General features: G+C 39.2%; 1 protein-coding gene across 6 annotated transcripts; it reads right to left on the reverse strand.

Annotated features, from left to right (window-relative positions):
* Positions 1 to 6,253: 6,253 nt before the first annotated feature.
* On the reverse strand, positions 6,254 to 36,677 carry LOC147474633 (uncharacterized). Of its 6 annotated transcripts, none has more exons than XM_086584369.1 (5): positions 36,375 to 36,668; positions 36,236 to 36,285; positions 31,767 to 31,848; positions 31,580 to 31,620; positions 6,254 to 6,757 (listed from the first exon to the last, which is right to left on the reverse strand). In XM_086584369.1, exons 1-5 carry the CDS (start codon positions 36,571 to 36,573, stop codon positions 6,620 to 6,622), a joined length of 510 nt encoding a protein of 169 aa, XP_086440495.1. In that variant the 5' UTR covers positions 36,574 to 36,668; the 3' UTR covers positions 6,254 to 6,619. The 6 variants fall into 6 exon arrangements, with proteins under 6 accessions (XP_086440495.1, XP_086440500.1, XP_086440496.1 ...); XM_086584370.1 differs by lacking the exon at positions 6,254 to 6,757 and adding an exon at positions 28,743 to 29,054 and having other exon boundaries at positions 36,375 to 36,665; XM_086584372.1 differs by lacking the exon at positions 6,254 to 6,757 and adding an exon at positions 28,743 to 29,054 and having other exon boundaries at positions 31,522 to 31,620; positions 36,375 to 36,656.
* Positions 36,678 to 72,089: the final 35,412 nt, after the last annotated feature.

A 72,089-nucleotide genomic window follows, 5' to 3' on the forward strand; every position in this document is an offset into this window, starting at 1 on the left:
AATTTCTAGAATACTGTAGTATCTGAAAGGGTCGCCAGGCAGAGGTATTTGGATACGGAAAAATGGGCATACATCTATTACTGCTTATACAGATGCTGATTGGGCAGGATGTCCAGTTGATCGACGGTCTACTTTCGGTTATTGTACCTTTGTGGGAGGAAATTTGGTCACTTGGAAGAGCAAGAAACAGAATGTAGTGGCTCGTTCTAGTGCAGAAGTTGAGTATAGGGCTATGGTTTCCACCACCAGTGAAATCATATGGCTTCGCGCTCTTCTGAAGGATTTGTGTTTTGGTTTGGATATGCCAACTACACTTTACTGTGATAATCAAGCTGCTATGCACATTGCTGCAAATCCGGTGTTTCATGAGAGAACTAAGCATATTGAAGTTGACTATCATTTTGTGTGTGAAAATGTGCAGTCCAACATTGTCACTACCTCCTTTGTTCGATGTGACCAACAGTTGGCAGACATTTTTACCAAGGGACTTCCACCTTCCAAGTTCCATGATATTCTCTCCAAGTTGGGTTCGCTGGATATCTTCACACCAACTTTAGGGGGAGTGTGAGAAAGTAAGAGAAGGCACAGGTCGAGCCCTTGGCCAGGCAAAGTCAAGGGCGGGGCGCGCTCAATTGCTTGGAGGTTCGTCAAGACAAGAGCGCGGGTTGCGCTTTGAGCAAGACTAATTTGAGCGCGGGGCGCGCCCTGGTCGGTTTTGATAGAGATTTGTTAGATTCGTATGTGTTCTATAAAGGAAAGTTTTCAATCCTTTTAGAAACTATAGACACGAATATGCACTCATGTTGTGCTATGTAAACAACTCTGTAACACAAAACCAAATCAATCAAGCAATATAAAACCTTTCTTCTCCCGTGGACGTAGGTCGCCGTATTGGCACCGAACCACTATAAATCATTGTGTTTTGTCTCTTTAATTAGGTGTTAAATTCTACAATATCCTTATGTGCCTATCTGATCTTTCATGTGGAAGACGTCGACATATTATGGAAGGAGCTATGAAAAGTATCCAATAGAGCTCGGAGGAGCTGAAAGATCACATTTTGAGGAAAAATCATAAGACAGACTGATTAGATTTCTTCATATTTTGTTGCCATGTGTACAAGTTAAATATGATTATACACCGTCAGTTACACCCCATATCCGTGCAAATGTCCGAGGGTCACCTGTAAGTGCCTTCCATTTCAGTTCATGTAATTATAAGAGCATTCACAATGGATTGGCATTTCAGTTGGTGAAAGTCACCTAAAACCCCAAAAATATCATCACCGTGGAGGGGCGCTTGAGTCGGGCAGTCGCATTACTCTGACTTTCAGGGGGACTTTGATGACATAGAAATCCACCTAGTTTGAAAATTTAGACGAAGTGGTAAATTGCGGAATATCACAAGTTGTGTCCCAGTCATATTTATGGATGCTCTTTGCATAATAATAGGAGTGTACAAATTATAACTTTGCTTCCAGTTAGAAAACTTGAGAAGGGGTTTAAGATCTGTTTGCACTGGGATGTTTTCTCATGTTTATTATTGATTTTTTTGTACTCAGCCAAAAATGAGATTCTTATAGAAAACTTGCAAGCACATCAGTCCCAAAAGGCCTCCCAGTTTCTGTGGCGAACTTCCTTTGTTGTGCCGGTCAGAAGTATGGTCGTCCAATGCCTAACCAAGGATGGAGAACTACATGACTTTGCCCCTCCAAAAGATTTAAAAAGATGCACTACTGCCCCCTCAAACTTCAAAACTATGGTGGTTACAAACACAACAACTTCTAGACATCCCCTTTTTCAAGAGCGACATACAAACTATCTGACACGAAATCCAAAGTCTGATTCTAGAGATTGTTGATGGATTTGTGAATAGAGCATATGAATGCCTCAGGTTTGGAGTATTAGTAATATAGGCATGCACTGACAAGAATTAGCATGAGGATGCTAACTAGTAGCCAACGATCAGGTCTAAGAGTGATGAGCGAACATCGCCCCTGAAGACACCATTTGATGGTGTTCAAGATGTTGCCATTACACCAATCAAAATCGCCCCTAAAGGAGGATTTACTATTTGAATGTGCTTTTGTCTTTCTCGTGGTTGTTGTTAGGTTTCTATTGTTTATTTCCTGCCACACTAGTGATCTTCATAATCTAAATCAATAAAAGCAAACATAAGCTACTTTCTTCCAAGTGCCATGTATAACACTTTCCACTATTTTGATGAAGTTGTGGTCGAGTTAGGAAAGATGTTAAACTTAGAGAATATTAGAGAAAACGGCTTGCTTTACTCTTTCTATTCACCTCAATATATATAGATACAATAACAATGACCTAGCTAATTTAGGAAACTCCCAAACTAACTCCTAAACTTATGCTAAGAATATTTCCACAATATACAAGAATATCCTATTACTTCCCCTCAAGTTCGAGCATGCAAATCACAAATGCCCAACTTGTATAACAAATAACCAAACTGCTGACGCCCAAGGGCCTTTGTCAAAATATCAACCACCTGATGACCAGTAGGAACATATGTTGTGGAAATATTCCCAGCTTGCAACTCATCACGAACAAAATGACAATCTGCCTCAATATGCTTCGTACGCTCATGAAAGACAGGGTTCTTCACAATGTGTAGGGCAGAGTGATTATCACAAAATAACCTCATAGGCTTAGAATGAAGAACACCAAGAGAACGCAACAATGACTTTAACCACTTAAGCTCACATGTTGTGACAGCCATAGCATGATACTCTGCTTCGGCAGACGAACGGGACACTGTATGTTGTTTCTTGGTTTTCCAAGAAACAGGAGACCTACCAAGAAGTACAAAATAACTAGACAATGACCGACGGGTCAAGGGACAAGCCGCCCAATCACTATCACAAAAAGTATTCAACTGCATATCACTAGGGCGCAATAAAATTCCCTGACTAGGGTGTCCTTTCAGATACCGTAAAACACAAATAGCAGCATCCCAATGAGCTATCTGCGGGTTGCTTTCGAAACCTGGCGAGAGTGAAGCAGAATAACTCAACTCGAGTGAAGAGTAACAGATAAATACACCAAACGCCCCACCAAATGCTGATACTGGTCCAGATGCTAGTAGGGCTCACCTGCCGCAGACGCAAGACGATGATTTTGCTCCATCGGAGTATCAATAGGTTTACTGTAGGAACGATTATTTCAAAATGAATATTTCTACAAACCGTGAAAATCACGCGCAGCGGAATTAGTGGTTCTCACGATTTTGGATAGGATAACATACCTGTAAATCCGGTTGAGATAACTCTGAGAATCCAATAGCTATGAATCCGAATCAACAAATCAACCCCTTGATCTTCTGTTGTATTCCTTTTAATAGATTGGACGTTGTGTGGGCAACGATCTACCAACCCCCTTTTCTCTCACAAAGCTAGATCTAATTTTAGATCTATCTTTCCTTGCCTCTCTTTTCAATCTAGAAAAATGAATAGTGAAATGGTTAATTTCGGCTAGGAGAGAAGGGATCTATTTATAGGCTACAACAGGGACCATGAGGAGAAATTAGGGTTGGGCCTCCCGACGGGCTTGGGCCTCCCATGTTCGCCCAGAACACACAGCCTAAGTCCGTTAACAAATGACTTATTCCACTAAAGGCCATTGTTGCACTACCGCCCTAATCCCAAATTACATGTCAGTGTTTATGGGCTCCATATTATATGCTCGTTGATCTCCCCGTGTTTAAGATATTGAATGCCCGTTGATTAAGTCAAGTTACTGACAACTACATTAATCAACTTCTTATGTCCTTGAGTAGTACCACTCAACCTCATTGTCATGTCGGAATAAATCCACCTGTAGGGTTTACATGACAATCTTTTTGAGCTCCTCAAGGGGACATCATCAACCCGACTTCTTGCGGGCCACGGATTCCTTCTATAATTAATAGCACACCTTACATACAATGTCATTACCCAATCCATCGAGTTTGTTGATTCACAAATGAATCTCACTCATTGATGATTTAAAGTAATGTACAATGCACGTAAGTGCCCGTTATTATATCCGGATTAAGAGGACAAGCATCCATAATAACAGAGGCGTTTGTTCTCTTATATAGTCAGTATAAAGAGAAACAACCTCACTTGGTCCTGTTCAATACACACAAAGTGTACTAGTGTAATCGATTAACAGTCAAGATAGACTAATACCAGATTATACTACAACCATACCAATGGTTTGTCCAAATCCATCTAGGTTGTGAACGATTACTTATACTTTATAAAGTACTGATGATATGATCTTCTGTTTGTTCACACCATATAATCTACAACATAAAGTATTAGACACATGCATATAACTAATAACATATATAATATGCATAACATTTGCCCATATGATTCTCATTCAAAATATAAAAAATTAGAGTTAATACAAAAGTAATGCTTTTAGTATATAACCCTATTATTTACAACCCAACATACCTGCTTCAGTCAAAATATCCAAAGCATACTTGCGTTGGGAAAGAAATAATCCCTCATTACCACGAGCCACTTCAATACCTTGAAAATATTTTAACACACCAAGATCCTTCATATGAAAACAAGAACTTAAATATTGCTTGAACCTCAAAACCACATCAGGAGTGGAACCGACAATTATCAAATCATCCACATAAACAAGAACGTGCAGGGAGACATTACCCCGCTGATAACTGAACAAGGAGTAATCTACATACGACTGTACGAACCCAAATTTTCTCAAAGCATCAGACAACTTAGCAAACCACTGTCGTGGGGCCTGTCTTAAGCCATACAAAGACTTATGTAACCGACACACCTTCCCTGGAATAGGACTACTGTACCCTGGAGGGAGCTGCATATATACTTCCTCCTCCAAATCCCCATGAAGAAAAGCATTGCAAACATCCATCTGATGCAACTCCCAATTTTGTGTGACAGCAACAGCAAGAAAAAGACGAACTGTTCCCATTTTAGCAGCAGGAGCAAAAGTTTCATTATAATCAATACCGGCCACCTGACGATTACCAAAGACAATGAGACGTCCCTTAAGGCGTTCAACATCACCATTTGTGTGATATTTAATTTTATACACCCAACCACTACCAATTGGCTTCTAACCAGGAGGTGAGGCGTCACGTACCACTATTTTCAAGAGCATCAATCTCCTCTTTCATAGCCTGACGCCAACCGGAATCTTGAACTGCTTCATTGAAGGAAGTAGGCTCTTTACGCTTAGTAATTGCTGCCAAAAAATGTTTATGTCTCACAGAAAATTTATTATAATCCACATAACAAGCTATATTGAACTATTTACCTGAAGGACGAGACGAAGCAGGAGAAGTAGTAGATGATGCATGGGGGCCTATCTTTCGAACAACAGTGTTGGTAACAAAACCACGAAGGTGCGTAGAAGGTTCACAAACCCGATGACCCCCTACCAAGGTCCTCATTATTTGGCAATGGAATAGTAGTATCTCCAGTTTCAAGAATTTATGGACTCCCCCTTAAATGCAAAAATGTCGTAGTGTCACAAGGTACCTCACCAACCATCACCGTGCTCAGACTCGGCGGAGCCATCAAACCATCACGATATATCACAACACTCCCATGACCTGCACTAGCAGACGCCATACTCCCTAACGGAGCACCACCCATGTCTACAACACCGTCACCACTTACTCCAGCACCACCCACGTCTTCAGCACCACCCAACTCACTCACGGCATCAATCCAAGTATTAGGTGACAAATATTTTGTAAGCTGTACATGAGTAGAACTATGTGGAGGTTCAGGTTTGGAAAAAGGAAAAACATGTTCCACGAACTTCACATCTCGACTAACAAAATACTCATGGGTATCTAAATCATACAATCTCCAACCTTTTTGACCAAATGGGTATCCCACAAACACACACCTCTTAGAAATTTATCTTTAACACAAGGCATATTGGCAGCATAACATAAACACCCAAATACCTTTAAAGTAGTAAAAGGGGCTGAACTCCCAAAAAGAATCTTATAAGTGGTTTTACCATCCAAAATAGGGGTTGGTGTCCGATTAATAAGATGACAAGCAGTCAAAACACATTCACCCCAAAAAACAATAGGCAATTGAGCTTGAAAACGCAAAGCATGAGCAACATTAAGAAGATGTTTATGTTTCCGCTCCACTCGACCATTTTGTTGTGGAGTATCCACACAAGAAGTGTGATGCAAAACTCCTATTTGAACAAAAAAATCTTGTAAACATAAAAATTCTTGCCCATTATCACTCCGTAACACCTTAACATGCTTATTAAATTGAGTTTTGCCCATTGCACAATTTTTTTAATCAATTGGCCAACTTCATACTTTCTAACCATCAAATACACCCATGTAGCTCAAGAACAATCATGAACAATGGTCAAAAAATAATGAGCACCACAGCTAGAAGCAACATGATACGACCCCCAAATATCGCAATGTATCAAATCAAACAAATCAGAAGCCTTATTCGTACTTAATGGAAAAGAGTTACGAGGCTGCTTAGCCAAAAAACACACTTGACAATCGTCATTAGAAAACTTAGTAAAACTACTACTACTGAGTACTCCAGGTCAAGACCGCACCACTTTCATAGATGGATGACCCAAACGCCTATGCCACACCAAAGCTGAGTCTGCAACTGTTGAACGATTTGCTTGAATATAACGAACTGGACGACCCCATTACACTGCTCCCCCACTCCAATCAAGTTCCTCAAACTCTGATCCTGAGTAGTACATAGCTTGTCAGTAAAAAGGAATATAAATTTCTGTTTTTCTAAAAATTGAGACACAGACAGCAAATTACAATTTAGAGTAGGAACATATAACACATTATCCAGAATGAGGTGTTCACTTAGTTTAATACAACCTTCTTTAGTTGCAGTAGTATGTTAACCATTAGGAATACCAACAGGTTCCGAAGAAATATCGTGTACATCAAAAAATAAATCGAGGTTACCGGACATATGGTTTGTTGCACTGGAATCAATAATCCATTGGTCTAGATATTTCTTACCATACAATTGTGGAGTCGAAGTCGAGACTTTAGAAGAAGTTAAAGCAGCTACCAATTGTTGTAGTTGGGCATCAGATAGGGTAGGCACACTTGCATGATCTACCCCACTAGCACCATTGTCCATAGTAGCAGCAAAACCACCTTGCCCATGGCCTCCTCCATGGCCATAATTTCGTCGGCCTCCTCGACCACTCAACCTACCACCACTACGACCACCATTACCAGCCCACTCGGGCCACCCAATCAACTGAAAACACTTGTCTTTCTCATGACCTTTGCGGCCACAATGAGAGCACAGACGAACATCAACACTACCCTGCGCCCTACTTTGGGCCACACCATCAATCACAAACCCTACCACATCATTGCGAGAATCTTGAGCAGCAGTGACAGATTGGTGTCTCTCTACAGAGAGCACCTTACCATGCGCATAGGAGAGTGAAGGCAAAGGATCAAGCATCAATAGACCAGAAGCAACGTCATGATATTTTTTAGAATCAAGACCCATTAGAAACTGATGCAATTTTTGTTTTCTAGAAGAATATGGTACTCACCAACAGCGGAACACGTACAAGAAGGTAACTTTATGGCACTCGCCAATTCTTCCCACAAAGTACGCAATTCACCATAATACTCAGCAATAGATCTACCCCGTTGTTTGCAATCAGCAATCGGACTTTTGGGTTCTTGAATATGAGGACCATTACGAAGAGAGTATCTATCACGTAGATCATCCCACGATACTTTAACTTGATCAGGAAAAAGAACAAATTTCCTAATTGAAGCATCAAGAGTGTTAAAAATCCAAGCCACAAGCATAGAATTAACGATTCCCCATTGACCATAATCCGGAGAATTACCATCCGGTGCAGGAATAGTTCCTTCGACAAACCCTAATTTATTTTTAGCACCCAAATTATTATGAAGGGAACGTACCCACTCATCATAATTATTCCCTTGCAATGAAATAGGACTAATCACAGACCCCGTACCTTCCGATGGATGAAGATAATAAGGGGTAAAAGGTTCATATCGAGAGATAGTCATTGGAGATTTATCAGTACCAGACATGATATGTTATCACAACAAAAAGGAAAAACAAATTGAAAAAAATACCCACCCTCACAGGATTGAAAATCGCTCTAATACCATGTTAAACTTAGAGAATATTAGAGAAAACGGCTTGCTTTACTCTTTCTATTCACCTCAATATATATAAATACAATAACAATGACCTAGCTAATTTAGGAAACTCCCTAACTAACTCCTAAACTTATGTTAAGAATATTTCCATAATATACAAGAATATTTTATTAAAAGATGCAAGAAAAATTCCTTTGATTTACCGCTCATTAGTGATAGAGTTTTTCTGCAGTTCAAAAGCAATTAATGTATTCTAGAAGTGTTTTGAAAGCAGAAAGACCCTCAAACGCTTCATTTGATGAGTTATTATTCTCTGCTAGACATTAACACTACTTCAGCTGTTCTCAATAATGATGACTAGTTAATCAAGCTAGGTGTACTATAAGTTCATAACACTACTTCAGAACTCTCACTATAAACTAAAAATGTAGACATCAGTAATTGTAAACAATAATATGGAAAAACAAGTACAATAGCTAACAGAAGATCCTGTAACAAATCAAAGAAGACAACTGAATGTATTCATGCTAAAATTACATTGAATTCGGTATCTACTGTATACATACATATATAGTACCACGAATATAAAATGGAATGTCAAATGCCTTTCATAATAAAGAAAATATCCACTTTCCCTGAAGTACGTAGAGTCTCACACATTCTATAAGTGTAAGACCGTATCTTATTTAGTAGTTTCTATTTCGGTGAAACCTATCACCCAGTATAAATATATGAATTGTAGGTTAGAGTAAATATACTTTAAACTCTACCTTCTTCTTGTGCCTCCATCCTTCCTTCTTCTTGTCCTCTTCATCTCTTTAACTTAACTAGCTAACCACTATATGAATCTCCTAGCATAATTTAACATGGTATCAGGAGCCGACTCTGTTTAGAGAATGCTAGGAGAGAGATCCATAGTTTCAAGGTTCCAGTTTTAGTATTACTTGCTGTCTAAGTATTGTTTCACTTCCGCAATCTCTCGGTATTGATAAAGAGGAGTACGTCAGGTTTTCAAAGGGGGAAGGCGTGGTATCGCCATCTCTTAGTTTCTACGTGTAGGCGCGCATGCGCTCAGTTTAAGGAGTCTTTGAGGCGCGCAAGCGCTCGGATTACTGTATCTCGCTGTTTCTTGTGATAGGCACGCACACGCTTAGTTTAAAGAGTCTTCGAGGCATGCACGCGCTTGGAGTATTGTATCTCGCAGTTTCTTCCTTTCCATAAAGTGAGTTTTTCTTCTCTTTACATGACTGATGTTGTTCCAAAATCCGACGAATTCGGTAATACATCTGTTTTCTCTGTTGGTATGACTTCTGTCAAATTGGAGGGTGTTGCCAATTACCTTCGATGGGCAGAAACAGTTACTATTTATCTTACTGGAAAAGGTAAGGAAAGTCATCTGATAGATCCCCCAGATGATAAAGGAAAGACAACCAAGATGAAAGATGACGCCTTGGTTAAGAATTTTCTTTTTTTCAAAACCTCTAAGGAGATTTAGGAGTATCTACAAGAATCATACTCTCAATCTCAGAATACTTCTCGTATCTTTTAGTTGTATGAGAACATCTTTGATCTAACTCAAGGTGATATGTCTACCTCTGAGTATTATAATGCTCTTCGTAACAAGTGGGAAGAACTGAATATTTATCACCCACTTACTACAGACATAAATCAGTTGAAGAAACAAAGAGGAGAATTTTGAGTCTCAAAATTCCTATATAGGCTACGTCTCGAGTTTGTTAATGTGAAAGCCCAAGTTCAAGTTGAATCTAAGCTCCCTACTCTATCTGAAGCCTATTCTCGTCTTTCTCGTATTACTACACCTCCTCCAAGTCACAATGAAAGTGCGGCTTTATTGATCCCTCCAAGCAGTAATAACAACCCCTCCTCTGGTTGTGGTAATGGAGGTAGAGGGGGTAGAGCTAGACATGGAGGTGGTCGTAACCAAGGGAGTGGTCGTGGTCATGGTATGGGTGGTTTTGATCCTTGTGAGTATTATAGGAGCACAAACCATAGTTCTAATTTTTGTTGGGACATAACAGGATGCCCACCTTTGCACTAAGCCAACAATGCCACAATAGTTGATCAGAAAGTGATCGATTTTCAACAAGTTCAAGAAGACCTTGCAATCCTGATGAAGTGGATACAAATTATTCCAGTCAGTTCATCGAGTCCATCCAACCAACCCACTGTAACCCTAGCCGATTCAAGTAAAACATGTCTTCATACAAGTGGTAACAACTCTTGGGTCATTGACTCAGGAGCTTTTGATCATATGACAGGTAATCCCCAATTGTTTTCTAATCTTGAGTATACTCACACACCATCATATGTCACATTAGCAAAATGGGGCTAAGGCTAGTATTCTTGGTCGGGGTACTATTCAGATAACTTGTTATATATCACTTGTCTATGTCTTGCTTATTCAAAATTTTCCCTTTAATCTATTGTCTGTTCATCGTCTCATCCAATCTCTTCATTGTAATGTCATGTTTTCTTCCACTCATATTGTGTTTCAGGATCTACAGACAAAGACACTAGTTGGGGGGAGGGGGTATGAGCACGGCGACATCTATTACTTTCAAGATGGTTATGGGCACTCTCACCAGAAGCAGGCTTTCACAGTCTCAGTCTCTCCTGTTCAGTGGCATAAACGTCTTGGTCATCTTCCTCTGGCTAGTTTGTGAAGTTTAGTTCCCAGTATTTCTTATAGTATTAAGTCTTTAAGTTGTGAGGTTTGTGAGTTAGCTAAACATCGTCGTGCTACTTACAAAAATAGGTTAAATAAGTGTTCTAGTGCTCCTTTTCAGTTAGTTCATTCAGATGTCTGGGGTCCTTGTAGAACCACTGGCCTTTTTGGAGCCAAATATTTTATTACATTTATCGATGATTTATCTCGTGTTTGTTGGGTATATATTATGGAAAATCGTTCTCAAGTATTCTCTGTATTTCAAAAGTTCTATGCTGAGATTACTAATCGGTATTCTGCACACATGCATATTTTTCGAACTGATAATGCCAAAGACTATACCTCTACAATATTTAAGTGTTTTTTAGATGACCATGTCATTACACATCAAACCTCATGTGTGGATACACCTCAACAAAATGGGGTTGCTGAGAGAAAGAACAGACCCATTCTTGAAGTCGCCCAATGCTTTATGTTTCAAACAAATCTCCCAAAGTTTTATTGGGCAGAGGCAGTCCTTACTGCCACATACTTGATTAATTGTATGCCCTCTTCAGTGTTAGGCGGAAAAACACCGCTATATTCTTTTTCCTGGTAAACCTTCTTTCCATCTTCCCCCTCGTATTTTTGGTTGTCTGCTTTGTTCATAATCTTCAACCGAGTCGTGATAAGTTGGACTCTCATGCTATTAAGTGTGTTTTCCTTGGGTATTCACGTACATAGAAAGGGTACAAGTTATATAGTCCTCATCTGTGCAAATCCTTTGTATGTGCTAATGTTATTTTTTTTTTAAGATGTCCCATTTTATTCTTTAGAAGGGAAGGTATCCTCTAAACCATTTGAGGATTGTGTTCTTCCATCTGGTGTTGTTGATCTTCCTGCGACTATTGGTGTTAATGAGGGAGCTAATGATCAGGTTACCGCTACTGATGTTGGAGCTCCAACAGACAGAGCGCATGTGCGCCCTACAGATGCCCTTCTAGGAGCGCGTGTGCGCCCCTTGCCTACAGTTGATGTTTGCGATCCAGTAGACAGAGCGCATGCGCGCCCTACAAATGTCCTCATAGGAGCGCATGCACCCCCTTTGCCTACAGCTGATGTTCGCGAGTTTGATGCCAAAAGTTCAACTGCTCCGCTGCCCTCACCTCTTCCCATTGTGTCTATGGATCCTATTGCCATTCTGTCTGACCTCAATGTTCCTATTGCCCTACGGAAACTTGAACATCCACCTGCCAGTATGCGTCTTCCTAGTAAGAATCCGGAGTATTCTATTTCTCAGTATGTTTCAACTGATCATTTACCACCATCTATCAAGTCTTTTGCTATGTCCTTGTTGTTTGTCTCTGTCCCTTCTGACTACAGGGAAGCTCTATCCCATCCTGGCTGGAAGCAAGCAATCGATGAGGAGTTGAGTGCTTTGTATTCTAATGACACTTGGGTCCTTACAGATCTTCCTTCTGGGAAGAAAGCGGTTGCTTGTAAGTGGGTTTTCACTATTAAGCATAATCCAGATGGTACTATTTCTCGTTTAAATGCTTGGCTGGTTGCAAAAGGCTTTACCCAGACTTATGGTATTGATTACTCCGAGACGTTTTCCCTTGTTGCAAAGTTAGCCTCTATGCGTATTGTTATTTCTATTGTTGTTCATCATCACTGGCCTCTGCTCCAGTTGGATGTGAAGAATGCCTTTTTACATGGAGATCTCCTGGAGGAAATCTATATGGTACAACCTCTTGGTTTTGTTGCTCAAGGGGGGAAAGTCTGTCGATTAAAGAAGTCTCTTTATAGGCTCAAGCAGTCTCCTAGAGCTTGGTTTGCGAAGTTTAGCCAGGTTTTGATGGCTAATGGAATGACTAGGTGTGAATATGATCATTCCGTGTTTTACTGAAAGACCCAACAAGGAATTATTATGTTAGTTGTGTATGTTGATGATATTATTGTCACAGGTTCTGACAAACAGGGTATTGCTCGACTTAAAGTCAATCTCTCAAGACAGTTTCGGACCAAAGATCTAGGAGAACTGAAGTATTTCTTAGGCATTGAAGTTACAAGGTTCCCTGGTGAAATTCATCTTTCACAGAGAAAGTATGTATTAGACACGCTTTCCGATTGAGACGGGGTAATTTTAGAGCTTCGCCCAAGAGAGAACTCCTATGGATTCGAACGACAAACTCCAGTCAGATGTTAGAGAGTTGTATGCCGATATTGAGGGATACCGTAGACTGGTGGGAAAGCTGATCTATGCTACTATCACTCACCCAGATATCTCGTTTGCAGTCAGTGTAGTATCTCAGTATATGCATGCACCATGGATTCCTCACTACTAGGCAATTATTCATATTGTGCGGTCTTTGAAAGGTTCTCCTGGTCATGGATGGGTATATCATTCTAATGGAAATTTTGATGTTGTTGGATATTCATATGCTGATTATGCAGGATCAGTTTCAGATAGGCGATCTACCACTGGGTATTGTACCTTCCTTTATGGAAATTTGGTGACATGGAAGAGTAAAAAGCAAACAGTTGTGTCAAAGTCTAGTGCAGAGGCTGAGTATAGAGCTATGGCTCAGGGTACTGGTGAGTTAATGTGGATTCACAATTTGCTACATGAGTTAGGTTTTGAGGTACAACTACTGATCCATCTTCATTATGACAATCAGGCAGCCATTCATATCTCTTCTAATCCAGTATTTCATAAGCGAACTAAGCACATAGAGGTAGATTGTCATTATGTAAGACATAAGGTTGAAACAAAGGAGATAAGTACTCCTTATGTGGCATCTCGAGATCAGTTAGCTGATATCTTCACCAAACCAGTGATTCGTCCAGTTTTGAATTATATTGGTAACAAGATGGGCATGAGCGATATCTATGCTCCAGCTTGAAGGGTAGTGTTGACGTATGTAGAGTCTCACACATTCTATAAGTGTGAGACCATATCTTATTTAGTAGTTTCTATTTCGGTGAAACCTATCACCAAGTATAAATATATGAATTGTAGGTTAGAGTAAATATACTCTAAACCATACCTTCTTCTTGTGCCTCCATCCTTCCTTCTTTTTCTCCTCTTCATCTCTTTAACTTAACCAGCTAACCATTATATGAATCTCCTAGCATAATTTAACATTTGGATATAATCAAATTATCCTGAAGAGATGCAATCCCCATGATAAGACAAAGTCGCTTGCACTGGGGAGAAGACATAAACTTAGAAGCAGGGGATGAAGTTAATTGGCTGAATTGCTGAAACACCTTTTGGAATCTCGGCATAGGTGTACCAAACCACTTTGTCTCCTTGAACTCTTCAGCAACTCTCCTCCTCTCACCACCTTTGAAAGATCCACCTAAACTAGCAGTTGTTTGTATACTAATAACAAAAGGCCACTTAGGAATGACTAGTGGAAAGGGGTCCTTAGAGACTCAACAAACCCTAATGCTGCATCCACTTTTCTTTCCTCTATACCCACCTCGTTCTTGTTGTCAGTGCCAACGAATGGATGACTACTGACTAGAACCTCTTCCTTAATTTCATATGTTATTCTCATCCTTTTTGCAGCTTGAAATTGTTTTTCAGGTAATGCCACTATGCTCCTTCTGTTCGTTATTCTTGTTACAGAACATCATCTCTGTTGGGGTGGCCCAGTTAGGTATGAAGGTATCTATGCTTGTGTTCTGTTGTAGGTGATTCGGGACAACATGAACTCTATCAAGTTTGAAAATGGAGGAAGAGTAAGGGTTAAAATCCTAAGAAGCACTATGGGAGAAATGTCTGCAGGTCTTTGAAGATGAAGCATAGACAAATCCAACAAATACGCATCTCCCTAATGCACATAATTTTATATTAGAACTACTTCTGGAATGAATATACTAATGTTGGGTTTGATGCTTCTTATTATTGTAGAGAAAGGAAGGTGGGAGCTTATGGTGTTGTATTATGGGATAAAGGAGGAAGAATTGAAGCTGCTGCATACAAAAGGTTTAGAGCTAATTCAACAGAGGAAGCTATTCGAGCTACTGGGTGCAGAAGTTACAGTGATGCTGGCTGTCAGACATGTTAAGGAATCTATCCTATTCTGGGGAGATTAGAAGACAGTTATGGACTTATGGTGATAATTAGCAACCATCTGTGAACTGGAGATGTGAGAATGTAGTACTCAATATCTAGCAAACTCTTAGCTTTTTTTTTTTTTTTTTTTTTTTTTTTTTTTTTTTTTTCGAATTGGTTACGGAGTTAGGTAGACCCCAACCTGCATTAACTTTGAAACCTTTGGTACATGGGGCCTCTTGCATCATCATCTATCATTTCTGATAGTTTGGCATCAAGAGGGTGATTGATATACATAAAAACTATGTAATTGATATTACATAATTTTGACAAGTAGTCTGCTGGCTTGTTACATTCCTTGTATGTGTGTTGTATACTGAATTTCTCCAGTCGGTTGATGAGGAGGGTAATGGATGCGTGAAGGTTCAGGCAATACCACAGGATAGTTTCCTTACTTTGAATGATCTGCATTGCTCTGTACAAGTCAGTAGCTACTCTCACTTTCTGAAAGTTCATAAGAAGTGCACACTCAAGTCCTTTCTCAACAGCCAATAGCTCCTGAAACGTGACGGATCTATTTAGTGAGCTCCCTGTGTAAGCACCAAGAACAGCTCCTTCTCTATTCCGTAGGACACCTCCATAACCACAACTGCTAGCAGTGACTGATCCATCTGGGTTCAACATAACTTCATCTTCTCATGGTTTGATCCATGAGCATTCAATGAATGTTGAGGGGACGTAGTTCACTTGCAAACCTATTCTGTGCATAAACTCTCTTGTAACAATACTATCAGTGGTGTCCTTGACTGTAGATTGCAAATACAGCTTCATAGTCTTGACCATTCTCCAGTAGAGTAATTGAGGTGTAATACTCTGATTTCTAAACCTCCTAGCATTTCTTTCTTGCCAAATCTAGTAGACCGTTGCACATATCAAGGCTTTTGCAATTTCACCTTCTTTAGAGACACCCCTACACCTTCTAAAGATATTATACCATTCTGACACAGAAGTTTTAACCGCAGATTCCCAGCCAAGTAGAGCTTTCACATATGACCACACTTGTTTTGTGAACGAACAATCGAAAAACAAGTGATGTGAATTTTCTTTGGCATTACTGTCACATAAACAACAACTTGAGTGATTCAAGATATTTTTCTGCATCAGTTTATCTTGATTAGGAAGCGCACCTGCAAAGAGTTGCCAAGTAGTAAAAGAGTGTTTGGGAATGACGAGCTTACCCCAAACAACTTTGAACCACTTTACCTTCCTTCGAATAGCCTTAAGAGCTACATAGGTAGATTTGACAGCGTATTTTTCATTGTTTGTAGTAGTCCACACTAACTGATCATTTGGTAGCAAAGAATTAATAGGAGTTCCTATTATCATAGATTTGAGCTCACATTGAGATAAATTGGTGATGATATTGAACCATCGACCATTGACAATGAAATCTGCAACCTTTGTTGTGTCATTTACTACAAAATGCAATCTTGCTTGAGCATTTGACAGAAGTGGAATTTCTGAGCACTATGGGTCATGCTGGAAGGATGTAGTTTTGCCATTTGCAATGAGGACCTGACAGAACTTTAAAGCATATATCCTATACTTTAATATATTTCGCCATGCCCAAGAACAATCAGTAGGTGTTCTCATGGTCCAAAAGTGCTTTTCTTTTATCTGATGCATCCGAGTCCATTTGACCCATAGAGAGCTTTCCTTGCTCGCCAGCCTGTATATGAGTCCACAGTATGCAGCTTTATTCCAAACTTTGACATCAATGATACCAAGGCCTCCTTCATCTTTGTTGAGTCTAAGAATTTCATTGCAAGCATGATGCATTTTCCTTCTAAGAGTTGGATTAGGCCATAAAAATTTGTTACAAACTCTAGAGACATGTTTCAATACAGTTTTGGGGAGTATGAAGGATTGTGCCCAATATGTGTGAAAAGATGATAGTACTGATTGTACCAATTGGAGTCTCCCTACATAAGAAAGTGTCATATTCTTCCAGTCAGAAATTCTGGAAGTTAACTTCTCCCCCAAGGGTAGACATTCCCTAATTCCAAGCCTTGTAGAGGTCAATGGAATCCCCAATACTTTATAGGAGGCTCTATGATTGCAACACCAAGTAAATTTGCAAGTACTTTGCCTCCTGCATCACTCATGCTCCCTGCTAGTAAAGTGGTTTTACTAACATTTATGTCCAGTCTGTAGCACTAGAAAATGAGGAGAGAACATCTTTGATAGCCAGAATAGAGTCCACCTCGCCTTTACAGAAAAGCATTACATCATCAGCGAAGTAGAGATGTACTATAGAGAGTTTCTTGCATTTCGAGTGGAATTTAATGTCTCTAGAGCATGCACTCTTTTGCAAAAGACCACCTAGCAACTCCATGACTAGAGCAAAAAGGTAGGGTGATATTGGGTCACCCTGTCTCAACCCTCTTTTTCCTTCAAAATAGCCATAAGGGGTGCCATTGACAAGAACTGAAAAAGTGGGAGTCATGTAACACATCTTGAGCCAATCCACAAATAAGCTAGGAAATTTGAACTTGTTGAGCATAAGTTCAAGTGCTTGCCAACTGATGTAGTTATAAGCCTTTGTGAGATCCTCCTTAATAGCACATCTATTTGTACCGTGACTTCTGTTATAACCTCGAATGAGCTCATGAGCTAGAAGGAGGTTGTCTTATATTGCTCTTCCAGGGATGAAAGCAGATTGATTCAAAGAAACCAAAGATGAAATAAAGGAGCTCATTCTGCAAGTAAGAATCTTAGCCACACATTTATAAATGACATTACAGCTTGAAATTGGTCTAAAGTCCCCTACTTTTGAAGCATTATGTTTCTTAGGAATAAGGCACAAGATGGTAGAATTGGTACCATTATGTATATGCTTTGTAGTGAACATGAATTTCACTGCTTTAATCACATCAGCACCAACTATAGCCCAGTACTTCTTATAGAAGAAAGCATTAAAACCATCAACACCTGGAGCTCTGTTGTCTTCTATGGAAAACACAGCATTTCGGATTTCAGCTCCACTAATTTCCTTTGTGATTTCTTCTGCAGTGACATAGTCTATAACATTTCTGACTTCTATCCCTTCTATTAAATCAGCCGTGCAATAAGCAGTTGAGAGAGATCCTAGCAGCAACTCAGTATAGAATTTGATAAAGGCCTCAGAAATTGGTTCTTGTCTTTCAATCCTATTTTCCTGATCATCAGTGATGTGCCAGATTGAACTTCGACCCTTCTTCTCCTTTATAGAGTTGTAAAAGTATTCATTACATCTGTCACCCATTAGCATCCAATCATAATCAATTTTGTGTACAAGGTCTATTGCTTCCATCTCAATGAGTAAGCTCAATTGTGCCCTAGCTCTCACTTCTAAAGCACATAGTGTTGGATCCAGTGGTTTACTTTGCAGTTGTAGTTGAACAAGATTGAGGTCAGTTCGTACTGCTTCTTTCTTCCTTTTGAAATTAGGGAAATATACCTTTGCCCAGCCCTTTAGTGAACCTTTTAAGATCTTGAGTTTCTTTGAAAGAATGAAGCTAGGATTACCTTGCAGAGGTGTGCTCCAACAGCTTAGAAGGATTGGTTCAAACTCTTGGTGTAAAGACCATGAATTACAGAATCTAAAAGGTTGTTTGCTTCTCTTAGCATCAAGGATGGATAAAAGAATGGGCGAGTGATCTGATGGGCCTTGGGTGAGAAACTCAACTTGTGAATTGGGAAACGAGGAAGTCCATTCACAGTTTATTAGGCATTTATCTATCTTGGACCATCTCCTAGAAGAATCATCACTATAGTTTGTCCAAGTGTAGAAACAACATGTAGCTTTAATATCATATAGACCAGTAGAGGTGAGGCATGTAGTAAAGTGTCTAGTTTCTTTAGGGTGCACTGGTTCACAGCCTATTCTCTCAAAAGAGTATAAGACATTATTGAAATCCCCTAACACACACCATGGGGATTTAATGTTTCTACTCAAAGAACAAAGATCATGCCACAAAAGGTCTCTGTCATCAGGTTTATTGCTTGCATAAATCACAGTTAATATGAGACTGCTAAGATTATGAAGGAAAGAATCCTTACAATGCATCAACTGTGAAGTTTCATGGAATTTTTCAATATTAACAACACTGTCATCCCAAGCAACCCATATTCTACCAGAGATGTTGCTTCTATAGTTATGTATAGATTTCCATGAAGGCCAGCATAACTTGCTCAAAAAATCATATTTATCCTACTTAACTTTAGTTTCAAGTAACCACATGAGACTAATCTTATTAGCTTCTCTAAACAACCTAACTTCCTTTGCTTTTGTAGGGTTATTTAGACCTTTGATGTTCCACACACAAAAGTTTGTCATAAATAAGTGAAGACAGGTTAATGTTTACCCCTGCCTCGTGCATTGGACTTCCCTCTGACAATCCGCTCAATGCTAGGTGGAGTGTCCTTCCCCTTTTGGCTCTGTGAGACATACTTCTTCTTGTAATGAGCTATTGGAGGTGAATTCTTCTTGTTGCTTTTGCTTTTCGGGGGGTTGTGTTGGTTTTTGTTGGAGAATATATGAGATATTCTCTTTGATTTCATTGGTTATTCTTTCCATATTTGTAACATAGGATATTCTAGTATTTAGGAAACTTTGTCATCTTCTACATTATAAAAGATTGGCCTCTGTCTTTGTTCTTGACAAGCCTTTACAATTACATTACAATTGCATTTACAATTTGGTATCAGAGCAATGTCTCGATCCAATCAAATCTACATTTCTTTTTGTTCTTTTTGTTAGAAGGCGAAAAATTATTGACGGAAGCAATCAATCATCGATTTAGACGACTCGGTAGTGTCATAGACTCATAGTCGTATTTTCTTTTCAGGCAGAAAAGATTTGGAGTTGTGGTACTTTGTTTTTGGCAGAGAAGAGTGTTCTTCCACATGCTAAAGTTTACTGATTTGCTATCTTCAAAGTTAAAGAGTACCCTTTTTGTTTAACAACTAGGAGACAAAATATATCATTGTTTGCTGATAAGTTTTTGCACTCAAGGTCACATGTTGGTCGGTGCTTCTATGTTGGAGAATACTAACTGGAGATCATTTTTTTTTCTCTCAAACTGGCTGGGTTCTTTATGGGTTTCCATAGTTCGATCGGTTTGATGCAACTTCATATCTATTTGACGCAGTACAAGACTGTACGTAACACGTCTCTATTTCTTTCTTGCCTACCGTAGTGATCGGTATCGATAAGCATGATTGGTCGTGTCTTTTTTGAAGATTAAACCATTTTTTTTCTTGGAGTTGCATCTTTTATTCCTATCTGCGGTAATCTGATAGCAGTATTAGTGGTCGTGGGTTTTTTAGCAAATTCTTCTTGCCATCGAAATTTTTGTATCTAGCTTCTTTGTAGCCTGACTACAACTATTTCTTTTTAGTGTTTGTTTGGTTGCTTCATTTCAATGAATTTTTACTGTGGTCCGCGAGATTTGCTATTGATTAGTACGAGATGACTAATCCATCTGCTTCAATAGATTTTCGTCAGATGAATTCTAAGCTTGATCAGCTTATCTCTTTGGTTCAGAGTTCTTACTTGCGGAATTCTGGTATGCCTGTTGCTATGTATGCCTCACATACATATACTACTCCACCTACTTGGGTCCTTGATTCAGGGGCTAGTGATCATAAGACGGGCGAGTCAAATTTATTTACATCAACTACATCCAATACTAATAATCAATATGTACGTCTAGTTAACGGGTCATCCACCCCTATTATTAGTAAAGGTGAGATTCCCTTTTCATCATTTATTACGCTGCAGTCTGTCCTACATGTACCTAAACTTGCTATGAATTTGTTATCGGTTAGTAGATTAGCAAAAAGTTTGAACTGTGCAGTAATTTTTCTTTCTGATCGTTGTCTTATAAAAGACTGTGGTATGGGGTAATTCTTGGTAGTGGGTTTGAGCATGATGGACTATGCCATCTACACCTATCACTGTATTGCAAGCATCTGTGTTGCCAGAACAAGGTTCCCATGATTTCTCTTTATAGTCTGTGAGTTTGTGGCATGCTCGTTTAGGACATGTTAACTTTCAATATCTCTGCTTGATGTTTCCTGATCTGATGAGAGCTTGCAAATCTTAGAAGTTTCATTGTCATATATGTGAATTGTCTAAGCATACTCGTTCTACTTATATTTCTCGAATGCATCGCTCACCATGTGCATTTGATCTTATCCACTTAGATGTGTGGGGACCGTCTCCAGTGAACTCTTCGTTAGGGGATCGATATTATGTTACTTTTATTGATGATCATAGTAGATGTACTTCGGTCTATCTACTAAAGAAAAAATATGAGGTGCTTACCTCTTTTACCAAATTTCTTCAGATGATTAAGACTCAGTATAATGTTGTGGTTAAGGCATTCATTCTGACAATGCTAAGGAATATTTATTAGATGCTTTTGTGTCTCAATTGAATTAGTTGGGCATTATTCAACAACTTTCTAATACCTACACGCCTTAGCAGAATGGAGTTGCTGAACAAAAAAATCGGAGTCTCATGGTTGTTATTCGTTGTTTTTTGTCTGGCATGAATGTCCCAAAATCTTATTGGCATATGGCTGTTCTCATTGCTGCGCATCTTCTCAGCCGCACTCCAAGTCGTGTTTTACATGGTAAATCCCCTCTCCATGTTCTTCATCCTGATTGTTCCCAGAGTATTTAGTTGTGTGTGTTTCGTACAAAACTGGAGCCCTACTCGAACAAAGTTAGATGATAAAGCTATTAAATGTATCTTTCTAGGGTACATTCATTTCTCGAAAGGATATCGGTGTTATGATCCTTTAGCACAAAAGTTGCATTATACTATGGATGTTACATTTCTAGAGGATACACCTTTCTTTGGAAGTAATCCCTCTTTACAGAGACCGCTTGTATCAGATTCTTCTTTACCTGCGAAGGACACCTCTATTCCCGTTCTGCCTTTACCTGTGTTTGATAATGACTCTCATCTATTTGAGGAGCAAAAACAGGTTTACCCTCAGGCTCCACCACCGCCACTTATGCCTGACTCCTCTGATCCGTGTCTATCTTCTTTGAGGACTTCTGATATTGTTGCTGAGCCGACTTCTACATATGAATCACCAATTGCATCACCAGTACCACCGCCGCCGCCATCACCACCACCATCTTGTAAGTTTTCACGGGACAGACATTCGACTGATCGTCTCATTACTACATGTTGTACTTACCATCCTATTAGCAAGTTTGTGTCTTATCAGGGGCTTTCTGATTCTTATTGAGCTTTCTTGGTTAGAACATCCTCTATCTCCATTCCTAGATCTGTTTTTGAAGCTTTATATGATCCCCACTGGGTTGCTACAATGCAATGTGAAATGGAAACACTGGAACAAAATCACACATGGGATATGGTTTCCCGACCACTTGGTGAGAAAACAATTCAATGTAAATGGGTGTTTTCTATTAAGTATTGTGCAGATGGTACTGTGGATCGTTACAAGGCATGGTTGGTTGCAAGGGGTTTACTCAGATTCCTGGTAAGGATTTCGGTGATACATTTGCTCCGGTAGCTAAACTTTCCTCTCTGTGTGTGTCTTGATCTCTTTGGCATCATCTCATTCTTGGCCTTTGTGTCAGTTGGAAATGAAGAATGCTTTTCTCCATGGTAATCTCACTGACACTATTTATATAGATCCTCCACCCGGTTTTCGCGGTAAGGGGGAGTATGCTGGGAAAGTGTGTTGTACATGTCTTTGAAAATCTCTATATGGGTTGAAACAGTCACCGCGTGCTTGGTTTTCCCGTTTCAGGCAGGTGGTATTGTCTCTTGGGTTCATATGCTGCCAATCTGATCATACTTGTTTTGCTCGAAAGAACAAGTTTGGACACCGTGTCCTACTTCTTGTGTATGTTGATGATATTATAGTTACAGGCGATGACATTCCTGGTATTGCTCAGGTGAAATGTGATCTGAGTAAGGCATTTTATGTGAAAGATTTGGGTCCCCCTTGCTATTTCTTAGGTATTGAGGTAGCACGTTCTCGACATGGGATATCTCTTTCTCAGAGGAAGTATATTCTAGACTTGTTGAAAGACACGGGCATGCTAGGTTGTAGGCTGACCAGCATTTTCACCTATAGATCCTAATACAAAGCTCTCATCTGAGTCTGGAGAACTGCTTTTTGATCCATCTCAGTATCAACGTTTGGTTGGGAGATTGATTTACTTGACTAACACCAGGCCTGATGTAGCCTTTGCGGTTAGAGTTGTTAGTCAATTTATGCATGCTCCTCGTACATCTCACTTGGATGCTGTTTGTCATATCTTGAAATACCTCAAGTCATGTCTAGGACTTGGTCTGTTTTATGCATCAGGTAGACAGTCGGGGTTGTCTTGTTATACTGATGCAGACTATGTTGGTTCCAAGACAGATAGACGATCGACATCTGGTTTATATACTTTCTTTGGGTCACACTTGATATCTTGGAAGGGTCAGAAATAGAATATTACTTCCAGATCTTCTGCAGACGTCGAATATCATGTGATGGCTCAGGGGACTTATGAGCTTATTTGGCTACGTTCACTCTATGATGAGTTAGGTTTTCCAGTAAGACCTTCTTCCAAGTTGCTCAATGATAACAACTCAGCCATAATGCTTGCTTCCGATTCTGTGCTTCATGAGCGAACGAAGCATATTGAAGTAGATATACATTTTATACAAGAGAAGGTCAAAGCTAGTGTTATTGTTCCAGTGTTTGTTCGATTGGTAGACCAGACAACAAATATGTTCACCAAGCCAATTGGACCCTCATTGCTCAAGCGTTCCATTGTCAAGCTGGGCTTGATGGATATCTTCGCTCCAGCTTGATGGATATCTTCGCTCTAGCTTGAGGGGGCGTGTTGGAGAGTATATGAGATATTTTCTTTGATTTCATTGGTTATTTTTTTCCATATTTGTAACATAGGATATTCTAGTATTTAGGAAACTTTGTCATCTTCTGCATTATAAAAGATTGGCCTCTGTCTTTGTTCTTGACAAGCTTTTACAATTACATTACAATTACATTTACAATTGTTTCAAAGTAGCATCAGTTGTGTTACTAATGCTAGTTTTTTGGATTTGATCCCCAAAAATCTCTGCTTCTCCTCCCGAGATGTCATCCTCCACATCATTCCCTTCTTCAACTAAAAGTTGGTACATACCATGTTCTCAACAGAAAGGTATCTGGTTTTCTGTTGGTGGTGTTGTCTCTTGAGCAGTAGTATATGGCAAAATCTCTGAAATTGTTTCAAGGCTACCGAATCTATTACTACATTCAACAGCGGCTGCAGGGTGACTATTCTGGACGACTTGAGGGGTATTACTAGTGGTAGTACTAGCTTGCGGCTGATTAACTTGTATGGTTCCAATGACTGTGGTCGTAGGGTTCATATTCTCAATCGCTTCAGGTGCGTTACTGGTAACATTACAAGTTTATGGTGGAGTCACCTCTTGTTTGGTTACATTGATTGGGATCTCGTCGCTTGTCAACACTGGGGGAATAGTAGTGATTGTGGCTTGAGTTTGAGGTCTTGCATTCACTGGTTTGTGTGGACATTTATTAGTGTTATGTCCAAACTTTACACAGTGAGAACATGTGGGGGGGGGGATCCAAGTATACTCCACTCCAATCTTCAATTCTTTACCATTTCTCAGTTGAAAGTTTAGACTTTTAGGATACTTTGAGGTTCTTGAGACTACTACACAGACCCTTGCAAAATCAAGTCTTTGCATCTTGAGAGTAGCCGCATCACAGCAATGTGGCTTTCCTAATCTGCTAGCAATAAAGCTTAGACCTTTCTTGGACCAAAGTTGCTTAGGGATGTTTGTAAGCTTTACCTAGATGGGAAGAGATGAAATGTTTTCCCTTTGTGATTCTACTTCTTCAAACCATGGCATTACAATGAAAATTCTACCTACTATGAAAATTGGTCCACTATCGACAACCATACTCCTATCTTCGTCATTTGAGAACTTGAAATAAAACAGTTGTTTGTTTGTGGATATAACACAAGAGGCTTTTGTTTTTCATGCTAAATCCAAATGTCTTTTAACCAGGGGAAACGGGAGTCTATGATCTATAAAGAACCCAGCAAGATGGTCTTTCCATATGTTCTTACCTTCTTCAACTATGGAGTCTAGAATTTCTGTGATTCCATTTATCTCTTCAGCCTCAAACCATTCAAGTTGGACATTTGTATCAGCAACACCACCATTTTGGAACAAAAAGCTCCAGGACATAACATGAGAGGATGAAGTAGAAGCCATCTCTCTTAGCTGTTTGAGTAGACTGTTTGAGTAGACTAAGTTTTCATGAGTTAGTAGGAATTGAACTAGGGAGGCTCATGACTTAGCAAAATTGGTTATGGAGCTGAGCATGGGGTCTCTTCCTGAAGCCTATACAAGAATATGGTATTTCATATTTTTTTTTAATATCAATATTGAGGTGAAAAAAAAATAAAAAGTAAAATATTAGGTGTTGATTTGGTTTGCATTCCTCTATCATATGGATGTTGCACTTAATCAAAATCCTTAAGAAAAGTCTGAAAGGGCTGTGGTGTGAAGTTACCATTCCATTTAATTTTCTCACTTCACACAGTTCAATTCTATCATGTGTTCACGCAGTCTGTAGAATTAAAACAACTAATTAAATAGACAAAACACAAGATTTATAGTGGTTCGGTGCCATTGCGGCAACCTACGTCCATGGGAGAAGAAAGAGAGATTATTAATGCTTGGTTGGTTTTGTTTTTGTGTTACAGAGGTGTTTCTATAGCACAACATGAATGCATATTCGTGTCTATAGTTTCCAAAAAGATTGGAGATTTTCCTTTATAGAAAACATACGAATCTGACAAATCTTTGTCAAAACCGACTAGAGCGCGCCCCGCGCTCCAATTTGTCTTGCTCAAGGCACGACCTGCGCTCTTGCCTTGGTCGACCTCCAGTACCTTCAGCGCGACCCGCGCTCGACTTGGCCTAGCCCAAAGTGCGACCCGTGCCTTATGTTTATTCTCCTAAACTCCCCCTCAAGTTGGTGCGAAGATATCCAGCGAACCCAACTTGGAGAGAACATCATGAAAATTGGAAGCCGGAAGTCCCTTGGTAAAAATGTCTGCAAGCTGTTGGTCACTTCGAACAAAGGAGGTAGTGACAATGTTAGACTGTACTTTTTCACACACAAAATGACAGTCAATTTCGATATGCTTAGTTCTCTCATGAAACACCGGATTTGCAGCAATGTGCATAGCAGCTTGATTATCACAGTAAAGTGTAGTTGGCAGATGCAACCCAAAACACAAATCTTTCAGAAGAGCGCGAAGCCATATGATTTCACTGGTGATGGAAGCCATAGCCCTGTACTCAGCTTCTGCACTAGAATGAGCCACTACATTATGTTTCTTGCTCTTCCAAGTGACTAAATTACCTCCCACAAAGGTGCAATAACTGGAAGTAGACCTCCGATCAACTGGACATCCTGCCCAATCAACATCTGTGTAAGCAGTAATAGATGTATGCCCATTTTTCCCCATCCAAATACCTCTACCTGGTGACCCTTTCAGATACTGTAGTATTCTAGAAACTGCATTCATATGTGGAGTCCTTGGAGCATGCATAAAACGACTAACCAAGCTTATTGCATAAGAAATATCTGGTCGGGTAATAGTTAAATTTATTAGTTTACCAACTAATCGCTGATACTGACCAATGTCAGTAAGAAGATCACCAGTGTTGTCCAACTTGGCTCCACTGTCAGTTGGAGAATCAGATGGTTTTACCCCCAGCTTTCTTGCTTCAGTCAAAATATCCAACACATACTTTCTTTGATTTAGAAATATACCTTTTTTTGAATAAGTAATTTTGATCCCAAGAAAGTACTTCAAAATTCCCAGATCCTTGATGGCAAACTTCTTGTGTAGTAACTCCTTGAGCTTCGAAATCTCGATAAGGTCATCACCTGTGATAACTATGTCATCAACATAAATAAGAACAATAACCAAGCCTGACCTGCTAGATTTAACAAATAAGGAAGGATCAACATCACTTCGCTTAAGGACGGTCATAGCTAGAGCAAAACTGAGCTTGGCATACCACGCTCGTGGAGATTATTTAAGTCCATAGATAGCCTTTTTTAACTTGCATACTAATCCGACCTTAGTCTCCTTCGGATGTCTAGGTAGGATGCTCATATACACTTCTTCTTTAAGATCTCCGTGTAAGAATGCACTTTTCACATCCATCTGAAATAATTTCCAGTCTTGATTCACAGCTAGAGATATAAGAGCTCTAAACATATTCATCTTTGCAACTAGTGCAAAAGTCTCCTTGTAGTCCTGATCATAAGTTTGGGTGAATCCCCTTGCAACAAGTTGAGCTTTAGACCTCTCTAAGGAACCATCACTGTTGAACTTGTTTCTGAACACCGACCGACAATCAACAATTTTCTTTCCATACACGGTAGCATAACAATATCCCAAGTTTTATTCTTGTCTAGAGCACGAAGTTCTTCTTGCATCGCCTTTCTCCATACTGGACGAGAGTTAGCTTCTCTAAAGTTCTTGGGTTCTTGCACGTCTTTGACTGTACTTAAGAAAGCATGATGAGATGAAGTGATATTGGCATACGTTATATACTCCTGTAGAGGATATATAACATCATGCAAAGAATAAAAATTCATGTGAGTCACTGGAGGATGTCGTTCTCTATTAGATTTATAGTAATCTTTGAGAGTACTGGAGGTCGTCTCTCTCGTTCAGATTGTCTAGAAACTGGAGGAGTTGGAGGAGCTAGAGGATCACCAGAGCGCGCCCCACCCTCAGTTTGCTCATCCTGGGAGCGTGCCCACGCCCCATCTACTGGATGTCGTGGATCACCAGAGCGCGCCCCTCCCTCAATATACTTAGTCTGGGAGCGCACCCGCGCCCTTGCTTCAGTAGAGCCTAATTCTTCAGTGGCAGGAACTATACCTTCACCAACCATTGGGACAGGAACAATGCCTTCACCAACTGCTGGGAGAGGAAAGGGATCAGCTGTAATAATAGCTAGGAGAGGTGCCAAATCTGCCAAACACTCCCCCTGGGACCGATTCCCAGGCACAGCTGAATTGTGAAAGAAAGCTTCAGATTCCACAAATCGGACATCACGAGAGACAACTAGTTTCCTTGTCACAGGATTGTAACATATGTAGCCTTTCTGTGTGGTAGAATAACCCAACAAACACACATCAATTAGCTCGAGCATCAAATTTATCTCGATAAATAGCTTGCTGATGCACATAACATACACACCCAAACACTCGCAGATGAGAGAGATCCAGCGGCCTAGCTTTGAGCACTTGTAATGGGGATTTAAAACCAAGAACCCGACTGGGAAGACGATTAATCGAATAGGCAGCAGTTAAGACGCCATGAGACCAGTAGTGCTTAGGAACATTCATGCCCAACATAAGAGCACAAGTGGTCTCCAAAACGTGTCTGTTATTTCTTTTAGCCACGCCATTCTGCTGAGGTGTGCCAACACAACTAGTTTGATGAATTATCCCCTGGCTACGAAGATACTCAGGTAACATACCTTTACAAAACTTAGTGCCATTGTCAGATCTAAACATCTTGATATTAGCACCAAACTGGTTAGTAATCATAGTATGAAAATCCTTGAATCTGATCCACAACCTCAGTTTTCGATTTCAATAAATATAACCATGTAGCACGAGATTTATCATCAATGAACAACACAAAATACTTATAGCCATCATAAGAATTAACGGGAGCAGGTCCCCATAAATCAGAATGAATTAACTCAAACAACTTATTTGACACAGAATTCGAGTTTGGAAATGATAAACGAGTTTGTTTAGAAAATTGACAAACATCACAAACATCATCAGAGTTTAAAGAAACATGCGGAAACAAATTTGACAGGACATGACTAGATGGATGCCCAAGTCATTTATGCAAAATACAACTTTTAAGTAAATCACTAGCTTGACATGCCTTCTTATGCGACTTCAACAAATAGAGTCCATTGGAATAAATTCCTTCACCAATCGTCCTCTTCGACTTTCGATCCTGAAAGACGACAGAGTTAGGAGAAAAAATGACATCACAATTTAAAGAATTGGTAAGTTTTCCAATAGATAGAAGTTGAATAGGGAATGAAGGAACAACTAGAGCATCACTCTTAAGACTTTGATAAAAAAAATTCACTTGACCACTACCTAGAATGGGAATGGTGGAACCATTGGCTATGGAAATATTATGATTTTCAGTTTTGGACACAAAATTATGGACAGAGGCAGGGCAATTAGCCATATGATCGGTAGCCCCTGGATTAATTATCCATGAGTTACTGTTTTCTGGCATAGTAAAATAGGCATGTAAATTACCTGACACTGAGGCAAACTGACCTTTGCTAGAAGATATGGACTTAGTGAGTTGTTGGAGAATTTGACTCAACTGATGACTAACATTTGAGTTGGACATTGATGTCTCGGCAACAGCAGCATGCTCTTTCTTAGACAATTCCTTTTCCTTCTTAAGATGTGGATATAATTCCCAACAACGGTCTTTGTTATGCCAATTCTTTCCACAATGATCATAGTGAGACGGTTCCCTTTTTCCCTTACCTTTTTCAAATCCCTGTGACTTCTTTCTAAAATTGTTTTCTGCAAGTAATACAGTAGATTCAGAGATTGAGGACTTTACCTCGGAGTTTATGGTTTTCTTCCTTGTTTCCTCCCTCTGAATAGTTGCACAAACAACAGCAAGTGATGGAAGAGTAATTTCCATTAGAATATTGCTTTCCAGATTTTCATATTCTGGTTTAAGACTACGAAATACTGTGAAGATTTTATCCTCTTCAGCCCGTTTCAACAGAGTCTTCGCATCAGTGGTGTGTGGATGATATATGTTTAATTCATCCCACAATTTCTTCAAATTCCCAAGGTGTTCTGTAAAAGTCTTCTCACCTTGTTGCAAAGCACCGATTGCGAATTGAAGTTCAAACACACGGGCATAATTGTTTTGGTTTCCATATAAATCTTCAATTGAGTCCCACATCTCCTTCGTAGAATCAGAGAAAGTAAAAATCCCAGGAATAGTAGACTCCATAAAATTGAGTAACCAAGATCGAACAAGCTGATCATTGGAAACCCAATTCTCATATTCGGCATCATCAATGGCAGGACACACCTTTGCACCATTAATGAACCCTAATTTCCTCTTTCCACCAAGCGATAGCGAAACAGCCCTACACTAAGGTATATAGTTCGTTCCATTCAAGAGAATCGACGACAGCTTCCAACCAGGATTAGAATAAGTCTCTGTTGACTTTGGGTTTGGATCGGACATAGTGTATTGTGTTTATCTAGATTGATTTTGAGAAGGGATTAAGCGCTCCACTCTGATACCATGTAGAATTAAAACAACTAATTAAATAGACAAAACACAAGATTTATAGTGGTTCGGTGCCATTGCGGCAACCTACGTCCATGGGAGAAGAAATAGATATTATTGCTTGGTTGGTTGGTTTTGTTTTTGTGTTATAGAGGTGTTTATATAGCACAACATGAGTGCATATTCGTGTCTATAGTTTCCAAAAGGATTGGAGACTTTCCTTTATAGAAAACATATGAATCTAACAAATCTCTGTCAAAACCGACTAGGGCGCACCCCGCACTCCAATTAGTCTTGCTCAAGGCGCGACCCGCGCTCTTGCCTTGGTCGACCTCGGAACCCCGGTAGCCACCAACTTGGTCTTGCCCGAAGCGAAGCACCTTCTCTTTCTTCTCCCACACAGTCATGTATACAACAACTTACGTAAAATTGGCATCAATATAATGCTGGTACAAGCTGAACGTTGATCAATATTTCATACCGTTACGTCAGAAATCAGTTCGACAATCTAAGTTAATTAAGTTCCCCATTGATAACCTGTACATTTGTTTAAGTAGACCTCGAAGTGCATTAGAAAAAGGTTGAAATGGCTTCCAACAAGTTGTTTTCGTTAGTGAAGATGTTCTCGACAAATGCAGTTGGTTTATTACATGCAAAATTGCAGATATTACAAACTAGATCTCAGAAGTGTGGCACCTGAGTGCAGAGGGAGGCAAAAATGTACAATTTCAGACGAAGAAATTCATTTCAATATATATTAACATAGAATGGAACTGGATAGCATTGATACTTACGGGAAGAGACATGGATAACATTGTACATCAATAGTGTTGTGATGGCTTAAGATATTAAAGTTTAACTTCTATATCATGACTAGGAAGTAGGATTCCTATCTCTACTTTTTTAGGGTTCGATTGTAGCATGTCTAGTGATCTCAGGTATATGTTAGGCTTATAGTATGTTGATTTTAGTCTTTGTGTGCCTCCTTTTAATGATCTAACTCTTAGGGAGGCTTGTAAGGTTTACCCTTTTGCAATATAAACCGGTGGGGGTCTGCCTTAACCCCATAACTTTTTCAAAAAAAAAAACTTCTATATCGAATGCATATACAGGAAAACTTTCACATGGGAAGAAACTTTACAAGTACAAATCCAGGCTGTTGGAATGAAGTAAAATGGCATACAAAAACTTTATTTGACCTGGAAGAATCTTTTCCAGGACTGCCAAGGAAGAAACCCACCTGCATGTACAAAATAACATAAAACACAGATGAAATTATCATGCATTTTCCTTCTTTAAAGTGATTTTTTCTGTTTGCTTCCGTATTAAGAAAAATGTAAATATAGATAAAGAAATGAGGAGAGTAGAATAGATGTTAAACCATACCACAGCGAGGGCAGCGGAAATAATACTTGTCCCTAAGAACAAGTCCTGATCCTTTACAAACCCCACATCTTCTCTGTGCTACCTATAATAGATGATATTGTGTTAAAATCTATCTTGTACGTGTTAGGAACTTCTAATAGAAGTATGGCACATATGGAGGTAGAAGATGAAGGACAACCAAAGTAGGCAAGATCTTGAAGAAGGACATTAAAGTGCAGCTATAAACATGTCTAGTTTAACGTACACACATCTTTTGAAGTTACAAGCATAGAACAAAAGGCAACCAAAATTTCCGTATCTGACGGATTCAGGCACTCCATGTGTAATTTTCTGAAGTTCTGGATTCTAAAGGCATTGATACTTTGCCCCCAAAAAGGCATTTTGCATCATGGTTGTAAGGGAGTGATATCCTCCTTTAAGAATATCAGGCGCGTACTCAACATGATGGAAATACCTCACCGACCTGTAGAATCAGATCGTGTCCCCAAGATAAGTGAACGTTCTAGAATAGTTCGCGCCAGCACGCGAAATAGGCTATAACGTGACTCAGCTTATCTTCTAGAAGCAATCATGAACAGAGATGCACATGTACAAATCAACGCCTCGACCATCGACCACTTCCATAAAGCTACTCGCCTGGGGCCGACAATCCACATCATCACAGCAAACCTATAAAGACAGTACTCTCACGACTCCTTAATCGGGACCCCTCATTCGTGATACACTTTACACGTGGTGGGCGAGGATTCACTCTCAACATCTATAAATACCCCTCCTATGAACTATGCCAGACCTGATTCTTCTCTCCCTCGCAAATCAAGAGTAAGATACGTAGGCAGTTCGCTCCTAAACCGAACTCGGTCCCAATAATAACCCTTTCCAGTTCCCATCCAACTGTATTTGTAAAGGAAAGCTAAATCACGCCTTTACAATGGTTACAAGCAATGTTCAATTCCATAATAAATTCCTGAAATAATTATATGACATGCGATGAGTAGGTAAAAATGGACAATAAACAATTTTCAGTAACGCTGATAAATCTCTTATTTCAATACTCAAATCATTGACAAGTTCTCTCCTTCAGACAGGTTGGGTGGGAACTTCCATATGAGAAAGGATGACAATAAATCACACATGTTCTTTGCACTTTGTAAAACTATTCAACTCGGATCAGAGCATCCGTATAACACAATGGCAGACACCACGATTGACGTTATTTCCCCAAGATCTGAGCACCTTAAAAACTTTACAGTCAATCTACTCTACTCAATCTAGGTATGATAATTATCTACATTCTACCTAGAAGAGAAGATCCTCCAGCTCCCAAACTCGCTTTTGCTTTCACTCCAATAGGTGCTTCGAATATGGGGACTCTTAGAGTTAGGTGCTCTAATGCTGCCACCCCAATTTAGGATCTAGGTACAAAGGTATGTACAAAAGTTCTAGACATGTCATGAACCAAAACTACCGTATAATTATCTTAAAGAACTTCTTGTGGTCGGGGGACCCTAGTTGCAGGAAAGTGGTTACCGTGAGCTGGGACAAGTGTTGTAAACCCTTTGATGAAGGGGGTTTAAGGAGACTACGGGAGGTGAATTTGAGTATGTTAATGAAGTTAGCATGGCAGATTATTAATGGAGAGGATGACTTTGCTCAATTCATGAAAGCTAAAAGGTTTAATAAGCATGGACAAATGATAAAATATTATAGACCGTCATCTATATGGGGGGTTTATAAAATGGGCATGGCTAGAAGTAACCTCACGAATTCAATGGGTGGTTGGGGATGGAAAAAAAATAGACTTATGGAGGGATAAATGGATAGGGGAAAAGTCATTACAAGAAGTGTTGCACTTACCTCATGAAGCTATCAGAGAATGCAAAGCTACAGTAAGTATGTTGATTCAAGGGGATCAGTGGAAGCTGCCTGTTAACTTTATACATTTGTTGCAGCACCATGGGATTGAGATGGTGACCTTTCAGGTACCACCTTCAGTGGATGAGGATCAAATAGTTTGGAGCCCTGACTCGAAAGGGGTCTTTTCTGTCAGTTCGGCTTATGCTCAGGTTAGAGAAAAAATGAATAAAATTGGGTGGCATAGTATTCTGCGGAATGGTTATGTGCATCTGAGGACTGCCGCAACATCATGGAAACTTTTGCATAATTGTGCTGCCACAGACGCAAAAATGCAAAGAAGAGGTATTCGTATTGCATCAGTGTGTTGTATGTGCTTCAAGGATACAGATGAATTGATGCACCTACTTTGGGCTTGTGATTTTGCACGGAGTTTGTGGCCTTGGCTTGCTACAAGGTTTGGGTTCAGAGACACTTTTCTGTCCATTCGAGAAGCTGTTTCTATGGCTAAAGGATGCAAGATGCGACCATTCGACATATATGGGGGGCGCAATTTGTTGTAGGGGTATGGTTAGTCTATGGCTTCATAGAAACAAAGTTTACTTTGATAATACAAAGCTTGATCTGAATTATTGCAAGAAATTTGTGAGTTCACAGGTTGTTTGTGCAGACATCTCTCGGGGGTCATAACTACAAACAAAGTGAAAGGGAGAAGATGGTCATGAATGGTTGGGGAGCAAACTTGAGGCTAGGAAGAGCACCTCAAATCAAGGAATGCCAATGGATAACGCCACCGAACCTCATATCAAGATCAACACCGACGGATCTTCTTTAGGAAACCGTGTAACTTCGGGTTGGGGATCGCTTTTTGAGACCATTTGGGAAGAGTTGTTTTAACCTTGAGCAAAGTATTGGGTTTGTCTACCAGCTATTGGGCGAGAATGTTGTGCAATATTGGAAAGCATGGAGATGGCATTTACTAGAGAATGGAAGCAAGTTTGGGTGGAAACAGACTTCGAAGACAGCGACTATGTTGGCTTTTGTATCAAACAAAGTGCCATGGCGGTGAGGAAGAGGTGGGAACTCGCAGTTTATTAACCGGATTTCGTTTGATATCCCACACTTGGAGGGAAGCAAACTTTGCTGCTGACATAGCTGCAAGACATGGCACCAGTATTAGTATGGGCGTGATGGAGGTGTATGTGGGAAGACCTCCTTGGCTATATAAGCTGGAAAACCCGGACTCTGTGTACTTTAGGTTTTGTTAAGTTTAGTACTGGAAAATACGATGTGTTAAGCATTGGCAGACTGGCTAGAACAAGGAGAGGTGGAGGCATGTTCCATCCTTCCTTTTATATTCATGTAATCTACCTTCTAATATAATATAATACAGCTTACCTAGCAAAAAAAAAAAAGTTTTCCACAGTTTCTATCTATTGGAGAACTGGTGATATAGTGTATATCAACTCATTTCGAAAAATGTCTGGAGGATAAAACTGCATGGTCAGAGACTACCTAAACAACGTCTAGTAACATTTTGGTCCGCGAAAACACAGCAATATATATATTCCATCCTCCGTATCCAAGTAAAAAGCTGCTTCTGCAGTATGAACTCATTCTTCCGTCACTGAACCAGTGAAATTGAATAGTGCCTAATTACAGTCATTCTATATGCAGTATAATTCCATCAAGAGCTTTGGAGGTTAAGACACAGCTTTAGCCCAATTAACTCCAGTTCTAAGTCCTTCCAACTGCTACATGAGCAATTCCTGGTGGGGTGGTGGTTTTGTAATGTATTAACCTGCTCTTGAAAATGAGAAACTGTTTCTCAACATACAGCAGATTCTACAGTTGCTTTTCCGATTTGCTCCAACTTCACAAGAGTTTTCAATAACTGAGAAAAGGGCTCCTTAAGGAATCAATCTTGGTTTATGAAGATTCTAGAGAATGCATTGAGTACTGGCTTTCTTGTGAATAGATAATCAGATTGCCGGCACATTATCACAGCTAAAGCACACAAATAAGAAGAGACTTGTCTGTGCAAAATGCCAAACTGCATAAAAGTTGCATAGGTATGCCGTATGCACCTATTTCCGCACACACTTTCCTACACCCTCGAGTCTGTGTTGAAACCGGAATGTACAACGATGAAAAAAACACGAAAACAGTTGTAGAAATTTGTAGAGCTAACAGGAACAAGCTAAGTGTTTTTCACACGCACCTCTCTTACAAATTGGAAGGTACACTTGCCCTGTTTGTTATGTATTAGAAATTGACCGCCGACACATATGACATATCACGTTGATGTCCTACTGGTTTTTCTTTACAGAGAACCATAAATCATGAACCAATCTTGTTCTCAAGACAAATTTAAGCCACCCCACGCTCTCAATGCATGATATCTAATCCACGCAAATTTCAGACTTCCAAACTAAGCAAACTAGCTAAAACCAAATTCTGAAATTTCCCAACAGTCTGGACTTTTTCATCACTCAGAATTTCACTTTCAAATGAATACAGAACCTTGCATAACTAATAATTTCAATGTCAGAAGGCACAACAGAATTAATTGAACGAAATTAACATACTTTAAGTGGAGCTAAAAAGAAACTTACAATCCGTTGACTGAATTCAATCCCAGCAACTACAAAAGGTGTAACACCAGCTGAAAAAAGACACGTTCCAAACAAATTATAGATGGACGATTCGGTTTTGTTTTTTTAAGTGATAAAGAAAAAGATCCTAGCTACATACCTAGAGCACCAACGACTATTTCCCAGGTTAGCTCCACCTGAGCCGGATCAGCAGTAGTGGTTGCAGCCACTTCACTGATTGCGCGGATTTTGCACGGTTGACTTGAGAGTTTGATTCTATTATTTCTACTATTATGAATGCTAGTATAATTATTATGTGTGCCAAACAAAATTGTTGATGGAAATGAACTAGTTTCCATTTTAGTAATTCAATAATAATAATTTAATAAGCAAAGCATTCTTCTGACTTGTGTTCGTGAGTGACCGTTGTGATTTCTGGTAACTAACTGACCACGTCACTTTGGGTTTGTCTGTTACTTTGGCGCCAAGTCCACTTCAGAAATATGGAAAGAGTTATTAGCCATAAATAAATATAATTAATTAGTGAAATATATCGGAGATGTAGCTTAAAACTTGCTATATGAATCCTGTTCAAGCAGTTTGCAGATTTGGATAATCAGGGTTCGAATCCCTGCATCTCCAATTTTCCTTTTCCTTTTTTTTTAACCTTTTGCATGTTAAACTTCTAAAATAATGTGGTTGTTAACTGTTAATACTTGGCTTACGATGTTAACTGGGTTAGCAATACATGCTCTGATTAGTTTCATAGTTTGAACAAATTAAATGAGGCAATTTAGCTAGCATTGAAGATTTGATGACACAGGGTCTAGTGGTCTACTAAGGTCTAAGGAATCTAGACGTGAGCTCAGGAGCCAACATTGGGCACGCGCCTTCCAAGCCATATGTGGGACAGTGGGAGTCATTTATTAGAAACTGAACAAATACGTGGAGAACCTAAATTCTGCGGTAAGTTCGAAATAAAGAAAATTAATTGGAAGAATATATCGGTGATGTAGCTCAAAACTTGCAAAAAGATATCTGTCGTTCAAGCAGCTGCAGCTTTGAATAATCAGGGTTCGAATCCCTGCATCTCCATTTTTGTTTTATTGTTTTTTTTAAAGCCTTTTGCCCTTTTGCATGTTAAAGTTATAAACTTCTATATATCTATTTTCGTTTTATTGTTTTTTTTAAAGCCTTTTGCCCTTTTGCATGTTAAAGTTATTGTGGTGGTAGGATAAGAGACCAAGGATATCAGCGGTCGGATGCGCCCAGGTCAGCTTATGACACTTAGCCGCGGTGCACAGGATCGGAGCAAAGGCACGTAGTCACGGTACGAAAACCCTATACGTAGAATGAAGAGGGTCGTAAGATGGGGGGACAGATGGAGGGCTAGAAAGGGGTGAGGGATGAAATAAAAGAGAAGAGGAGAGGAAAGAGAAGAGGAGGCCGAGAAAGAGAGGGAGGGCGGCAGATAAAGAGGAGAAGTGAGAAAATAGTGCTGAAAATTGTAATAGTGTAAAAAAGTCGGGTGAATAGTATGTTTAGCTATGATATAGAAACAACATTTGGCGCCGTCTGTGGGGACCATACGAGCATCATAGAAATGGCACCAAAGAGAGCAGCGGGTAGACAAAAAAGGTGAGGGTTCAGGAAGCGATGCCAGAAGCAATGATTGAGGAAGGGGAGGAACGAGAGGATGGTCGAGCAGCGAAAGAAACACGGCTGATGCGAGAAGAGATTGAGAGGCTGAGAGAGGAGAATGAGGAGCTGAGAAGAGAAAGAGAGAGGGTGGAGGAAGAGGTCGGGGAAGAGCTAAGTGAGGGGTCGGAGAGTGAGAGAGCTGAGGATGGGGAGGAGCACGGACCGAATCTGGTAGAAAACCCCGTGGCTGGGCTAACAATGGAGCAAGTCCAAGAGATGATAAACAACGACCGAGAGGCAAATCTTCAACAGACGAAGAATCAAATAGGTGCAACCAGTCAGGTAGTGGCTGGATTGAACTGCAACCCGCTAGCGGATACGATATGGACGTCGGAGGTGCCAAAACGGTTCCATCAACCAAGGTTTGAAAGGTACGATGGAACAGGAGACCCAGCATATCACATTCATCATTTTAGGCAACAGATGCCACTCTGGCAAGAGGCGCGGTATGATGGGTTGCGGTGCATGATGTTCCTGGCCAACTTGAAAAGGGGAGCCTGGGACTGGTATTATCAGTTGCCTTCCAAGAGTATAACTAACTTCCAAGAGTTGGAGCAGGCGTTTATATATCATTTTATATATAAAAAAAAGCGGGCTGTGGACATCGCAGCCTTGTTTAATGTAAGACAAAGGTCTGTGGAATCGGTCAGAGAGTATTTGTGCCGCTTCAAGGCCGAGACCTTGAAGGTGGAGAATTTGGATGAAAGGACGGTAGTGATAGCATTTGAAAGAGGTCTGTGGCCTGGAACAAGGGTCCATCAGTCCGTTGCCAAGAATAAGATCGCGACTTTGCACGAGTTATATCCGCGGGTAGAGAATTATATTCGGTACGAGGACATAATGTAGAAGGATTCTAAGAGGGTGGCAAAGGCAGTGTCATCAATAGAGAAAGAAGGGGATCGCAGAAAGACAGAGTCGGCGGACAGAGGTAATGAATGATATCGCGGACATACATCGCGTCCGGAAAGGAGTAGGGAGATAGCGCGAAGGAAACAAAAGGAAAGGAAGCCGTACCGCGAGCTAGAACATACGCCTTTAAACAGGCCATTGAGTGAGATATTGCCGGTGATCAAGAACATGCAAGGGTACAAGGGACCGCGAACCGTACCTGCCGAAATGCCAAACAAGCCGTACTGTGCGTACCACCAGGTACGCAATCATGAGACTAATGATTGTTATGCGTTGAAATGGTTGGTCTAGAGGTTGATAGAGAAGGGAATGATGAGAGAATTTATAGTGGAGGCCTCGAATGTGGAGCCAATGCCAGCTCCAACGAGAATATTGGGAACCATCAATGTTATTTTTAGTGGAGAAGTTCTGAGTCACAACGCCCACAGAGATAAGGTAAGAAGGACAGCAAGTATTCAGCAAGTCAATGAGTCGAACATAGGACCACGATATAGTGTAGGGACATTGAATGGGGAAGATAAGATTATATTTTCCAATGCAGATCTCCGAGCCGTCGATACTCCACATGAAGATGTGTTGGTCATTACGGTGGCAATGGGCAATTACATGGTGAAAAGGGTACTGATTGATTATGGCAGTGTGGTGGACTTGCTGTTTAGGGGAGCGTTAGATGAAATGAGGATCGATCCGGGGCAACTAAGGCCGCCGTGGTCCAGTTTGTATGGGTTTAATGGGAGTGTCACAGAGCCTATGGGAGAGCTTTTGCTACCAGTGATTATAGGGCCTGTGACTGTGTTCTCAAGATTTATGGTGGTCGACTCCAACTCCCAATACAACGCGATCCTAGGAAGGAGGTGGATCCACGAAATGAAAGCGGTGCCTTCGACCTATTACCAAGTTATTCGATTCCCCACTTCGATGGGAATGTATGAAGTCTGCGGCGATCAGGTGGCTTTGAAGAATAGTCATCAGGATACCGTTAAGAGAATGGTCCATGTACCGAGAGTAGAGTCATTGAACCCCAGGAAAAGGCAGGCATAACAATTACAGTGCGGGGCGGTGGAGGGGGAGGAGGAGGTCGTGATGGGTCCAAAGACTTTAGATGAAGTGGAGGTAGTGAATCTGGGGGCAGGCGAAGAAGAGAGATTTACATCAATAGGGTCGAATTTGTTAGAAGAGTGGAAAAGTAAACTGGTACAATATTTGTCGGAGAACAAGGATGTGTTTGCGTGGGGGATAGAAGATATCACCGGTTTGGACCCAGATTTCGCATGTCACCGACTGCATATAAGGGAGGATGCGAAACCAGTAAGACAGAAGATGAGGAGCGTGAGACCTAAGTACGCCGAAGGAATCCGGGAGGAGGTTGCCAGGCTGAAAGGAGCGGGAATCATGAGGGAGGTGGAGTTCATAGACTGGTTATCCAATATAGTCGTGGTCCCAAAGAAAAATGGCAAGGTGCGAATGTGTGTTGACTTTACGGATGTAAACTTGGAGTGCCCCAAGGACAGCTATCCTATGCCGCGAGTAAATGAGTTGGTGGACAAAACTGCGGGGTTCAAAATGTTTTCATTTATGGATGCATCCATAGGATACAATCAAGTTGCGATGTATGGCCCGGACCAGGAAAAGACGTCCTTCATGGTGGAAGGGGGTACTTACTGCTATACGAGAATGCCATTTGGGTTGAAAAATGCAGGAGCCACTTTCCAGCAGTTGGGGGAGAAAATGTTTAAGGGAAAAATTTGAAAGAGAATTGAGATATACATAGACGATATGGTGGAGAAAAGCATGTCAAAGGAAGAACACTTGGAGGGTTTGAGGAAGACATTCAGGATACTGCGAATGCACAATTTGAAACTCAACCCAGAGAAATGCACATTCGGAGTCACCACTGAGAAATTTCTGGGGTATATTGTGACACAACAGGGAATAGAGGCTAACCCCGAATAGATAAGGTCATTGGTGGAAATGTCATCACCTCAAACGGTGAAAGAAGTGCAACGATTGGCAGGTAGAGTTGCGACCCTTAACAGATTCATTTCAAAATCATCCGACAAATGTAGGCCGCTGTATAGGTTGTTGAGAAACTCTACAAATTTTTCATGGACAGCAGAGTGTGAGCAAGCATTTCAAGAGTTAAAAAGATATCTGGGTGAAGCACCTCTGTTGTCGCGGCCCGAAATGGGAGAGAAGTTGTATTTGTACCTGGGGGTCACGGAGTATGCGATCAGCTCGGTCCTCGTTCGCGTGGTGGATAAAATGGAAAAGCCGGTGTATTTCCAGAGTAAGACTTTGTTAGATGCGGAGACTAGGTACAGCCGAGTGGAGAAGTATGCTCTTGCCTTAATATTCTCAGCCATGAAGTTGAAACCGTATTTCGAAGCTCATGCAGTGATCGTGGTGACGAATTTGTCCCTCAAACAAGCTCTGAGGGCTGAGAAATCAGGAAGAATGCTGAAATGGGTCATGATGCTGAGTTCATATGAGATCCAATATCAAATCAGGATGGCGGAGAAAGCTCAGGTAGTGGCGGAGTTTTTGGCGAGTTTCTTGCGGAAGATCCCACGTGGGGGGAAGAGATGGTCTTAGTGCCCGAACGAGAAGAGGAACATGATCACTTGAACCCATGGGATGAGAGGATTGGTTGGAGGGTATTCGCGGATGGATTGGCCACAGATGCAGGCAGTGGAATAGGTGTGGTATTGGTTATGCTGGAAAACAATAGACTGGAACAAACAATGAAGTTAGGATTCGCGGCTTCAAATAATGAGTCAAAATATGAGGCGGTGATTGCGGGCTTGAGGATGGTGGAGGGTTTGGGCGTGAAGGAACTTACCGTATACTGAGACTCAAATCTGGTGGTATGTCAAGCGAATGGCGGATTCGCGGCTAGCTGTCCCGAATGGAGAAATATTTGGAAGTCTTACAGAGGTGGGTGGCGAAGTTCACAGAAATCCGATTCATACACTTAAACCGCGGGGAGAACTGCTATGCAGATGCTCTGGCCTACGTAGCTGCAGCCATGCCAGGGTCAGAGGAGAGGATTATCAAAGTAAGAAAATTGGACCGACCGAATACCGAGGAGCCTCAGGAGATACTGAGTGCCGCGGAAGAAGATGAAGGATGGATGGAGCCTATCAAACAATTTTTATCTGGGTATGAAGTGATTGATAATAGAGAGAAGAGGAGACTGCAACAGGCGTCCCAAAGGTACACGCTGATGGGAGGGGAGTTATACAGAAAGAACCTCAACGGGCCTTAACTGAAATGTCTGGGACCGAGGCTGGCACAAGAGGTGCTCGCGGAGTTACACAGGGGAGATTGTGGCAGCCATTCAGCGGGCAAGAAAACGACCCACCGGTTGCAAACGCAAGGATACTTTTGGCCTCACATGAAGAGAGACGCTGTGGAGTTTGCTAAAAAGTGTGAGAAATGTCAGAGGTTTTCTCAGTTGATATTGGCCCCAGCTGAGCCGCTGCATAATGTGTCTAGTCCCTGGCTGTTTGCGATGTGGGCCCTCGATATAGTGGGCCGCTGCCCATGGCCAGTGGTAAGAGGAGATTCATGTTGGCCGCTATCGACTACTTTACCAAATGGATTGAGGTTGTGCCGTTGCAGCAGGTGAAAGAGGTGCAAGTGGTCAAATTCTTATGGGAGAACATAATATGTCGGTTTGGGCTGCCCTACACTATTATCGCGGACAATGGAACCCAGTTCACCGGTTCTAAAGTGAAGGGATTTTTACAAGCCTATCATGTGAAACAGGGATTCTCTGCCCTATACAACCCCGAGGGCAATGGACAGGCTGAGTCTTCCAACAAAATCATACTCAACAATCTCAAGAGGAAATTAGAGGATAAAAAAGGGGCTTGGGCTGACGAATTAAACCATGTGTTGTGGGCTTATCGAACTACACCACGGACAACCACTAAGGAGACTCTTTTCTCACTAGCATATGGCATAGAGGCCGTGATACCGTCAGAAATGGTGGCGGCTACCACCCGAACACGAGCTATCGAGGATGGGTCAAACTGGGGCATCCTGTCCAGGGACATGAACTTGGTTGAAGAAAGAAGGGGCACCACGCGCATAAGCTGGAAGAGTATCATCGCCGCCTCCAAAGGCAATACAACAAGAGGGTGAGATTGAGGAGATTCAAAGTAGGAGACTTGGTGCTTCACAGAGTGACCCCCAGCACAAAGAAAGCGAGTGAGTGGAAATTGGGTCCAAATTGGGAGGGGCCCTATACCGTGGTTGACGTTGGAGGGACAGGTACTTACAAGTTACAAACCATGGAGGGAAAAATGGTAGAGAAACCTTGGAATGTGAGATTGTTGAAAAGGTTTCATGAGTAAATGTAATAGGAGAGGTCCTCAACTACATGAGCTATTTGTAAATATATAAAACCATAGCACTTTTGGGGTGGACAATGTTGCATTAACTTTCACTTGCCCTTCAGAGTGAAGGCGGTAGAGGGGATGAGCCCTTCACGGACGAGAGGTTCGAACTAAACTGGGGCAAAAATGAGCTGCCCCATCGTGGATATGAGGTCCGAACCGAACCGGGGCAAAGTGAGTTGACCCGGTTGGCGGACATGAGATCCAAGGCAAGTGAGTTGCCACATGCCGTGGACGAGGTGTCCGACCTGAGTGGGGAGAGGGGAGGTGCCCCAGCACAGCCAGGGGCAATCAAGTGGCTGAGCCGAAAGAGGGAAGGCAAATCGAGTTGCTTTCAATAGTGGGGAGTAAATGTAGGAACATGAGCTTCATTACGAGAAGTGCATTACATTGTATTGGGCTCACAAAGAGATAAAGCGTGGACAAAATAGATTTTGCAAGACAAATAACACAACCATCAAAATCAAAAGGAGGCAATCAATCCTCATCAACGATCATTAGGGAGAATAAAAGAGAATAAAAGTGTAGAGTAACAAGTGTAACAAAAGACAATGATAATAAGAACAAGACAGGGTACATAGAAACTAGGCTCAAAACATAAAGGCATCTAAACATCTTCGCGGACCACATCATCAGCAGCCTCCTCAATAACAGCATCCACAGCCGCATCAATGGCCCCAGCCACCAACTCTGCTACCTCAGGAGTAGTGATTATAGTAGAGGAAGTAGGATCGCGGGTACCACAACGACCTTGGATCCAGGGACCGGTACGGGGGTTTCTGGAAGGAGCCGGCCTTCCTTGATAAGCCGGTCATACTCCTCTTGATCTTCTTGGCCACCCTCTTGTCGGCCAATGCCCAAAAATGATCCTGAAGTTTATCCATGTCAGATTCATGCTATTTGAGAAGGGCCCCTGTGTCCTCTTGGTGCTTTTGGGAGAGAGCTGAGGTGGCTACGTTATGCTATGAGAGTAGAGTTTCGCGCTAGTGGCTCAGGCGGTCATTAACCTTATCCATGTATCCCAAGTGGGAGGCCTCAGTGGACTTGAGCTCGTCTTGGGCTCTGAGCTTATCCAGTTTCGCGGCCCCGTTCAGCTGTTCAAGTCGGGCGACTTCCTTCTCCAGTAATTCAACTTTGGACCTAGCACCAAAGAGGTCGCGGATCATGTAGGAGATATCCAAGCTCATCTGAAAGAGATAGTAAGGGTCAGGCTATCCAGAAAAGAGGAAGAAAGCTACCTAGTGGGAGGAAAATAGTACCTTCTCCCAGCCGGTGTAGAACGAGGTTCTGTGATGATCAAATGAGCCCCTTTCTGCGTAAGCGAGATCTTTGGGAAGGTGAGACCCATAGAACAGGGAGGAGGCCACCGCAGGGTTCTCCAAGGCCGAATCATTGGCATTTACGATGTGATTTCGGACCTTGAAAGTAAGGGAAAAAGCAGGGACAGGGTTAGCAGCCCCTTTGCCAGATCTGGAAGCCGTCTCCTTACTAGGCCAGCTGTTCTGGATGGGTGGGGGCAGCAGATATTGAAGTATGTAGATTGGCGGGGGGCTCTTCAGATGCAGAATGCCGCGGACGCTTGGAAGCTGGGCCAGGAGATGAGCGGGCGACAGTGGTGGGGGCAACCTCGGTGACAATATCTTCATCCGAGTCGCTGTCAAATAGCTTCCTCTTGTTAGCATCTATGTCGGAGTAGGGAGAAGCAGCAGAGGGAGAATGAGGGGATATATATTGATCTTCCCAAGTGGTCAGGGATTTGTAAGAGGGATGAGCTGTGGAATAGGAAGGGGAGTTGGAGGAATGAGGTGGGGGTTGACGGGTAGTTACTGTGGGGTGTTGGGATTTCTTGGGGTGGCGTATTTTTGGGAAAGGCGGTGAATTTCGAGGTTTTCGTTCGTTGGGTGGAGGTGGGCGGAAAAAGGGGGCGCTATACCCTCCAATAGCCTTCAGTTGGGGGTCTGGCAGTAGTGGAGTGGCGGTAGTGGGATCAATTCTAAGAATTGCAGATTGGGAGGGTCCCAGGTCGCGGGTCTTCTAGAAAATAGTGGAGGAGATATGGTCGTAGGGTCACGACTTCGAGTTTGGTCGCCAACCTGTAGAAAAGAGTTGCAAGATCAGATGGGGAACCACGGTACATACATATTGAAGGGTAAATAAAAAGGGGACTCACCACAAGGAAGGAAAGCCAGATGATTAAGGGTCAGTTCAGGAAGAAGATCCGCGGATAGGAAGTTTCCTAAGTCGTACAGCGGATAATGATGCCATACTTTATCTGAAGAAGTGACACGGAGGACAAAGGATTGTTTTCTAGGGCGGACACAGAAGGAATGATATCCCACACTGACGTCCTTGGTGCTCTTTTTTATGTAATAGTGAAAGATCATATCGCGAACCATTATCTTGGGTATCCCAGATTCGTTGTAGTGGTTCGCGGCATATATGACCCTCTAGAAGTTGTCAATGCCTTGGCAACGATTTGCCCTACCGTGGCCACGAGCTCGACACCCCGGTTTGTAAGGGACCAAATGGGAAAAGTAAGTTAGGTCAGGCACATGTTCTAAGGTGACGTCAACAGGAATACCATAGGCAGCCTTGACCGCCTCTAGATTAGGTCTACGGCCATGGGGTGGAGGCGGCGGAAGGGCAAGGGGTTGCCCGGAAGTGGATGGAGCCTCGGTGGAATCAAAAGGAGGGGGAGAGGCAACATTGCCAGAAGGGGAGGAGGAAGAGGCGTCGGATATGGAATCCGACATTTGTGGAAGATTTCAAAGAGGAAGACGCACAGTCGCAACAGGACAGAGAGGGGAGAAAGAGAGAATCGTAGTTTAAAAAAGTAATACACAGTACAAAAAAAAAAAAAGGAAATAGAGAGAGAAGAAGACCAACCTGGGGAAGGGAGAGAGTGGCTGTTACAGGAGCTTTAGCGGAAGGAAAACACAGGGAATGAACGCGCGCTGGATCGGAGTAACCAAAAAGAGAAGGTGAGTGAGTGGTGGCGAAAATAAATCTAGAAGAGAGTAGAAGGCAAAATGAGAAAGAAGGAAGAATCGAGCGGGCTTTTATAAGAGGGAAAGGTAAAACCATAACTTGAGAGGAGCTGAAATCGAGGAGACACCAAAAGGGACCAGCCAGGGGATGACGCGTGAAGACACAGAAATTGAAGGGACGCAGGTAGTAAGCATGTGGGGAGCGCGTGAATCCAGCGATGCAAGGGAGGTGGAAGGCCACGACAGAAAGATAGAATGAGCCGGACTCTCGACCCCCTGATCATAGGAGGATCGCAGACTCGAGAGGGGGTATCTGTGGTGGTAGGATAAGGGACCAAGGATATCATCGGGCAGACCCAGGTCAGCTTATGACACTTAGCCGCGGTGCACAGGATCAGAGCAAAGGCACGTGGTCGCAGTACGAAAACCCTACACGTGAAATGAAAGGGGCCATAAGATGGGGGGATAGATGGAGGGCTAGAAAGGGGTGAGGGATGATATATAAGAGAAGAGGAGAGGAAAGAGAAGAGGAGGATAAGAAAGAGAGGGAGGGCGGCAGATAAAGAGGAGAAGTGAGAAAATAGTGCTAAAAATTATAATAGTGTAAAAAAGTCTGGTGAATAGTGTGTTTAGCTGTGATAGAGAAACAACAGTTATAAACTTCTATATATTTAGTTAAGGCTAAACAGATTATGAATCAAAGACCATTAATACTCAGTATTGTTTTTTTTAAAGCCTTTTGCCCTTTTGCATGTTAAAGTTATAAACTTCTATATATTTAGTTAAGGCAAACAAATTATAAATCAAAGACTATTAATACTCAGCAATCGAGAATGTTCCCAGGAAGCCATGTCAGCACTCTTTTTTTCTCTAAGGTGGTCACCTCAACTTTTACAATAAATCGGTAGGAAAAAAAGAATTCTACGTCCTATTTTCCCAATTTCTTCATAACCCAAAATAATGATAAAAAAACAAAACACCAAGAAAGAAAACAGATATACCTTCACGAAAACAAACAAAACAAAAGCTCCAAAAAAAAAACCCCATTGCCATACACAAAATTCAATCCAGATTATCCTCTTTCTCATTTTCTCTTCATTTTTTTGTTCCAATTGTTTGCAAAGATTATTGATATGAAGCTTTCATTAATTATCTGAAAAAATCCAAATAATATATGTAAGGGTTAATGGAAGATCCATTTTATCGGCAGTCAGATTATTAGTAAAAACTTTAACTAAGGGTTGGTTCAAATCTCAAAAGTTCATCGAAATGAAGGTTCGTCCTGTTTAATCTGTTACCATTGTCATCACAAAAAAACAACAACACAATCATGAAAAGGGTAGGAGAACGAAAATCTGGGAAAAAGAAGATGTCCAGAGGTTTAATCAAACATCCTGAAAAGTACAACTTTGATCTTTTTGTTTTTTCTTTTTAAGCTCAAGTGATATCGGAAAGCGAAAGGGAAAACCGGAAGAGAGCTGATTTAGTTAGAATTACTATTTGGGTATTTATTTTAGTTATGTATTTGATCTGGGCTTTGTTTTATTTCCTTTACAAGTTTGAGTTACTAGCTAAATTCTTTGATGATATGCAATCGACGTATCCGTTGTTAAAGCTCAAGGGCACATTACAGAACTTCACTAACATTTACCTTGGTGTTGAATCAACTTGAACATAATAATATATTAACTACATGTTTTATAGTGTAGGTGATACATTTTATTTTACAGAATTATTCTTTCTTGAATGTACGGGAGGTTTTGCAATGTATTTGGCTTAGTCTGATGCAGGAAGCGTCTAACAAAATTCTTGGTTTTGGTTCTTTGAAACCCAAGGAAGAGACTGCTCCGTCTACAATGGTATGAGATAATGACATTTGCCAAGTTTTAGAAGTACTTGGAGTCTATGGAGTTGGGTCTAACTTAGTGTCTTTGTACTGTTAAGGTAATGTTCAACAATGTAGCTAAGATTCATGGTAGCATACCATATTTGTGGTGGAAAAGGTTCAAGTGCGGAGGTGTTACAATCGAGAGAAGTGAGAACAATGTCTTACAAACAAATGTGAGTTATATACATCCTTAACGTTGGTTTCTTTCTCACAAAAATAAGTTTCTCTCTCAAACATTAACCTAAAACAAAAACAAAACCCCAATTCGATCTTAGTTGATTGCTTTCTCTAAGATGAACGTTTCAGTATTTCACTCATTATATACCTGCAGATGGTTGTATATGGATATGGCTGCTAGGTATGTAGACGGGACCATGCTGATGTTTTTGCTGTGCCCCTTGATGTTGGGCATCCTTCAAATCTTGACTTTGAGGAGAGTTTGGTATGTGGAAGTTGTTTCTTGCTTTGGGTACTGTTGATGAATTTTTGTTTTTGATGTTGGGGGTTGTTATATTTTTTATTTTGATTGGTTTTTAATGTAGAGATTGGTTAAATTTGTGATTTTTTATTAGGGTGGTGTATTCACAAACAAAGTTGCTTCATAAAGAAAGAAGTGTTTTTAGCAGAATTAGTTGATTCCACATCGATAGAATCAATGTTATACCTTTATGGACACATAGGAACGCGCGCTAAGAGACATAAAAAAATATATAGAAGAAAATTTAATTAAAACTTTACTATTTCAGAAGGATGTTACTTTTTATCGCCAAATGTGTTCGGAGCTGAACTAATAATATATTGGTGATGGCTACAGAATGCTACTCAGAAGAGTCAGAAGGTCTTTGTGCATGTACCTTCAGATATTACTGCTCATGAAGTTGAGGAAATTGGTATGTTGTGAGATGAAAGTTTATTCTTCCGTCAATTTCCATATTCTTTATTTGCTGCATGAATTATATATTAGTAGATGCAAGTGAAATCAGAACCTTTTTCTTTCTCTTTTTGGTGATTTCACTTGGTCTCTTTTTGGTGATGTCACTTGGTCCCCTATTCTTCACACTAGATACGACCAGAAGCACTCTTGCCACAGAGGTTGGCCAATTTCTATCCCGTGTGTGGCCCCATGTTTAATAGATAGAAGGTGAAGATTCGGCTTTATGTATTTTCGACATTGCCTTTGTCACTATAGGTTACATGGAAACTTGCGGCTTTAAAGGGTCTAGATGCACAACTTTGAGAAATACGTGGTTATATTGGTAGCCCAAGATTTGTGTATCAACTACGTAAGATTTCTTCGTACGCTTCAGTTTTGAGCTAAGATACTGGCTGATTCTGATCAACAAGAAGTTGTCCAACAAGTTCAGGTGATTCTGCTTTCAGTAGCTAAATACTGAACTAAGTCTTTTTCCATTTGTGTTTAAAATCGTTATAGAACCATACATCACCTGACCTTCTCCTACAATAATAAAAATTTAGAAAATTTAGCTGCATTTCAAGTAAATTTTTTCTAAACTATCAAAGAAAATTTTGCATATAGTAATAAGTTTTAAAGATTGAAAGTTAATCGCAGTCTATCTTATAAGGTTTGTGTCATCTTAGTTTCATTTGCGAAATTCTTATTTTGATAAAATCATTAATCTAAAGTTTCTCATGAAGCGATAAGAGTTGGTGTTGCAAGAGCTAGAGTAGTGAGCTTAATTTTATTGGAAACAAAGCATTAGAGAATCACTATAACTACTAAAGCTAACTGTGATTTTGATTATGGATTGTTGCTTTTATTTGGAATCTTTTTGAGGGGTTCACTTGCCCTACTTTCCTGTTTTACTTCTTGATTCAATATTACTTTTAAAAAAATTTACATTATAATATGAAGTTTTTGTTGTGGTATTTCTGTTAAAATCTAATATTTGTTGGTGCTTACTCCCAACCCTTCTCAAATTTCTTAAGAACAAAAGTTTTGAATGTAGATCATTCAGCTCACACTTTTTTTAGCGTTTCATGCTCTAAAATATTACGTAATCAAAGAACAATGTTTGTATGACAGAGAGAAGCACTGCAGATTTCAAGCCAACAAACACCAAGAGATTTATGGATTTAATTGAAACGGTAAGTTGAAGAATGAAAATAATAACTTTTTTTTTTTCTTTATTTGAATTTTTTTAACGTTACAGACAATACCAAGCTCATAATCAATGACTCAACGCCTTATGGTCATCATAAGAAATTCTTGACTGACGATGGTAAGAACAAGCTTTCATTTCATTGTGTTCTCAGTTCCCTTAACCTCCTTTACAATACTTGGTTGATGAATTGCTACATTCCTTTAATTATGTGTTTGTGTAGGTTGGTTATTTTTATGTTTTTTCTTTTTCAGAATTAATCGGAACATTAGATTTTTGGTTTTGGAATGATATGTATGCTGCGGTTTTAGTTTGCTAGCACCTATCTTGCTCTTAGCTTTCATTTCAATTTGACTACAGGTTTGTATTCATTCGAAGCTATTTTTCTCATTAACTTTGGATTAAGTAAGAAATCAAATGATGGAGCTAGAGTTGCAATCATAACAATTATTGGAGTTGTCTTTGGATTAGTTACTAAGGTAATCTAATGTGAAACTCTTTATATCCTTTTTTTTTTCAAGGATATATTAGTTTGCCTGATGGGGATTTGCACACACCAAAGTGCCGGATATGGTGAGGTATAAGGGTATAAGTTCGTGTTTGTTGTTGACCAAAAGGAAGAATAAGCAAAGTCAGGTATGCAATTGTTTAACTTAATAACTTTAATTTGAAGCAATGTTGTAGAATCGTAAATAGTATCTTAAACCGTAGAGTTTAAGAGTTAGAGTTTAAGAGTTAGCTTAAATCTTTAGCCGGATCGTAAATCATAAGATTTTTTTCTCCAAGTATTTTAGACTTCAAATAATATATGTATGAATAGAACCTATGCAAGCTTAGAAACCTATAACTAAGTTTGGTTGTATATTGTAGTCGTTTAGAAGAGGGAATGAAGAGAACCAGAAACTTTCTCTTTGTCTTGCATGAGTTGAAAATGACTAAATGCTAAGTGAAGATTTCTATAAGGGCAAAGAGAATAAATGGCATTCTTTTTTATTCTTTTTTTTTTTTTTTCATTTTCAAGAAGTAGTATAATGAATATGGGAGTTGACTAGGGGCACACAGTTTTTTAGTAGAAGACAAAAAGTTAAGCAAGAAAAGCCTACCTACTCACGAGTAAATTTAGAATTTGGGTCTTCCAGTTAATGTTCATTTGCACCTTTCATTGTTTAACCCACATATTTAACTAAACACTATCTACTCATTTAGATCTAGAAGTGGCAGCCGCCAGATAACTCTCTCTCTCCATTTAAATTATCACATACAAACTATAAGGTTTAAGTTTAAAATTGAGATTTCCAATTTTTAGACAAATCGCATGCCATTTAATGCGGTTTTGCCAATTTCCGGTTTTGCCAACGAGTCGACTCACTTTCTATGTGGTTCGAGTTAACTCTAGAGTCAACTCACGGTTTTTACCAGTTTCTACAACACTGATTTGAAGAATGTAGGTAGACTACTACATTCCTTAATACGTTTGAGTGCACCTGTACAACCTGGTCCACTGGATATGCATTATATTGTTACCCAAAGCGAAAAGTAATTGCCCCTAATACCCAACTCAATCATTGATAGCCAAGGTTGTTACCAAGCCTCATAGGTTCTTTTCTTTTCTAGGCATTTGTTAACTTATGCTATTTTCTTTTATAGGCATTTATTTAACTTATGAACTTTGGACTAACAAGTTAGTGTTGTTAAATGATTTTCTTGGGAGCTTTACGTGTTTTGTTCTTCTAGAAATTAAAAGATAAGCCATTTGTCTCATAAGTAGCTTGGGAGCTTAGTAGATGTGCTGCATAGATAAACATTTATACTGCTTGATAGGATTGGATATGGCATATATACTTCAATATTGAGATTGTTGTTGTGGCTACTTTGGCCTTTGTTGGGCCACACCATTCTCAAGTGGTTAGGATATGCACTTTGTGCATTCCACAGGTTGTGTTTGGAGTGTAAATTCTCAACTGTTAAGTGATTAGATCTCACTTTAGGAGGGCTGCACATTATTTTAATTTTAACCAGGTGAGAAGAGTTCATAGTGTAACTAACTTTCCGCAGATTACTTAGAATTTTACACTCGGTGAGAAGAGTTTGTAATGTAACTAGAATATGATTGATAGGTTGTTACCATCATAGTACAATTAGACCAGCTGGACAAGGAGAAACTTATTCCTACCTTTTGAAATATGGCTAAAACGAAACATTTTAAGCTCAAAGGTAATAATTGAGCCTGATTTTAAATATAATTTCTTGGCTGCCTTGGAGGGTTGTTTACTAAGAGATGGCAGTAGCTAAGCACTTTTGCAATTTCATAATATGGTTATTAGATGAATATGCAGGATTCATTAATCCATTTCAATCATAGTATTGATGGGAAATAGGTACTACCAAATTTTCACCAAGAACATTTTCAAAAAAAATTTGGTTGCTCAACTTGATTTTAATTGAGTTCTCCAAAATTTTTGTGCAACTTTCTTTTGGGAAAAGTACACGCGCTGAGGTGTGAAATTATTGATGATTTACGAAACAAAAGCCAACATAAAAATTTGAAGGTTTTCGGAAAATGCTTATTTATTGAGGTGTTTTTGTCACTTATTGCTTACGAATTAAATGGCTTAGTTACTACCATTTTTACTGATTATTGTCTATGTTCACTCCGATTGTTTATACACTTCTCCTCTTCTCTGCCTTTCTTTTGTTTTCCAAGTTTTATGCTATTGAGATGTAAAGTTTCTTATACGTGGCTTCATTTATCCATTGATTTTGGGTGATGTCTTAGTTTATAGTTTCTCAATTTAATTAAAGACGGGTTTTCGATGATTAATTAGAAGTCAAGGTGTAAGTACATTGCTTACACCTAAAGAATAATATTTTGATATTGCAAGGTAGTTAAAAAATCGATAAGTTTAATAGCTGCACCTCTTTTTCTTTCTTCCATCTTAAGCTGATATAGTGTATCTTCCATCACGTGTAAGGATTCGTAAGTAGTTTTTTTCCTGGTTTTTCCTCTTCCTTTTCATCATCAACTAAGTTATTGTTTACTTATTTGTAATTTTACAGCAGTTTTATAAAATAATCAAATGCTTGCATCTCATCTCTATATGTTTTTTACAATCTATTTTCAGTTTTTTGTATTTTTAATTTCATACCATTCCTTCCATTATATTAAGAAAATTGTCGTGATGGAGAAGTTGGTGTCCAATCTCGAACATATGGTCATTCTCACAATCTCTTAGGTACGACATAGGATTTTAAGTTCAAACTCTTCAAAGAAACACTTTGCGGCCGGGTAAGCTTTTGGTGTTAGTGTCGGTCTTTATGTCCTTTTAAAGTAGCAAAGCCAAACCTCAACCATTTAGAGCTCTCCTTCAATGTTTGACCCTAGACCAAAAAGAAAATGTGGTTACTGTTAGTGATTTCTCATTCTTCTCCTTCAAACCTCCTCGCATAGGTATTTTCTCTCACTCTTCATCATTTACGTTCGTCTTGGAGGTGCTCAAGATACTCAAACACATCTAGACCTAGAAGTATGATGCATCAATTTTAGAAAACCTTTTGATCGATGTGTATTAGGATTATTCCATTTTGTTATATAAGTTAAAAGTTAATTTTGAGTATATTTAGCTATTTGCTTTGCATACACTATCTATAGTTTATCCTTCACTACTTTACAGTCTGGACACGCCCTCGAAGCTTACTGATTACTTCATAAAATAGTATTGAACATATGTGTTTTGCCATCCATAAACTAAACCCACTAGCATTTTATTTGATTAATTATAGCAAATATTTAATAAAAAATATGTACTCACAGTAAGTGAAATTAGTTTGATGTTAGTTCAATCTATAACACAAAAAGTCATATTTTTGTATTAAATTAAATTTGATCTTTAATTATTTTATTGTACGGTGTTGCTTTTATTTTATTTTTGGAGGTTGATTTGTTGTTTGTTATGCATTTCAACTATGCTCACAAAGTAATTTGAGAAGTATGGAGGGTGAACGACTTCAGTCGATGCACCATACTAACTGCTTCTACATAGATAATGGTATATATGTACTTCATTATCTAAGTCTTTGGTTTTTTCTTTTGCTTCTTTTGCCTTTAGGTGTTGCTAATTAATGCTCAATGCATGTTTCCTAACTTTGAGTATGAAAAACAAAATTGCAGTAAAAGTTCTGGGAGTTTGTTCTTTATTTTACTATTATTATTTTTTCTGTAAGACCTTATTGGTTGACTTCAGTAGTATTATGGTTTAATCAATTAGTCACTGCTTTTTTCATTTTTTCTTCTTTTCCCCCCTTTGCCGACTTATGAATATGTTGTTTCATATAGTAACTACGAATAGAACAGAACGGGTGTAGTTATTTTGGGGGATGCAAAAGTGCAACCTGTTTGTTTCACATGATAACTACCATTCATCTACAATGGAATTGACACGATTCTTTTTCTTTGTGGTTCATTACAAGCCATAATTTTTCGGGTGAAATTATTGCTCGAGGAGAACGCTAGGAGTCAACTCTAACTGCCTTCCTTAAATGTTATGCAGCCAGCCCAATAGCCCGAGAATACACTTATCTAGAGATCCCTCGACACTTTTCCTTCAACAAAAAATTCAAACAATGGACGCTCATGAATCAAGAAGGTTCTCCCGCTATTGGTCGAATGTATTTTGAGAAACCTAATGCCAGAGAATGATTTTATCTGCGGTTGTTGTTAACAGTTGTAAAGGGCCCCAAATCATTTGATTCATTGAGATTTGTATATGGTGTTCCATACTATACGTTCAAAGGAGCGTGTATCGCGCGAGGGCTATTGGAAGATGATGCAGAGTGGAAGAAATGTCTAGAGGAGGCCTTAGAAATGAGCACTGGGTATCAACTGCACAGATTGTTCATCATTATCCTACTTGAGTGCTCTCCAACTAGTCCAGAATTACTGTGGGAAAGATTTGCAGTCCATATTTGTGATGACCTTGTGGCTAATATGAAAGCAGTTTTGCTTATACAAAATCCAACTCAAGAACAAGTTAACGACTACGACTTATTTTTATTGGATCAACTTCTTATAGAAGGTGGGATGAACCTTTCCAACTTCCCTGAAATGCCACTGCCGAAAGAAAAATGGGGTGATATTGTCCCCAATAGGCTTATTTGGATTCAACAACAACATCACCATGAGGGATTACAGCAAGAGGCATATACTAATATTAGCAGTCTTAATGAAGAGCAACACGCCGCTTTTGACTCAGTGACATTCGGTACACAATGCGAAAGGAAAACTTTTTTTCTTAAATGGGGTTGCGGGTCACTGGGAAAACTTTTTTGTACAATACAATTGCAGCCTCATGTCATAGTTTTGGAAATATCGTTATTATGGTTGTTTCATCTGGCATTGCATCTTTATTATTGACTGCTGGTATAACTGTTCACTTAACCTTTAGCTTGCCGCTAAATGTGTTTGAAGACACCATGTGTGGTTTTTCTATGGATTCTTTGCAAGCCAGACTTTTCAAAGAGACAAAACTTATTATTTGGGATGAAGTCCCCATGCAACATTGTTGATCAATCACTTCAAGATATATGTAGCAACAAAAAAGCATTCGGTGGCATCACTGTAATTCTTGGAGGAGATTTTTGGCAGACTCTTCTTGTTATACCAGAAGGCGCCTGTGAAGATTTTGTTGCTGCATCGCTACGGAGATCCTTGCTCTTGAGACATGTGCAGATTTTGCATCTAGTTCATAACATGCATCTCGACATGTCAGAACCACCAGACAACATCGATTTTGCAAACTTTCTTACAGAGGTAATAAAATTATTTTGAAATATGTTACTTTGAATGGTTTTCTCACAAATTCTAGACATTATGGTTAAACTTTTAACTTTGCTTGATTATTTAGATTGGCACGAATCCAACTGAGACGGTCGAGTTACCATTAGGTGTTTGAAACTGTACAAACCTTGAAGATCTCATTTACTTTGTTTACCCAAAATTGAACGTGGAGGGCACCGCTTCAGCTGAGTTTTTAAGAGAGCGCACTATTCTAGCTGCACGTAATGACGATGTCAAGGAGATTAATGATACGACCTTAAATTTATTTCCTGGAGATGTTATTGAATATCTGGCTGTGGATAAAGCTATTGAAGGAGATGGTGACCCTCGGTAAAAAAAAAGAATTCTCCTGCAAATCTAAGTGGGTCTCATTCAAAAGCAAAAAAAAAAAATATGGCCAATCTAATGTAGATGTTGGTGAGTACCCAAGTGAGTTCTTGAACTCCCTTGATCCATCCAGTTTACCTCCTTCCAAACTAAAGTTGAAACGTAGAAGTCCAGTCATGTTGCTAAGGAATATTAAACCAAGAGATGGGTTCTGCAATGGAATGCGACTAATAGTTCTTCAATGTGCTACCACAGTGATTAAAGCTATGATTATAACTGGAGACAAAACAAGCCAGCTAGTACTTCTCCCGAGAATATCTTTGACGCTTTCGACTACAAAGATGGTTGTTCCAATGACTAGGTGGCAATTCCCCATACGACTTGCGCACGGGATGACGATTAATAAATCCCAAGGGCTGTCAGTCAAGTACGTTGGGATAGATTTACTGACACCGGTATTCAGTCATGGACAATTATACATCACGCTCTCGAGATGCACATCATCAAAAAGAATTAGTGTCATCCTTCCACAAGATGCTTCTGGTTGTAGTACAAATGTTGTCTACCCAGAAGTTTTACTATAAGTAGAGGTATGTCATCCTGATAACTCCTAAACTATTGTAGGCGTCGGGTTGTCCTAGGAAATAGTTGCTTTACTTCGTAATTATGCACTAGACACTATACATGTTGTTGTAATTTCACCATTTCACAGTCGTAGCCTTTTATAGATGTGGCTAAGCTCATTCCTGATTTAAGCATTTCTCTATTAAGTTGTTTTACCAAATAACCTTATCTAACTATTTCATTTCATAATTAAATTACATGCAGGCTATATGTTTACAGAAAAATAACTTCTTTGTAAGCATTAGGTTTCGGTGCATGAGAAGGAGGCAGTCTTATTCTACATGTAGTTCAGGTAATATCACATACCAAACAAAAACTGAATATTATTCCACTCTAACTCTTAAAATGCAGTGCATTTATCCATATTCAAGGTAGTTAAAATTGCCAGCTGTATATGGAGATTACCTGTCTGATCCATTGTTTTGTTGTGTCTTATGTTTTTTTTAGAAACAAAAAAATTGCATAATTGAAACCTGCTCTCAAATTTTGTTCATTTGAATGTGTAGGTATGCTTCTCACTATACTCAGTGTCATCTAGACATGATTGGGTTCAAATTTGCATGTGAGGTTAACATGCTAGGAGCATCTATATGTTTTACATTTAAAAAACTTTTAGGAAAACTTTAACCACTAACAACGGCAACTGCTGGATCAAAATATTCACTTTGGAAAAAAATATTTTAATCGCTTTTGGTCATGGTGTTTCCTATTCTAAAAACTGGAAATTGACAACCCTTGCTCATATTGCAAATTTATTATGTTTCCCGATTCCTATTGTAAGGATAATATACTTTTCATTCGTAGTTGTTTGTTTCGCTTGACATTTGCAATTATTTGATATGATCATGCAAAAAAATGTTATTTTATTTCAGATGCAAATCGTTTGTCATTTGTCAATTTTATGTCGGGTGTTATATTCCTCACATTTGCTTAGTATAGTTTGTTGACTGTTGTTTTAATCTCATTGGATATTATTCATTATATGTATAGCTCTTTCCTGCAAATATATTAAGGCTTCACAATAGAATACGACAAAGCCAAAGATTTCTAAAGGCTTGAAGGAGAATTTGGTATGGAGTGAAGTATCAGAAGTGTTCATATGGTGTGAAGTACCAAACTGTGTCTTTGGACCATTTCTTTCCCCACCACCACAAGAGCACAACCTAGTCATTATTTTAAATGCCAAAAAATATAATATTGTTGAGGTGCTAGGTCTGGTGTAGTTTAGTCTCTGTTGTTTGCTCCTTTTGAAGCTTACTTTAGTACCCGACATTTGAAACAAACTTAGTTGCAAACTTATGGTGACTGATGTTAATACTCTAGCAATGTGGAAGGAAATCTCACCTTTTTAAAAGAATGTTTGTGTTCATGACATACTAACATATGTCTGCTTATGTTCTGCAAATATTATAGTATTGTTTTTCTTAAATTTATAAATAAGATGAGTTCGCCTGGTGAAAGCAGGCATCAACCTCACCATGTGCTAGATGAGTATCTCTTCGTAGACCTTAGTTCTGCCCATTTAAAATAGAAGGCAAAGACTTTCAACGTTGAACTACTATGTGAAGGTTAGTCTGACACTGAGATTTACACGCAAACTAACATGAGCAAGAAAACTAAATTTGTTACTTATCTTTACATCGCATTAACCAGGGAACCTTGAATTGTTGTTTGGGAATATGGAATACCAGAAATAGGCCCAACTTTGAGAATGCTACAATACAGGGTATTTACAATCATGCCCGACATCATGTCAAGACAGTCACTGAAGCCTATGATTCCCAAGCCAAGCCCTCCACTTCCATAACAACACTCGATATCAATATTGATTATGACCACACTCAGCAGACTATACGTAGTAGCTGCCCCAAAATTAATGGAGCCTTCAGCAGATTCGAAAACAAAATATGGTGCGCTAGCAACTTTCTGTAAGGGACCTTAATGCAGGCTTTATCAAAAAAGGAGGCAAGGTTATATGCATAAATGCTGAGCAACCATATAGCAAAGTCGGGCAACCTTTCGAGCATGTGATGCCGCACTGCTGCAGCACCTTAGTCTTTAAATTCTTTCACCTTATATATAGTAACCCATGCTATAGGGAAGCGCATGACTTTGACAAGCGGGCAAAGAAATATTGAGGAATGGAAACTACTATTAAAGTTTAATGGTAGTAACATATGAATAAACTTATTAATTGCAAACACATTACAACATCAATTTTTAATTGTAAACACATTATTTCGGTTGAAAAAGTTTAATCTCCTCCATTTTTAATTAATTAATTACCAAGTATTGCCTACTGTAGCTTTGGCCCTTTCATTAAACTTTACAGCTACAAGTCAGATGTCGACGCAAAGCTATCAAGATATTGATAAACACCGCAATGGATCTGACCGCTATAAAGTTTTGGACCGCGTAACAAGACTGTGGGAATCAGTGAATTTAAGTAATAAGTACACTAGGGAAGTGCTTAGCTTGGAGTTTCTTCTTTTGAATGCAAAGGTAATTACAATACTATGTCCCATCTATGCAAAAATGAAATTTCCCAACCGAAATAATTTATTGACTGACTTGACTATTTTCAAACATAAACAAGGTACTCATATTCACATAGTTCTATTGAAGAAATATTTTAAGGATTTTGGAGATATATATACTTCAAGGAAATGTGTTAAAGGAAGGCAATATCTACACATTAGAGAAATTCGACGTTTGGTTTGCGAAAAGTTATAGTCCAGTTGATAATGATCACAAGTTCTTTTTCAAAATTGGCATATTGGTCACGCTAATGAATAAAGAAGGTATTGACATTGCAAGGCACAAATTCACTTTCGACACTATTTCAAGTCAAGTTGATAACAAAACTCACCTAATAGGTAATATTTTATTTCAATAACCACTTTCCTTTGTTAACTCGGATCTTTGTTGATTAGGTTTCTCCTAACATTTATGTGAAAACAATTGTAGATGTTATTGGCCTACTGAAGAGCGTCGGTAACATTACACCCACATTTGGAACAGTTTTTCAAGAGATTGTTATCATGGATAAGAGCTGACTTGCAGTCATTACATCTTAAATGAGCACAATATGAATTTTCTCTTCAAACACATATGATCCAATTATCAGTGAAATGGAATTGACAATTTAATGACCGACAAGTTTCCAAATGACATTTTCACACAACATAACGTTATTGTCATTGCAACTTCACTTAATGCAAAAGATATTGAAGGTTAATAACATTTTTGGTTTCACGTTGTTGGAATTCGTTTTGCAATGCTAATAAAAAAAAGTTACAAGTATTTAACATGTCCATATTGTGTTGAAGGGAAAATTTGTCTTTCATCACTTAGTGGAACGAAGGTCTACCTCAATTTGGATGCCACTGATGTTACCACCTACATAAATAGGTTTATCTATCTTGCTTGAGGACCAACTCATTCTTCTATCATACAATTTGATCCTATTGCCTCTTAATCATGCCTTTTGTTACATTCCTTTTCATTATAGTTTGGAGGGTACCAATCTACAAATAGAACAACTAAATCCATCTATAATAGAGGACCTTTATGATGAAGAGCTGCTTAGAAACCGTAGGGTTTCAATAGACAAATTAAAGGAGATGGGTCTAGATGAATCCTACAAGGTAACATTCACTCCTTTTAGGTTGGTTGTGTTTCGTTGTCTAATACATTGATGGACATTATTGTCATAAAATAGGGAGCAACATATACTTGCAAAGTAACCATAGGATATGTCTTCGACATGCATTGGTACTATAATTCATGCAACAACAACAAGTGTAACAAAAAAGTTGTTGACAAAGTGTGCCCGGACTGTAAAGTTGAAGTAGGAAGGCAAAGTGAGAGGTGACTTATAAATTCCTTATCCAACAAATTCTTTATTAAATTAACTTTCTGAAAATTTTATATGAAATGGACAGGTATAAGCTAAGCATGGATGTAGAAGATTCGTTAGGGGTTACTCTATTTGTTGCATTTGATAGAGAAGATGAATACCTGATTCAAAAGCCGGTTAAGGAATTGGTTGACTCCAACAAAAAGGCAACAACCTACAATTTTTCAAATCACAGAGGAATTTATTTTTTTGAAAAAAAAAAAAAAAAAAAAATTCTAGGTAATTTGAATTATTTTCTCAACATTACAGGAGAATGGCGCACAAGTTGTTCAAAATACATTTTCCAAGTGAAAATAAATTACTACAGATAGAAGAAGGAAAACCAATCTTTTGTTCTCTACAAAAAATTTCCAACTACTTTGGATGATGACACAATAACGAAAGAAGTCATTGAGAAAGTAATCCTCTGTTCCCTTTATTAATATTCAAATTAATTTGACTCTGTTAGTTACATATAAATTTCTATGATAATCTTTTTGAGTATTATATACAGTATGTGTATTTGTTGCTTTAGGGAATTTTTATGGTTTGTGGTATTGATTGTAGCATATTCAGAATATAAAGGTCTTTGGCAGTAAGGTCAAAGACTAGAAAGACTACTGTCACTATAACTAAGTTATGTTAGACTTGCAATTAATTTACAAGTTCCTAAAATGTTTAGGTCGTCAGAATTAAGATTGGGAAGATATCGGTATTGATGTGGGAGGCTCGGTAGTTTGAGAGTAGTAGGAGTTTTGTTTCAAATGAAAAAGATGTTAATCTTGAAGATGGTATGATCACAAATACTATGTTTGGTGAAGACTAGGGGACACTTAGATCGCCAAAATATTAAGCCTACTATACGAAGGTGACCAGTGAGAGACAAAATATAAAAAGTAGGGTAGCATTCTAGGTAAAATGTCCATGTTTCACCCTTTAAAAAGTCTGGAAAGTAACAACACGTACTTTTGCACTCATTGGTATTATATAGTAACAACAAACACTTGGTCTGCTTTAACTTTATTATATTGGAACACATTCCTTCTCCGTAGCTGATTATATAGTTTAAATTGTACGAGTGATAGGAAACACTTTGAAACAACTTAACCTAATGAACAAGAACAATAACAATAAGCGTGTGAAGGTGCACAATAACAAATAGTAGTTGCAACACATTCTTTTGAATATTGTCACTACTAAAAAAAGGGCTTTTTATGACAACTTTCAGCTGTCATGAAATACATATCATGACACTTTTTGATTAAAAAACTAGCCGTCATTACTGGGGGTGTCATAAAAAGTCAACCAAAACCGTCATTAAAGTTATGATTGTTCATAGAAAGACCTCTTAAAAGTTCCTCCCATTATGACATATATTAGCCTTTAAAACGTCATAGTAGTTAAATTTTATTATGACACCTCATACGTAACCGTCATGAATTATAGTTAGAACCGTCAAGAAATTCACAATATTTTCTAATACTTCACCTCAGAACCATCAAGAAATGCCCATTGACTATTGTGGAACCGTCATTTTAAGGAAGAAAAATACGGCAACAAATAGTTTACACTATGATAGTTCTTCTAAAACCGTCATTTAATTTTAATTTTTTTAAAAAAAATTAATATTATTTATATTATTTTCCTGCCAAAAATACTGGATAATAACTTCAATTCCTAACTTGTAAACTTATTTCACCAATAAAAACAACTATAAAATTCTCAAAAAAAAATTAGAACATCCACATTAACTTCAACCCCATATATTTTCAAACCATTCGAAAATACTTATTCCTTACATCAATTTATTCAACAAGAAAAAATAACAAATTATTATTTATCCAACATCATTGAAAATGCTAGATACATTTATTTGATAGCACATTCAACCAAACTAAAAATCATTTTAATCAACTCCAACATCAACAAATTAAGTATTATCCATCGATCGATTGAACGTTGTCAAACCTAAGAAGAAAAGTAAAGAAACATTATTAGTAAATTTGTTACTAAAAGCAAGCTATTTTATATATGGCATGAGAGGAACAATGCGGTAGGACCTAGTTCTCATAACGGAAGGGAAAATAAATGAAAATACCTACAATGCAAATGGATTGTGGTTCAAGATATACACTATTACATTTATATATACATGGTTATCAGAGAGCTGAAAACAAAAAAGACCCACAAATAATACATGGGTTCATAGCACAAATATTTACTAAAGCCATCCATACCTCAAAGCAAACAAAAGAAAAACAAAATACTATTTTCGGAATACATACACATACCTTTGGCTTGGTGAGATAAATTGTTCGATAAAATCAATAAATTCCATATGAATTTCAATAAGCTCAGTGGTGGTATAAGTGATAGTGTTGGCCAGCTCCATTAGCTATACGAGCACGTCAAGTCAATAAAGAATTTAGTATGATCTATGTTTACAAGAAAGAATTTAGTATGATCTACCTTTAACTGAAGCTACTAGCTAGGCATAATATATAGAACGTTACTACCAAGGTTAAATGAACTCTATCAATCCATTACTTCATTATACAGATGTAATCTAATTTAACACCCCAACCTTCTTCTTGGGTTATCACCATATACTATAAATGATAATGAAGTTGTGTGATTAACTTGAGTGGGAGATGTGTTTTCCAAAATCAGGATTAACCCTGATTTGCTGAATTGCTGATTGACTGTCATATCTTCTATGTATTTTGCACAAAGCTATTGGGATAAGAGCAAGCTCAACAAATAACAACCACTTCCATTCACATAGAATGATCGCATAACAACTTTGAATGAAGGGTGCTTAGGCTCCAAAGCACTTTGTAGTCTAGTCGCTCTGTTTTTCACTTGGACTTCACCAGTCGATCTCCTTGCGACAGTTGCTTTAGTATATGGTCCCCTAATGGCTTATCAGCTAGTTCTTCTAATGAGTTATCTCCATTTTTATCTAGTCATTGAATGAAGATTTTGAAGTAATTAAGTACAATGGAAAAACATGAAAAAATAAAGTATCATATCTATGCTGAAAAACTTACTAATAGAGAAACCTAACATTCCAGGTTTTGCCTCTTCAGTTTCTTTGCCACTATTGGATTCTTCAAGATAATCAAGATAACGTGAATAACTAATCTCACAAGCAGTCATGTCAAATATAGAGATGTGAAAATCAGAATTTCCACTGTATCTAAAAATTTAAAAATGCCCAGTGGCAATAGAGTAATTTTTAACGAATTCCTGCCAACCATTATGGAATACAATGCGGAAACCGCTTTGCCTTAACTCCATATGCCACCTTTTACCATCAGGAGGAACCTTAAGCACTACAACATCATGCAATTCATCACCAAACTTCTGCACGAACTTCATGGGAAGCATCTTCAATGATGCCAACATGAAGCAATAAGTAGAAGAATTGCAGGCATGAGTTTGACATGATGTAAGAACTACAATCTCTATAGTTGTCAGTGCATGAACATAATACATTTTGTTAAAATCATCTCTTTATGAAGGATCAAGTAGTCCTATCTATTGTGCTTGTATAATGTTCACATTAAAGCATAAAGTAGCATGAACAGTTGAATTCTATGTCGTCGAAGGGGTTTTAGTCGGGGTGGAAGATCCAACTCTAGATTAATTCCTTGTGTTGATTTTAGTAAAGTGAGAGACTATTATATACATAAACCAGTGATTCGCAAAACCAGATATAAAGATGGCGACCAGGGTTGCTATATGCAATGTGATTATGTTGTTTCCAAGTCATTTCAGAAATCTCTAGTTAGTCCATGTCATGTTACATTTCTCCTATATAGGAAATTTCCTAACCGCACTGAAGTACAATGGTCTGAAGGAGGTAAAAGCTTTAGTGTAACACTTGTTAGCCAGAATTATGACTTTAAAGCAAAATTTCCACCATAAATATGAATTACATAGCCATATTAGGCCATATATGTAATGGAATTTATACCAAAACACAAACAGTAAACTAAAAACATAGATCTATCTACTGTAACAAAAGATATAAAACTAGTGAAAGCTTCTGGATAGTTATTAGTTGATATGAATAGACAAACAGTTCTCAGCAACATGTGCAAAATTGCAAATGAACCATGTAGTTCAAAATTAAATAGAGAAACATCAAAACATTCCTTCCACTCACAGTGGCTCCAACCACACATTTAAGGACTCAAAATTTTAAATTTTAGCAGTAATCAATTTCCAAATAAGATAAAAAGAAAGAGAGGCAAGAAAATAAAAGCTCTTACAAGGCCCTGTTCAAGCATAAGAGATGTGTGAACAATGCTACAGAATCCAAAACACTTCATCTTATTCACTTGCAAACTCGAGCCTTGTTGAGCATTAGCACCTAAGCTTCCTTGTCAATTAGAGTTGGTGTTACAAACTGGTTCCTCGTATACAAAAGAAACCAAAAAGAAGATTAGAATTGCAAAAGCATCGACAAGTAAACTAAAAATAATCCAATAACTAATAATAGATACAGTAATTTCATTTTTCCAAAAATCTTGACAAAGGCCACACTCTCATAGAAACAATGACATGTTATTGAACAAAACTATTCCTCTCTTTCATCCCCCAAATTAAAACTACCAAAAAATCATTGAACTGAATTAAAAAAAAAAAATCTATGTAAATTCTACAACAAGAGTAGCTAAATCATAGATTTGGGGAAAGGGGGGCACCTTTAATCGCTTATGAAGGAGAGACAAGAGAAGTATGTGCAGGTCGATATAAAATAAGTCGTGACACTCCAAAAGCACCATTTGTAACATGATTCCATTGTCCTACGCCCTTGGACCTTTAAAAGAATCCAACTACACAACTCTCAGTATCCTCTTTAACTACGTGGTTATAGCACCCATGAAACCAATAAACCATCAAGATGGCACCCCAATCAACTCGAAAATGTATTGAAGCAGTAATAGATTTAAAGAATTGAGATAGAGATGCATACCTTGATCAATCCAACTTGAATTTCATTCAATCCGCATAAACATAGGCAATCCCATTTTGAACTGAGACCACTCATTGTTGCCCACTCGATTTCGAGAAGAAAGAGCTCGAGAAGAAAGGGCTTCGATCCATTTTGATTACGTTCCCTAGTGTGGTGAGATCTAATCCACTGAAGAGTGCAGAGATCGAGATTTGGGTAGAAGATAGGAAGAGAACTAATCAAAGGTTTTCAAGAAGAAGACGACGGATTAAGGCTTTCTCTATTTTTTGTTTGGTTTGGTTTGGTTTTTTACTGATTAATGGTTTTCTTCAGCTAGGACCCAAGCCTTGAGTTGTTGACGTTTCAATTCGATTAAACACACCAAACATACCCTATGTCGCCTTGACCACTCTTGAGGCTTGACGCTTGACTATAAAATAGAAACACTAATTTTTTAAGGGGTCCTTGAATAAAATGTTAACCAACCAATTGTATTGACCTGGTTTAGGAACTATGGGAATTATCGCTTGTGCTAGAACCGTCAAAATAATCCTTGATGCCTTTCTTACTCTCATCAAAAATAGAACTATATCAGCTGATGGGTTTTTAGTAGTGACAATTAATTAAACACCGGTTTTGCTAGAAGGAAAAAGTTAGACAATTTTCGACTTGACGTTTGTGAGAAATAACACATAAATTAGATACCAAACTTGATACATTGATAAAAAAAATGTCATAGATATTTATGACGGCTAGCCTATAACAGTCAACATTAACATCATCCGTCATAAAGTGAACGGTAAGTATACAATTGTTAGTCACAAACTTGACACATTGATAAAAAAAACGTCAAAGATATTTATGACGGCTAGCATATAAACGTCAACATTTGACATCAAGCGTCATAAAAGTAATGGTGAGATAGAAATAATGACGGCTTATACGGAAGCCGTCAAGGTAGAAAAAAAATAGCCGTCATAAAAAGCCCTTTTTTTAGTAGTGTGTATTGTTTAATACAGTTTAATGCTACTCAAAGTGCCTAGGCTTATGAACTTTAAGTGAAAAAGATTAATGTCGGTATATAGGTTCCAATCAGAGATCTCAATGCCATTACCTGTAGCAAACCCTACTATGCATCAGCGGGCATATATCATAATATAATATACTTATTATATATCTCTCTAGGTTACATTGACATGAGTAGGTATGTCTGTATCGGAAATGGATACGAATTGTCAGACACATCAAAATATTAAAATTCGAGGTAAATTACATACAATATGTGTCCGACATGAACACGTGGATATGTATCCAACATGGATTTTTTTCAAAATATGGCGTGTCTATGTAACCTTAGATATTTCTTAATCAGTTTGTTTGTGGGATTCCACCCCCCCCCCCCCCCCCCACCCTATATAATAGCAATCCCTTTTCAAGCTCATTGAGGCTGTTCACGTCAGCAGGGGTATTAAGTCCCCTTTCAAGCTCATTTTCAAGTTGTCCACGTCAGTAGGGATATTACAAAAAAATAGGAGAGAAAATTGGAAGTTTACCGTAGACCCGAGAAGTTAAACACTAAAAAAACCCTTTCTTCCCATTCCAAAACCCTTATACAGTTATACTCTCTCCCTGACTGAAACCTTTTCTTTTCCCCTCACTCACCGGATTCAACTCCAATAAAGAACCCTACCAAATTCTCAATAAAGAATAATAAATTCCAAAAGTTTACAAAAAAAATTTGGCACTCTCATTATCAATCCTCCAAATTTAGCTACTTCTTATCTTTGCTTCTTCACGTTCTCATTCTCTGTCCGCTTTATCTACTATCAAGAGTAAATTAATTCAGTTATGGTAAAACATTAGTTTATGATTATGAGTTCTGCATCTATGTCTTCGTGTTGAAGTTAGATTCTACCGCTTTATGATTGGTTTCTTATGCTCATTTTATGTAATTAACAATTGAATCTATCTTATTGTTTTTTGTTGTGCAAATACTATTGTAACTTTTCTTTGGTGATTTTTTACATATTGTATTATATATTCGTATACAAGCTGTGAGGGAGTAATATTCACAATCCAATGAATATCAAATACGTGTCCAACACAGTAGAGTTAACAACCAACCTTATATCCTCATCCTCAGAGCTCGCTCCATAGTGACTCGACTCGGGCAAGCGATCTATGCAACTCCTGCCTAGAGCGCTGTCACTACCAATCGATCTCAAGTACTTGTCTTATGGGCTCGCTTCAAAGCGACTTGAGTAGAGTAGACGATCTCGCAAGGTAGCGATCTCCTCGATACATACTCTCCCCATCCCACAACGGCTCGTAACGTATGTCTTTATGACTGCCATCAAGACTGAAGCTTCTGGTACACAACACAGTAAATGTACTTAACTTGCCATCATGACTCACGAGTGACCTGAAGACCTGGATCTGACCTGACGCGGGAGAGCAGGAGGCGCGAGCATCTTGCCTATATAAAGAGGATGAGAAACTACGTCTGACCTGATTGAAGTTCCCCCGAGAGAGCTTGATACGTAGGCAGTTCGTCCATACGAACTCGGTCAATTCAATCAATCAAACCATTTCTCCCCAGAAATTGCCTACGTCTGTAAGGTTAACAAAATACAACCTTTACATTGGCACCATATGTGGCTCGATTTCTTCAGTTCACAATCCTTCAAACAAAAAACTTTCGAAGAAAATCTCAAGCCCACGAAGCATGGAAAGCCTCCAGGATCAAATGAAGAGTATGGCCACCTAGATGGGAGCCATGAATGATAGCATCACCCAGCTTCGGCAGGAGAACGCAGCACTAAAAACCCAGGTCGAGTCCCAGAACCCGAACGGAATCACCGCTGAGGACGAAATCAACGAGGTGAACCAACAAATCAATAACATCTCCCAGCGGATTGAACAAAGCACCGGCAAAAAGGACGCCACTCAGGTCATTCAGAAGATGTTGAAGACATATCAAGCATCCCCCTTCACAACTAAGGTACTCAATAAACCTTCCCCCCAAGATTTCATTTAGCCTCAGTTCGCAATGTACGATGGCAGCATGTGCCCTGGTCAGAATGTAGCTCGCTACATTCAGAGCCTCGCACTCTATAGTATGCAGGAGTTCGACCATTTGCAGTGCCGCTTGTTCCCATCAAGCTTAAAAGATGGAGCTCTCGATTGGTTCTACTTGCTGGGACTGAACTCAATCGACAACTTTGAAAAGCTAACTGACCAGTTTGCCAGCAAGTACGTGCACAACAGACGTAAGAAAGCCGACCTCAATTCACTCTTCCAATTGTCTAGGAAGAGTGACAAACCAATTCACACCTTCTTAGGGCGTTTCAAGACAGAGCTAATGTCCATGGAGAGCGCCTCAAGGAGTCATTCGCCACAGTGGCCTTCACCAACGTGATTAGGAAGAACACTGGTCTGTCCAGGTCACTCATGAAGGAGCACCTTGAAACATTAGCCGAACTCTACACACATGTAGAGAAGTATGATAAGTGCTCAAAAAGTGCAATTTAACCCTCGATTATGCCTCTTGTTTAGCCATTTTAGTGGACTAATAGTATTTGTAAATTATGTTTTATGATTCTACAAGTGAAAAAGAGAGTTTTGTGGAATATTAGAGAAAAAGGGGTAAAACGGAGCAATTCAGAGCATTAAAGATCACATGGGAAGCCCGTGGACAATCATGGAGAAGGCCAAGGAATTGAAGCTATTAAAGATGCAACTTGGACCTATTTTAAAGGCTATTTGGAAGCCTAAGGCAAAATAATTCGTTGCTTGGACCAAAGCCCGCGAAAGAGGAAAGAAGGATGGAGCAAAAAAGGAAAAATAGAGTCTCGCGACTGAGATGCGACTATCGTGCGTCTCAGACGTGAGATTAGAATCCACCAATACTTTTGATTCAATGACCTTTTACTTCATGGTTGTTCTCATAAGTAGACTACAATTAGGCAATCGAGCGAGTGTCGATGCCCTCTTGGATAAAACATCTTTAACAATTAACTCTACTTAAGGTTGTTCCTATGTTCATGTTACTAGTATCTTATTTCCTTTTATGTGAGCTTAGGCAGCTATTCAATGAATCACCATCTAAAGCAAACACAAGGAATACATCCCTTACTCTAAAACACTACATAACTAGAAGAAAAGTAGAGAATAATAGTATAATATTCAATTACAATAAATAAAGCCCTATTCTAGCATTATATTCAAATGCAATAAATAAAAGCATGTCACTAGCAGATATTCAATTGCAATAAATAAAACTCTAAACTAGCATGATATTCGATTGCAATAAATAAAAACCTTAATCTATACTTCCATCCCCTGGTCTGGGCAATGTAACTAATAACTAAAAACATAAAGAACTAACCTGATTGAAAAATACCATGAACCAGAAGAATTAACAAACCCTAAGCACCGACTTCATCTTCTCTCTTGAAGGAGAAGATTAGCCTTCCATAAAGAAGGAAGAACACGAAGAACGAGAAGAAGAAGAGTCGAAGAACATAAGATTAGAAAGACTAACTTATTAAGACTCGGCTAATTAAAATTGAATCTTTTATTATTAATCTCTCTCTGCCTCAAGTTCTGGAGACAAGAGCATAAGTGAATTGGCAAATTATATGAGGCACTTAGGTCCTCTATTTATAGGGGTTACAATGAGTTCTAGAAGCATTCCAAACCGCCATTTGTTTCCTAATACAAATTAACTTCTTTTAGTCCAACTTCGTCTCCAAAACTGAGAAGGAATTGGCTACAATGTTGTTTCATGCATCTGGACGCACGATCCATGCATCTCAGATGTGAGAGTCGCATCTGGATGCATGATAGTTGCGTCTCAGACACGAGACTCTATTTTTCCTCTTTTGCTCCATCCTTCTTTCCTTTTTTGTGGGCTTTGGTCAAAGCAATGAATTTTTTGCCTTGGGCTTCCAAATAGCCTTTAAAATAGGTCCAAGTCACATCTTTAATAGCTTTAATTCTTTTGCCTTCTCCATGATTGTCCACGAGCTTCCCATGCGATTTTTAATGCTCCAAATTGCTCCGTTTTACCCCTTTTTCTCTAATATTCCACAAAACTCTCTTTTTCACCTGTAGAATAATAAAACATAACTTACAAACACTATTAGTCCACTAAGATGGCTAAACAAAAGGCATAATCGAGGGTTAAATTGCACTTTTTGAGCACTTATCAAAGTACATCAAGCTTAAAGAAGGCCTAAAAAAAGAAGGACTGAAGGAAGAAGATAAGGTCGCTGCGATCTCAGATATCGCCCCATCTTCTAAGAAGCGACCCAGGCAATAGGGTCAGCACACCAGCACCCGAACCCAAACCAAAAGAGAGTTCACTGTGCTTACAAGATCTCCAAGTTACATACTGGAGAAGATAAAAAAAAAGCAGCCTATTACCGACCTGAGGTAAAACAGCTAGAAGACACCCTAGTAAAGCCATACTGCGCTTTCCCTAAAGCAAAGTGCCATGAGACCAACGAATGTCGAGGGCTCAAGCACTACCTCCAAGACCTCATTGAGGCAGTGGCATATCAAGCACTATATTGATATTATCGATGGTGACTTCCACCACAAGCTCATGGCTCGCAGAGAGTGAAGCCGAACTCCACAGAGTAACACCAACATGGAATGCTCCTACGCTCGAGGATGCTCAAATGAGTGATCTCGTCATGAGCGCCACCAGTACTCATCTGACAGAGATAATAATAGGATGATAAACATGATCACCTTCCAGGACAATTCTGTCATGTCCTCCAGGGAGAAGAGGAGAAAAGTTGGTGCTTTCCATGAAGTATACAAGTTCTCCTTCCAAGTGGCCACCATTCCACGACCAGCTAGCCATAACTCAGGAGACATAACCTTCATTGAGGTCGACCTCAACAAGGTTTGCCTCCTACATAATGACGCCCTATTTTTCCATGTCAAAATTAGCGACTAGACAATCAACCGCATCCTGATCAACCCAAGCAGTTAGCGCGACATTCTGTTCTATCAAACTCTCAAAGAGATGAACTTGCCTAGGTCGGTTATGATTGATCTAATAGCCCCCCTCTATAGCTTCAATGGATCTCAAGCTTACCCAATTGGAGACATAATTCTACCTGTCTCAGTAGGGTCATGCGAAGATAAAGTCAGCATTAACACACGCTTCAGCGTTCTGGATGTCAACTCGTCCTATACTGCTATTTTAGGATG

This window comes from Coptis chinensis, chromosome 9 (genome assembly GCF_015680905.1).
Source record: "Coptis chinensis isolate HL-2020 chromosome 9, ASM1568090v1, whole genome shotgun sequence".
NCBI classification, from domain to species: domain Eukaryota; kingdom Viridiplantae; phylum Streptophyta; class Magnoliopsida; order Ranunculales; family Ranunculaceae; genus Coptis; species Coptis chinensis.

Bases quoted from the DNA above. Each gene is read 5' to 3' on its own strand.
- LOC147474633 (XM_086584369.1), bottom strand. From the start codon at position 36,573: ATGGAAACTAGTTCATTTCCATCAACAATTTTGTTTGGCACACATAAT. The intron at 36,286-36,374 runs GTATGTAGCTAG...GTCTTTTTTCAG, and splicing joins AATAGTCGTTGGTGCTCTAG to CTGGTGTTACACCTTTTGTA. The intron at 6,758-31,579 runs GTCAAATAAAGT...TGTACTACTCAG, and splicing joins CCTGGAAAAGATTCTTCCAG to GATCAGAGTTTGAGGAACTT.